Source organism: Protopterus annectens, chromosome 9.part0 (assembly GCF_019279795.1).
Source record: "Protopterus annectens isolate FY-2018-M chromosome 9.part0, PAN1.0, whole genome shotgun sequence".
Lineage (NCBI taxonomy): Eukaryota > Metazoa > Chordata > Ceratodontiformes > Protopteridae > Protopterus > Protopterus annectens.
The window spans coordinates 707,597,306-707,669,394 of NC_056743.1; positions in this window are offsets into that span (position 1 = coordinate 707,597,306).

Below are 72,089 nucleotides of genomic sequence, written 5' to 3' on the forward strand. Positions count from 1 at the left end.
ACAGCTTCAGTCACTGTGTGCTGTATTAAATATTCAAAATATGCAATTCACAGATTGTGTAGTACTGCTTAGTACCTCTATATACCTGCATGCACTTTTACATAATTGTAAGAAAATAAGCATTATGCTCTTTGCAATTCTACAGTATCATATAGCAAGCATGGCTAAGGACTGTAAACATATAGCTAATGATAACTACTGTGTAAATGATGATGTAGGTATTTTACAGTTACATTTGTCAGTGTATACTCATATGCCAATTATCTTTACAGTCCGTGGAATGTAATTGTGAATCCCTTTTGTATAGCTGTGTGTTGTCTATCTTATATGACAAAGAAAGCTCTATCAAAGATCTGTTAAACAGCAGTATAGCATGTGTAACAAACAGATGCTCTCATGTTGACTTGTACGGTATGGTGTCTGCCAGTCTTTGGCAGCAGGATAATGTAACAACAGCTGGGAATGAGGGGGAAGAGCATGCCCACAGAAACTCTATGAAAACATTGTTAATCAGGTGAATGCAATTGGTGACCATGGATGACAGCATATAGCAATGACCTAGGAATATTGAGGACACAAGGCAGGCTATGACTGGTTCAACAGAATGAGATATACCTGCAGTGCTATTTAATTATGCCAGTCCTGATTGTTGCATGTGCATGCATATATGCCATATAAAAGGAGTACTATCTATGAGCATGGAGTATGTACTATTATGCACCATTTCAACAAAAAAGACACAAACAGTGTAAATTATGAAGCCACATCACAACTAATAACTAAATCAAAGCCTCCACTTTGGTAAAACTTGTTACAGGGCAACAGTGTAACATGCGAGTTGACATCCAAATGAGAAACGTCTCAAAGGAGGCAAAATAAATTAATAGCACACTTTATTACAAAAAAAAACAATAAAATAAGAGGTCAGGCACTTTCGTCCCTTACTATTGAGACTTCTTCAGAACCTCTGATATAAACAATATCCTGTTTAAATAGTAGTTGTTAAAAAGCACATGATCAAACTATTCCAGTCATAATTTATTGACACATTTTCTTAAAGGAACCATGTAAAAAGTCATCCTATTCACAGTGACTTGAGTTTAACAAATAGTGCATTAATAATAAAAAAGTAGTGTTTTCCCATAAAGTCATAAAATTCAAGTTGTCCTCCCATAACCAATGAAATACTAATTAAATAAATTACCTGCTTAATATAACTAGTACTTCTTTCATTGATTCCTGGTAATCTTATCTTCCTGTACCTTTGTTACTGCTAAACCTCAAACTCCTATATAACTTAATGTAGTCCCATACAACTTAATCTACCATCATTTCATAACACTTGTGCTTTACATTTTAAAATAGGTAGAATTGACACATGATCATTAATCCCTGGTGGTAGCATTTAACTTAAGTTGCCAGAATAACTCCCTTCTTTCTAGCTCTAATTCCCATCATCCACCTCTTGGATCTATGGGTATGATGTCCAATATACCAATTTTAAATTTACTACAACCTGGACTAGAATAGACATGCATACATAATGCATTGTTAGTATTTCCCCCTCAATATAGCATAAGTGTTCATATAGGGTCTATATTATATCACTGAATGCTTAAAAAAGCGAACGCTGATTGATCGACCTAATTTAAGCGAAAGCTTACAATCTTGAACTGTCAGATCAGCGATTATTTTTCCAGGGAAACAAATCGCTGATCCAAAACACATACACACAACACAAACACACCAAATAAACAGAAATCCACACACATACACCTAAAATCTGATACCTAACCCTACACTAAACTATGCACACAACACTAACTACCCACTTACCTTAACCCAAACCCTAACCCTAAGGTCTGTCACTATCGCACATTCACCTCACCCGCTCCCTAACCCTAACTCACTTAAATCTGCCCTAACCTTCATGTCCACTCAATCGCACACACACCTAACCCGAGCCCTAACCCTAACTCACCTAAATCACCCTAACACTCACATCCACACAATTGCACACTTACCTGAATCCGACCGGTAACTTTCCACCATAACACTGAAAATACTGAAGCAACAGAAAAGGACAACTGAATTCTTTCCCTAGGAAAAAATTCGAGTTTCTACTGCTTTGATATTTTGCAGTTTCGTGAAAATAAGTTTGATCAATCAGCGTTCGCTTTTTTAAGTGTTCGAGGATATAATATGGACCCTTCATATATATGTTTCCTCAAATGTCTCTCCATTTTTCCCACATAGAAATATCTACAGTTTTGACATACTGCTATGTACACTATTCCTTTCATAGAACAATTGCCATCCTTAAATAATATACTCAAATTTAGTTTTTGAATGGTTAAACCTGTTCATTCCAAAATATAGCTGCATTGATTACATGTCCCACATTTGGTGGTGTCTTTCCTCTGGGGTGTTATGTTAAATTTCATGTGTTCAGATAAATACTTAAAATTCCAATTTGTTTTATAAACAAAGTGTGGTTCTGGTCCTACTATCTCTATGATCTCTGGATCGGTTTCAGAAATCACCCAATTTTTTCTAAGAATCCTCTTAAATCACGATCACAACCAACCACCAACGGTGACTACCATGTTGTGCATATAAGATGTTTCTGCATCTCTGTTGTTATCATAGTGTTCCAGTAAGGCCTCACCTAGAAGGGGTTTTAATCTACTCCCCATGGCACTTGTGCTACAAAATACTATTTATTAAGCACCCAAACCTGAGCTATTGTTTTGGGTATATTGTTTGCATTTCAAAACTTAAATGATAATGTCTGATATATTCCTTTTTCTTTTTCCCCTATATCTGTTAAGTGGCTCACCCTTCCAACACACCTGAACTGCATTACCAGGTTTTCATCAACATTATTTTTATCTTCCTTCAGTAATTGGCCATATTACTCCTAGCTGTCTGATTACCCTCAGAAGTTGTCCTCATTCTTTTATAGATCAGCCTTATTCTTTTATTGCTTTGTTAACCTGTCTAATGACCTACAGAGTAACATGTTTTGTCCTTTTTTCCAGTTCTTTTCTGTGTTGTACCTTTTAGCATCTCCTGTTCCACTTTAGTTTGACTTTTCCTGTCACACAGTTATAGTGTTTCTTCCCAGTCTTTTAGAATCTTTTTTACCATTCATTTCAGTCTGTGAACATCCATCCACAGCAACATCATGAGAAATGTATACATTATATAAGCAGCAGAGTGGTGCAGCACTTAGTGTGGCTGCCTCAGTATGTTTATTTTCCAGTTTAGTACTTGGCTCAAGAACTTTCAGTGCAGAGTATGTATTTCTATCCCTGTTTCCATGTGAAATTTTGCTAGGTGCCTCTTTCTTCCCATATCCCAAAGATAGACCAGAGGTGAATTGCCAGTCCTCTAAATTACTTGTAGGTATGCATGCCACTTGTGAGTTAGTGCGTGTGTGTGTGTGTGTGTGTGTGTGTGTGTGTGTGTGTGTGTGTGTGTGTGTGTGTGTGTGTGTGTGTGTGTGTGTGTGTGCTCACGTGTGTGTGTGTGTGTGTGTGTGTGTGTGTGTGTGTGTGTGTGTGTGTGTGTGTGTGTGTGTGTGCGCATCTTCTGACTGACTGTCATTCTATCCAAGATTAATTTTTCTCTTTTACACTCAGTGAGTGCTGAGATAATCTCTGCCTCTCCTGTGTACCTGAACTGGATAAAGCAGGTAATCAGAGAAAGGATGCATGTATTGATAAATATATAATTATCCTTAATTATAACCTGAATTTTAATTTCCCAGTAATGACATGCAACATCCAAAACAGAACTCACATTAATTTCTTTAAATTTATTGTAACTCTTCAGCAGTCTAGCAAATAGAAGTCATCCCATTAATAACGCTTACAAATAACACCAAATCTAAAATCAGTTATTACTTATTTAATACAAAAGGAGAATGTAGTCTACCTACAGTGTGCACATAATTCGATCATACTTCTCAGCTGTCCCTGATTTACAGGTACATCCCTGATTTTGTCTCAGATTGTACCTCTGCCCCTCTTAATCCCTCCTAAAACTGGTGACTTTTTGGAGAAAAGTTGGTGAATTACATTTAATAATGACAGAGTTATGGACTTGTTTGACTTTAGAATATATACATATTAATTCATATCCTCTTATTCTGTCAATTGATCTTTTAAAGGTGTTCCTGATTATGTTTAGATTTTGTCCCTGATTCTGTTGAGATTTTTCCCTGACTGGTTCTGAGCTATGCATTCAATTGCAAACAACTCTACAATCGTATTACTCTGTATCGCAGTCACACCACTCTTGTGAAAAGATTCAGACTGTCTTTATATTGCAGCTGGTTTGAATGAGTTCTTATATTTTAACTTGTTCAGTGGATATGTGCACTGATAAGCTTAAAACTGATTGTCAATCTCAATCATTCTCAGGGAGATATTAGCTGGGAATCATTTATAAGCAATGTCACTCTTTCTTTTTGTAGCAGTGCATGTCACCTAGCAGTCTGATATTCCATATAAGTATTTAATTGTCAGCTGACAAAATGTTTTGCATGTTACATGTGACAAATTCATTGTGCATCAGAGAAAAGCAGTTTAATTTTCACAGCCCATGCTGTAACACAAAAGTCAGTTTTAAAGATCTAGGACAAATGGCACATGTTTATTTCCTTTACTGACCAATTGTATACTCTGTGATGAATTCAAGTCACTCTCAATCAAATGCGCACATGTTTGCTGTATTCAACATAGTCAAATTATTCTATTGTAGATATGCTGTGGTGGATGACAACAGGGCCACATTTTTAAATACTATTTTGTACTACAACTTGGCTTCTAATGACAGGTTGCAAAATAATTTAACACCCATTTCTCTTCAATTTGTTGTACATTATGAAGTATAAGCCTTCGTCAGTTAAAAAAAAAAACAGAACTTTATATTGTATTTATGTTCTCCTGAGCAAACAAGTTGTAAAATAAATATATATATCCTTTATTGATGAGGTATAAGAATCAACATGATACTCTAAAGGCAAGAAAAGAATAGCAGGTGTCAACAGTCAGCTGCTTGTGACATTCTTGGGATATATTTTCATATTGTTAAATTAAATTAATTTATCTAGTCAGCCATTCATTTAGAATTACATTTTTGTAATAAACTAAAATTCTAACACATTCTGAACTGTGCATAATAACTTATTTCACACGGCTGAACAATAACAGAAGTGATTTATTCAGTAGACATGAACATGGCATCCAATGTCTAGTGACACCATGTGTTCCACTGTTCATGTCTAGTGACACAATGTTTTTTTTTTTCTTTGTGTTTTATAACTTAAAAAGTTTATGTAGCAACAAAAGTTGCTTGGGTCAAGACATGCAGCATCCAGTACAGAAACCTCAGTAGTTCTTGTAACTATGATGTTAACTCTTCAGCAGTCTATCTCAACACATTTACAGTAGTTAAGTCTTGTGAGCGGAAGCTAGTAACTCCTACAAGTAACAGAAAACCTTAAATCACTTTCTACACAAAAGGAGAAGTGTACCTGCCTTGCTGCAGAGCTGCAGCTGAATAAATGGCTCTACCAATGGGCATATGAACTGTACTTTTGTCAACAGTTGTCAGGGACAACACTGTGGCATGTATTCATTTCCAGCAAATACTAGAACAAAGTACAGAGCAATCTAAATGAACAGAAATCATTGCGTAAGAAGACAAATGATTTTAACTGATTTAATTAAAGAACAAGACAAAACAGGGTATGTGTGCAGCAACAATATTCCTGAAGTGGGTCATTGCCTAAAATCCACTGATGCTACTGCAGAGAAATTACTATGTCTGTGCCTCATTTTTTTTTAATTTATTTATGTCTGTGTTAACTGGGTATGTGGACTATTCCAAAATGGAATCTTTTCATGCATGACTTAGTCAGTCAGGTGTCTTGGTTTTGCATGATCATTGTATAATTCATAGTGAAATCGTTTTGCAGAAGTAGTAAAATAAGTGTTTCCTGTTCTTGTGAATGCATGTGTGAACGTCTGTGTGTAATAGCAGAAATAAGCAAACTATTCTTGCTTGGGAATAAACTCATAAGTAAACATAATATTTGCAGTGCTTCAAAATGACCATTATCATTCATTGATGGCACTACTGTCATGGTTGTTACAGATCAGGTGTAGACTGCAATTAACGGATTCTAAGTGAACATAAAATCCCCAAATCTCTATCAGGATGTAGGGTTATGACACACACACTCTCCACAGTCCTAGAAAATGTTATAATGACAGAAGATATATATTCAGCAAGTTTATGAGTTCTTTAAATCTCCAGCACCTTTTTATCCTTTTCAGGGTTATGAGGGAGCTAGAATATATGATGGCAGACAAAGACTGTAAGAAGAAGAGAGGACTAATCCTGACCCACATCACCCACAATCCTATGGACAATTTTTCACCTAACAGCTGGGGTATAGGAGGAAAGCAGTACACCCTTCAAAAACCTGTATGTATACAGAAAAATATGCATTCTCTACATGGAATTCATCCTACCAAGAAACAAGTTAGAGGACAAGCTCTGTAAAGCAGTAATGTTAACCAATGGACTGATATACCAGCTGATTAACAAAACGCATTTTGAAATATACAGATACAGTAATTTTTTTCATTATAATCACATAAACTAGAATTTAGTATGATTTGATTTTTTTGTATACATGCAACTTTGGCTGGATATATTTGGCTCCTTTAGGATCATATATAAAAATATCATACATATTCAGCAGTTACCTATCTAAGATATTTATTTCTGGCTAAAATCAATAGTAAACTGAAGTATCGCCACAACACAGGATTAATATGCTCACTATAGGTCTGTATTTCTAAATTATTTATTTTTTGGGTGGGGGGGGGGGTTACCCAAAACTTGTAGCACTTTGTAGAAATAGAGCAACTCCAAGTGAAGTTTTGCAAATTAAATATATGAATGATGTGGCACATATCACATTTTAGACCTATTTAGCATTACTCATATTTTCAAGAGATGCTTTCAAATCATCAGTTATAAGGCACTTGTATAAACTGGCAATGCATGCTAGTAGAACCTGGTGTGCCATACAAAGTACCCATCTCCATGTACAGCCTGCAAAGACTACCATTGTACAAATTTACCTTACAGGTGTTCCACAGTATATAAATATAACACACAAAAACAGACTAAAACTTCCAGAATATCATAACAAACCACAAGAACTGGAACTTAGACTAAGAACAAGAGGCACAAATTTTAACGTAAACAACAATTTATTCCGCTTTCGTCTTTAGACTTCATCAGAAAACAATACATTCAACAATAAAAAACTTGGTTTAAAAATATCTGTAAACCAATAGAAAATACTTCTTCATCCCACCATTAAGTGACATCTCAAACCCAACTATTAAAGACATACACTTCTGTTAATAACTATTTGTTCAAGTGAACCGTACAGGTCTTTATAAAACACTTGGTGTTGACTACATCATTCAGCCCTGGTGCTTTGTCAGAGTTTAACCTAATATGCCACAGTGCTTCATTTTGTTCCAACTCTGTCTTAAAATCCATACCCCTTATATGAAGTGTTCACTGTTCGAGAACTGAAACCAGGAACTTATTATAATTAGGGCACTTCAAAGAGTATTTAAAAAACTCATTTCTACCATCCTTCTTTTTTATGCTGTAGTAATGCTCTTTAATCCTGGCACAGAGAGCCCGGATGGTCATCCTGATGTAAAATGCAGTACAATGAGAACACAACCCAACGTATACCACACCTTTGGCTTTACAGTTAAAATGACCAGACACTGGAGTAGTGTGTAGCAAATGGGGCAAATTTACAAAAGGCCCAATCCAGTACGTACCTACAAATGGTACAACTTCCACATTTGTACATGGCAAATGGTTTGTTTGTGTGTAAAATAGTCCTTTTCTCTGTTTTTTTCACCCTCTCAAATCTTCTTCTTTTTCTTTTGACTTTTCCCATTAGGGGTTCACCACAGTGGATCATCTGTTTCCATTTCTTTCTGTCCTCTGCATCTTCCTCTGTCACACCAATCACCTGCATGTCCTCTCTCACCACATCCACGAACCTTATCTTAGGCCTTCCTCTTTTCCTCTTACCTAGCAGCTTCATCCTTAGCATCCTTTTCCCAATATACCCAGCATCCCTTCTCAGCACATGTCCAAACCAACTCAATCTCTCCTCTCTGGCTTTGTCTCCAAACCATCCAACCTGGGCTGAACCTCTACTATACTTATTCCTAATCCTGTCTACCCTCGTCACACCCAGTGCAAATCTTAACATCTTTAACTCTGCCAACATCCAGCTCTGACTCCTGGCTTTTTGTCAGTGCCATTGTCTCCAACCCATATAACATAGCTGGTCTCACTACCCTTTTGCAGACCTTCCCTTTCACTCTTACTGGTACTCGTCTGTCACAAAACATTCCTGACACTCTTCTCCACCCACTCCACCCTACCTGTACTCTCTTCTCCACCTCTCTTCCACACTCGCCATTACTCTGAACTGTTGATCCCAAGTATTTAAACTCATCCACCTTCACCAGCTCTACTCCCTGCATCTTTACCGTTCCTCTACCCTTCCTCTCATTCACGCATGTATATTCTGTCTTAGTCCTGCTGACCTTCATTCCTCTCCTCTCTAGAGCATATCTCCACCTCTCCAGGGTCTCCTCAACCTGCTCCCTACTCTCACTACATATCACAATGTCATCTTCAAACATCATAGTCCACGGGGACTCCTGTCTGATCTCATCTGTCAGCCTGTCCATCACCACTGCAAATAAGTAAGGGCTCAGAGCTGATCCTTGATGTAATCCTACCTCCACCTAAAATGCATCTATCACTCCCACTGCAGATCTCACCACTGTCACACTACCCTTGTACATATCCTGCACCACTCTTACATACTTCTCTGCCACTCCCAATTTCCTCATACAATACCACAACTCCTCTCTAAGAATGATTTTAAATTATAGTAATTTTTATATACAAAATGGGGGTAAGAGCCAACCATCGCGAAAAAGTCCTGATTGCCCTCTAAAATTTTCCAGTTGTCTTGTATAATGCCTCTTATTAATCCACTATCCAAAGTCATGTTTAAGTTGCGAAATATTTCTTTGTTGGACTTATTCAAAACTTTGGAACCACTATAAGGAACTTGTAATGTAGGCGGGTAGAGTGTCATCCGATTGTCCATGACAAACTTAGCTATACTTCTTAATTTGTCTTCATGGTAACCTCTTTCCAAAAAAGTGAACAAATAATTTCATTAATAAAATCACTGTCTTCACTGGTCATTTGACTGGCCCTGATATATTAGCCTTTGGGTATAATATCTTTCATAAATTGCAGATGAAAGCTTTTATAATGCAGGTAACTGCTAGTAAAATTTTTTTTGCAGTGAATCCTGCTTACAAATTTCTTCAGTACCTTAACCTATTCTAAGGTGACATCCAAAAAGTTAACCTTTAAACCCACATCACCTAAAGTAAATTTTAGAAACCCAGAGCCAGAATTTACACAATCTATAAACTCACCTGGTTTAGGTCACCTTCTAAGATGAAAAGCAAGTCATCGACAAATCTTTTAAAAAACGAAATATATCTACCTATAATGGGCTCCAAAATGTGTATTCCCACCATCCAGCAATGTTTGCGAACAAAGGGGCAGCTGGAGACCCCATAGCAACCCCTCTGTTTTGTTTGTACACTTTATTATTGAACATAAAACAAATTGTTTTTCAACAGAACATCTATCAAATCACAGCAAAAGTTGCATTTGTCATTAGAAAAGTTTGAAAATCTCCCAACATATTGTCTTACATATTTTACTCCTGTTTCATGTGGAATACATATAAAAAGTGATACCACATCAATGGTGAACAAAATATGTTTTTGTGGGTCAAATGAGAAGGTGTTATTAAATTTCCTGAACTGTTCCAAAAAATCTCAAGAGTCTTGTAAAAAAGGATTCATTTTACTGACTAGGGGGTTAAAAAAAATCAACCGTAAGGGAAATTCCTTCTGTGATGTAGTTAGGTGCTGAAACAATGGGCCTGAATGGAGGGTGGTTAAGGTCTTTGTGGACCTTTGGTATTCCAAACAAAACCCCCTAACTTGGGATTCTCAGTATTTCAAAAATCATAAGAAATTTTGTCTAAATTACTACTCATTAAACTGTCAAACAAAAAAGAATAAATTATCCTATAACATGTTAAAACATCACTTACATTGGCTGCCTCATATCCTAAGGTGTTACTTAACATGGCTTCAATACTATGAATATACTTGGCTTGATCCATCACAACCAACGCACCGCCTTTGTTACTTTTCATAATCCTAACCATGCTGTTAGACTTTAATTCATTCAGGGCAGATTTTTCACTCATAGTTAAGGTGTAATATTTACACCTTGTTTTATTATTGTCTAACAAACTTCTGATTTGTTTTTCACAAGTATTCTCAAACACCTTTAAAATGTGTACCAAAGGTGGGTTAAAACAGGATGGTTTAATGTATTTACTTTCACTCTTTTCAGCATCTTTCAAAATATAAATTAAGGTCAACAGTCTTGTGTATTTTTTCATTCTAAAACACTACTGGAAATATCAACTCTACTTGTTGCAACAAAATTTAAACCCTGAGGAGCAAGGGTATAATTTAATCACATGAAGAACTAAGCTAGATAATCAGGGGTGCTGCTAGGGGAAGCCATTTCAGCCAGGAGGGAGGTATCCCTTTAAATTAGTAGTCAGTGGAAGATTAAGAAAAAAAGAAAACAAGCAGGAAGAGATTCTTTTCCTAGCTTCCTACTGGTGGCAATAAGTCAGGAGAGAATGGACAAGAGAAAATGGAAAGGAGGAACAGCTCACACTGTGGTTTGGAATCCACCTAATTCATGGGCAGACAAAAATGGCCAGTCAGGCACAACTTTAAAAATAATGAAAAAATATATATAAATAAATCAATAATATAAAAGGACTGCAGCATCATGGGTCGGGGGGGGGTGCATAGCTTAGACCAGAGAACAGGCAGCAAGTCAGATTATTATCAAGTCCGAGAATCAGTGGTAACCCAAAAGATAGGTAACCTAACATTGAAAAAAAAAAAGCTGACAGCACAGGGTATTATGGTTATGAGCTATTAATGAGCTTTAGCTGCTAGTACAGGATTTCACCGAATCATACACAGAGAACCAAATCTCATAAGGTGCAAGAAGTTAACATACAAACAATTTTTTTAAATAAACAGAAATATAATCATCTTAGCCATCAGCACATGATATTCTGGAAATGGCACGAGGCTGTAACTGGTCCCCTAGTAAGGAGAAGGTGCAGCATTTGAATCCTACTCAAGCAGTCAGACTACATTGAAAAATAGTTTACTAAAGTATATTATACAAGTAGTAATTAATGTATGGATCTTTCTAAGAAAAGGGAAAGCCACAATGTATGATGTAGATATATAGATCTAAAGAAAAAAAAAAAAAATATATATATATATATATATATATATATATATATATATATACACACACACACACACACACACACACACACACACACACACACACACACACACATATTTTAACACTAACACATAGTTTAGTTATTCAGTTATTTATATGGCTATGTATGTGTCTCATACCTCTCAACCATACCACATTCTTTGGTATTTCCCATTTTGAGGGGCAAAATATTAGGGTGCCATAAATTTTCAAGTGGCCCCTTTAAATCCCGATTTTGGTTTTTTTTTTCCCATTTTTTAAGTTAATGACGAGGTCGTCATGCAAAACCTGCATATGAAATAAAAGTAAATACACCACGCCACGGCAAAAAATAAAATCCAAAGACAATTTATTGCAATGTCGGTAAGCGCTTTCACACGGAAATACGTGTTTCATCAGACCTCAAAAACAAACTAAAACACCAACCATATGTATTCTCCATATCATCAATTACATCAATTAAAACATCAATTTAAAAGAACCTATAAGGATTCTACATCAATTAAGAAGAAACTTTCTACAAACCATATACAGGTATTATGCTTCAAAGTGCAATATACCTATTAAATCACTTAAAGAGAGCATGTCCCTCAAAAAAGGCTTGATGGAAGTCCTACCATTAATGCCTGGATATTTTTCTGTCTGTAGACGGATTATCCAATGGAGCTCATGTTCTTCTGTGTAATTCCTGAAATCCCCACCTCATATACTAGGTCTAACCATTTCAACAACCCTAAAGCCAAATACATGATCAAAACCTAATTCTAAATAATGTTTGGCTAGCGCATTACGTGAATCATGTTGACTTATCGAATACAAATGTTTCTTAATATGCTCAGCTAGGGACCTGTTGGTCTTGCCAATATAAAAACAGCCAAATACTCTGCAGCTGGCCAAATAAATCAAGTCCCTACTCCTACAATTTGCACATGCCCCAAATTCATAAACCTTCCTGGTTACAGGATGCATAAAATTATTTGAAACATCTATATTATCACAAAAATTACAATTCATGCATCTCATTGTTCCTATTTGCATATCATCTTCAACCTTAGGTGTATTACATACATCCTTGTAACACAACTGTCTCTTAAGACTCTTCCTATTTTTAAAAACAATTATTTATTTGGCAAAGTGTGTGGCATGCTTGGGATGCTATATAGGGAAGACTGAAAGAAATCTTAAAAAAGTATTTATGCACATCTATATAGCATCAGGAGGAAAGACGTTAATAATGCCCTTTATAGGCATGTAGAGAAACATGGAGCTGAACAGACTTTTAAGTTTGCAGTTTTGGAAAATGTTGCACTAGACCCTAGAGGAGGTGACAATAAAGCCATTTTGGCCTATAAAGAAGTATGGTAGCAGCTATTTACTGACGCCTCAACACAAAAAGGGCTTAATGACCACATATCTACCAAACCTTTACTAACTATTAGGTAGATTTACCATCAGTTCTGAAAAAGGAAAGGGTTAAGCAGATAAGGGGAGACACACCCACATATAGTGGTTATTTTAATTAATTTTTAACCAATTTTTACAGTACAATTATTTAGAAATAGATGTTAGTTATTATTTAAGTATATTTATTTCAACCACCTTATTGATACACTCGTTGAGGGATATGTATGAATATTATACAGACTACTTCATATGCTTCGGCATACATTAAAGAATGTTACTTAGTTGTATGATGATTAAGTAACTATTGTTATGTATATATATTCATATATCTATTTTTATATGTTATAAACATTGACTGTTTGGTCACTAATTATCTATTTTAAGTGACACTAATCTATTGTGATTAGTTGTATGTGTTGTTTCTCTTTAAATCTAGTTGGATTTGGCGCCAAACATAGTATTTAATCTTTCTGTATGAGTTTGAAAAATGTTCTGATGAAGCTCACGTTTGAGTGAGTGAAAGCTCTTAACGTTTCCTACAATAAATGAAGTTTTTATCTTAACGTCTGATTCTATTGACCACTTTCTAGTTTTGAGAGTTTCATCGGGTCACCACTTTACCTAGAGGACTGGGATTGTGTGTGTGGATAGTGAATGTGTTCTGGCGTCCGTGGAGGTTGGCGTTTCTTTTCTTCCAAATTTTTTATTTTTAGAAACAAAGTTGGCGTGGTGTATTTACTTTTATTTAATTTTCATTGTTTGTGTTTTTACACCACTTGTTTTAGGGAGAGTTTGTTTTTCATTTTTTTAACACCTGCATATGCCAGAACATCATCAATGGGCACTGGTGTGCATAATAATGGCATATCATTGTTTTTAGTGACGTGGAAAAGCAGCCAATCAGTTAGGCAATCAGTCAATCCCATTCCTGGTAGATTTGTCCTTGTTAAAAAGTTTAAAAATAGTGTAACATCGCATTCATACATTTCACTTAAAAAGTTTATATTTTCCTTACTTCCAAATCTAAAAGACATCATGAAATGGACGTGGTAATCGCAGATACCAGTAAATATCATACTTAATCAGAGGACTACAGATTGATGCAATATAATATGCAGCTAATGAATAACTTCCCTCTTTAGCTTTAGGCTGCGAATAGCATTGTAAATAAATGCATAACTTCTACCTAAACTAAACACCAATGCTTTCTCTTGACTACGATATTTCAATAATATTTTATTGGTAGAGGAACCAAAACCATCCAATCTTAATTCTTAGTATACTGGCTTAGCACAACCCACCAATTTTTTTTTAAATAATTACCAATTTTAAGAGCAACAGAGCAAAATTCTGAGCTAAAATCAGGGGTAGTAGGTATGCATATATAGATACCACCCACAGGCCACAGCACATATCCATCTATCACACACACACACACACACACACACACACACACACGCATTCATATATGTACATATGCATATATCTACCATATGGATAGAAATTCAGAAGATGACATATACTAACAATTAAGGACAGCGTATTGAATGACATATGTAGTTTACTTTATGTATAATCTACTGTCCTCGCATCAGTTTACACGTTACACTCAAGACTGAGAAAAAATCTGGAGGTTGCATGGTACTGAAGATATTTCCCAGAACCCAATCCCGTGTTGCATATTCTGACGTATCAGTTGAAAAATTGAAAGTGGAACATTATTATACACTTTTAGAAGAAGTGATAAAGCAACACTGCTTGAATTTGTAGCTTTTAGTTTAGAATCTGTGGTACACTGACAACCACAGAAGAAGGTAACATTGTTTGCATGGTCTGTATTAACATAATCTGATTTTTTTATCTGGCCTCCTATGCCATGCACTCATACATACATATAGTCTCACACACCAAGGCTCCAATACACAGACAAAAACAAAGATTTTCTCCTTTTCATATAACTTGACTGCATACTCATACTACTCAACCTCTCAAAGCAAGAAGTCTGGACAAAACCTAAAATAATGGGGACAGATTTTAAATATTGCCCCTTTCAACTTAGGAAGTTGCTAGAATGGCAAGATTTCTGTTAACATGTATTTTCTGAAGGATATGAAGCCTGAAAGTCAAATGTATGTCATTATTTAGTGACTTCAATACTGATTTGCCATCATTTATTCATTTTATGAAGAGAAGACTTAAAACATAAGGAAAAATATGGACATTCTGTGAAATACAGACTGTTTCAGTTATGGTCTCAGGTCTCCACCTTAAGGGTCACATATCCATACTCCAGTTGCAAAAAAAGCTTCTTTATAATCCTCTTGTGAGGTAAGTTTGTCACTCACTTAAGTTGCATGCTCTCTCTCTCACACACACACACACACACACACACGCACACACACACACACACACACACACACACACACACACACACACACACACACACACACACACACACACACACACACACACACGAGATTGAGCAGCACATGAACGATACTTATAAGGCATCATCTTCTTGTAAAGTTTTGTTTAGTTGCTGGTTCAGTTGATGGACTCATTTATTGACTACAGCAATTTAAACGTCATCGGGCAAATGGATGTAGCCAAAAAAATAGATTTTTAGCAAAGTTATTAGTTTTAAACACAAAACATGTATAACTTTTTATTCTTGCTTCTGATTTGTTGGATGCCACTTAGTCAAAGGAGTAATAGTAGCCTGTGCTGTTATTTTTTGTTTACTTAATACGAGAGGCTAATGCATTTAAGATGACAGAATTGGGGAATACCCTAGTATAAGCTGGAACTGTTTCTGCAGTACCGCTTGGCTTGGACATGTTTTTTCAATGAAAAATGGAAGGGGTCTGACTCCGAACTAGCTTAAAAGTTACAGAGTAAGTCCCATTAATCTTCATATATTTTTAAGTTATTGTGGGACATTTGTTGTTACTAGGAGCAGTATTTTGTAGAAGCCCATGGTTTGGCGGTAGAGTGGGAGCATTCTGTACAGATGTAAGTAGTATTTGTGACTAGACAAACCAGGGCAAGCCACTGGACAGTGTAAAGCCTTGCAGGTAATAACTGTCCTATACCAAGGGGAAACTAGAAGTACCCGCTCATAACAAGGCAGCTACTGGGAGAGGGAGTTCCAAAAGCTGTCAGTACAGGTAGATTTGTGGGGCAGCCAGCTACTGCATGCTCATTTTTGTAATCACTCCTACAACTGAATAATTAAGTAAAAGAGCATATTGAATTTTCATTTTTTTTTGAAGAGAAAAAAATGTATAAGAAATATTGCTAAGCTCTAGTTATTTTTATGCAGTATAGCTTTATTGTGGCATCCCATCCTGACAATGACAGAAATAGAAAAATACAGGCAAAGGGCTGGTTTAATTTTTTTTTTGGCAGAATGGTAGTGCAATTGCAAAACAAGTGATTCAGAACCATGTATGGCTATAATGAGAATTGGGTAGAGAATAATCAGAGTTCCAAGTTTTTTTTCTTTTTTGCTGTGACTAGTGCATTCAAGAGTTGTTTTCTTATATTCATGCAGTGTATTTGTTGCACTGACTTACTGTATCACTGTTTTTTTTAACTTATTTTTTCATGTTCTTTTTCATAGCAGTATAGTACTGAAAGGTTATTATTTCATATGTTAGTTGGTGAGGTGTTAACTGTGTGTGACACACCTCTCAATCTCTCAGCAAGAAATCTGGACAAAACAGAATATAATGGTGAGACTGGGACAAAGGCACAAAAAATAGTAACAGATTTTTAAATATTGCTCCTGTAAAGTCAGATAGTTGCTAGAATAAGAGGTTTTGCATTACTATGTATTTTCTGAGGAATATTAAGTCTGAAATTCAAATGTCTTCCATTATTTTATTATTATTTAGTGACTTCAGTCTTCATGTTGGTAAGGTATACCACAATTCCCTGGAGTGGGCAGGCATGCATGATTATGTATGCACATTTTATGTTGATCAGTGTCCCGATTTTTTGGCCAGTTGTACCTACTTTTCATGGGGCTTTGTCCAGATTTTTGATGTTTCTTAGTTGAGAGGTATGGTGTGTGTGTGTGTGTGTGTGTGTGTGTGTGTGTGTGTGTGTGTGTGTGTGTTTACTTATTTATATATTTATATTTTATATATATATATATATATATATATATATATGTGTGTGTGTGTGTGTGTGTGTGTGTGTGTGCATACTGGTACACATAGACATGTAGAAGGATACACAAAATCAGTATCAAACAGTAGCAAAAGGGGGAGATTAGGGATTTAGATGGTCACACCTAAGGAACAAGCTGATACATAGGAGCAAACTTTGGAAGCAGCTGAACAACATTCTGCTACATCTGGAAGGAATGGCATACATTATATCTTAAGTGTGGAGCTTGTGATATTATTACTGCAAGATGTACAATTCATTAAGAAATGATGGTCAAAAGTGCAATTGATGTTGCTGGAAGTGATTAAAAATTTAGAGTGGCACACAGCCATATCCCTCAGAGCAGTCTTGGGTTAAATGCAGGATTAATGCCACCATGAACAAACTCATGGCAGACGTTGGGGATGTATACATAGCCCACCCCAGCATAAAACGAAAATGACCAGCAGTGTACCTAACTGATGGAGTTCCTTTATCATTCAAATTGATGGAAGGTTTGTATGCAATAATGCAAACTTAAGAGAAGGGCTAAGAAGTAGGTAGGAGATGTGCTTGGTGGAAGAGAGGAACTTTTTTCCTCCTTCTGTGTCTGAAAGCAGGATTAGTAAGGGAGACTCGGGTAGATCAGGAGGATGGTCTGAGACTTATTAGCAATCCTTCACCTGGAGTGGGAGCCCCAGGGAAGAGTGTAGGACTTATTAGTCAGCTCTCCTATTGGTAGATTTTAGGGTAATTTATGTGTTAACTATATTGAGATGGTGATACGGATCATAAGGGGTTCTTGATTTGATACTGAATAAAGCTGGATATCGATAGTGCTGTTACTCTGTAGACTTAGGGAACTGATGCATAAACTCAAATGAACCAAGGTCTAAGCAAAAACTTTGCCCTTGTATGTATCACTTGAATTAAAATTATCAAACAATCTGGTAATAAATAAGTGATGGCAACCATTTACCTCCACTGATACTGACAATATTGTTGTTATATGACATGTGATGTTAAGTGAGGTGTGAAATGCATAAAAACTTGTTGGGTAAGAACAATGGTGTAAACTGTATAACTGCTGAGCATGTGAAAAATTATAAATGAATGGAAAAATGTAAGCATGTCCTGGTTCAGATATTGTTAAGAAAGGGAAGAGCTATTCATAGTTTCAGACAAAGCAATATAAATATTCCTCACAAGAAGGCACACCCCCCTGAGACATCTGTGATGTATAAGGACCACCTGGCCTATTTAGCCTGTGCATTTTCCTTCCTAATGAATAAATGCAAATTCTAATTATGCCTTTACCTCTCAACCTCTTAAAGCAAGAAATCTGGACAAAACCATTAATAATGGGGGACAAAGGCCCAAACATAGGAGTAATGAAAGTTGATAGAATAACAGGATTTGCATTAGCATGAATTTTCTGAAGGGTATGAAGTCTAAAACTCAAATGTCTGTCAGTATTTTCTGACTTCAACGATTTGCTAGAAAACCACAGTCTGGTGAAAAATGGACCAAATATATGAGGCAAAATTCTGGACGTTCTGCAAAAATCTGTACAGGTAAGAGGTAGTTTGAAACAGATCATAAAAGAAAATTGTGAAAAGGCACACTGTAAAGCTTTTACAGTAAAATTGTGTTACTCTTTATTGAATGCTTTCTTTGTGTGATACATAGGCAATTAAAGCACATATAAAAGAAAAACAGAACATCCTGCCCCCCCCCCCCAATCCATTGTATATGCAGAATGGCTGCCTGCTGATAAACCCAACCACAACAGGAATGGTAAAAAAAATCATAAGGTGGAATGAAATGTGATTTTCTGAACAGAGCTGAGAAAACCCGAATTCCAGAAAACATCTCACATCTGTCTTTTTTAAACATCTTTATTAAACATTACATTTTTTAAAAGTGACAATAATTTTCAAACCATGATAACATGTCAGCTATTTTCATGCAGTATGCATTTAAACAATTTTTATTAGGTTCATAGGTTCATAGGTTCATACTAGGCTATCTGCCCGAGGGCATTTACAAGCCTAGCCCATCGTTTTGTGGCTTATGCCACCCCTTTAGTATGGGGAACTATACCCATTATTTTGCTGTGCCTCTGTCGAGCAGTGACACTGAGGTAATCTCTGGGGTATATCTGCGATCTCCCATCCATTGGTCAAGATTTCTCTTGAACAAGGCCAGCGAGGTGCTCTGCCTCACATGTACCGGGATTTTGTTCCAAAGCATAGGGAGTCTTTGGGTGATGAATCTATCCCTCCAGCACGTCCTATTAATAGCCGTGTCGAGGTTTAAGTCTCCGCCTTGTGGCTCTGATGGATCTAGATTTTTGAGGTGAAGCATATTCATCAAATCTGGGTTTGACATGGCCTTGTATGTTAGGCAAAGGTCACCTCTGAGCAAGCGGTAGCGACTGAATAGAGCTGGAGTTCTTTCAGTCGGGCAGCATAGGACAGATTTTGAGACCCTTTATCCTTTTGGTGAGGAACTTTTGTGGCCTCTCCAGCTGCTGCAAGTGTCGGGTCAGATACATTCCGAATGGGGCATTGTACTCAATCATTGGTCTGATGAGTGATGAGTAAAGGGAGACTATGACCTCCCTTGATCTAGATGAGAATCCCTTCATGATAAGGTGGGCAATGTAGAAGGTCTTCCTAACTACTTTAGCTACATGGGTGTCGAATGACAGACTACTATCAACCTGGGTCCCCAGGTCCCTGATAACTTCTTCTGTGCTCAGTGGATTGCCACCTATTTGGTAGCTAGGGGTAACCTTGTTTTTCCCGAAGGGTATGACTATGCATTTTTGGCATTTAACTTTAGGCCGTGGCTCTGGCACCAGTTATCCGCTTCTGTGAGACCCTTCTGAAGGATATCTGTGTCAGATGTGTTTTCTACTATGGCGCCCAGTTTGCAGTCATCTGCAAACTTTGTCAGCCATAACCCTCCTGTGTTTGCTTGTACTTGAAAAGTAGATGCCAAACAAGAGTGGGCCCAGGACTGAGCCCTGTGGGACACCACTTGTGACAGGCTTTGAGTCTGACATGGCGCCAGCAACTCTGACCCTGTGGGTTCTGTCACTCAGCCAGTTTGCAACCCATCTTGTGATGTATGGGTTAACATTTAAGCTGATGAGTTTTTCAATGATACCCGAGTGGGGTATTGTATCAAGGCCTTAGCCAGATCGAGGTAGGCTGTATGGACTACCTTTCCCTCATCAATGGCTTTGGTGACTGTTTCAAAAAGTCAACCAAGTTTAAAAGGCATGATCTGCCTTTGACAAAGCCAAACTGGGTTGGATCCAAAGTCTGCAAATTCCTATGTCTTTATTTATGAGGTCCATTATGATCCTCTCCATGGCTTTGCAGATAAGGCTTGTCAAGCTAATGGGCCGGTAATTTCCAGGGTCGGTGGAGGCACCGCCTTTGTGAAGTGGGACCACAGTTGCAGTGCGCCACTCCTGGGTACGTATCCAGAGGTAAGACTTTGATTAAACAGCTGTCCTAGCTGTGGGTTTAATTCCTCATTGAGTTCGTGGAGCACACAGCCGGGGACACCATCAGGTCCCATGGATGCTGTGTTTTTTGCTTTGGAGAGAGCAGTTCTCACTTGGGCGCTGGAGATGTTTGGGCGGCTGCAATCGTTTGGTATAGATATCTCTCCTTTTGGGGAGGGGAGAAGTTTGCACTGAACCTGTCAGCCAGTATATTGGCAATGTCTGTAGGAACAGTAATCTTCACATCATTTTGAACTAGTTCTGAGCATATCTGGGAGTTTCTTCCTAGGTTTCTAACATAGCTAAAGAAGGCCTTATGATTGTCTTTTGAGTCTTTAGCTATTTTTCTCTCGAAATTTGCTTTGGATGATTTTATGAGAGCTCTTAGTTTTTTACTTATAGTGATCAAGGGTGTCTTACCTTTTAAGGATTTTGCTCTATCTTGTAGTAGCTTCCTCCTTTTGTTGTAGAGTTTGTTTATGGCTGGGGTCCACCAGACTGGACGCTTGCCTTTGGTACAAAGAGTCTTTGTTTTGCTTGGGATTGCCTTATCCATGCAGTCCTGCAGGTGCTGGTAGAAGGCATTTGTAAGTGATTCAGCGGCTTGAGTACTGTTTTCCCGGCTCGGGGCCTTAAAGGAGAGCACACTAGTCTTTAGAAGTGTGAAGTCGGCTTTGAGAAGTTCTTTACTGTGGTCTTTTTATTTCAGGTGGGGTGGGATGAGGACCTCCAGCGAGATTAGTTTGTGATCTGATCTCACCAGTGAGGGGTATACTTCGGTGTTGAACATTGTGCTCCCATGTTCGTGATGATGAGATCAAGTATGTTATCTCCTCTTGTGGGGATGGTGACTAGTTGTTCCATGGCATTTGAGTTTATGAATTCCAGGAACTTTTGGGCTAGGGTGTTTGGGCTTGAGTAGTGTTCCCAGTCTATATTAGGGTAATTGAAGTCACCTAGTATGATGGTGTTTGGTGATACATTTATCCCTCTAGTGTTTTCAGGAAGGCCATGTGAGGTTCCTGAGTTTGTGAGGGTGGCCTGTAACATGCTACAATTTGCAAAGCAGTCTTGCCTATGGTTAATTGCACCTGGATGGTCTCCGATGCATTGTGCGTTGCCACCAGTCTTGAGGTGTGGGTGTCCTTGATGAATATGGATACCCTCCTTTCTTGGTATTGTCCGGATTTTGGGGCCGGAACGCATGATATGAGGTAAAACCTGATAGCACTGGGGTGCTCTCAGGAGCCTTGAACCAGGTTTCTGTCACAGCACAGACGTCGATGTTCTCCATACTGAGAAGGGCCTCGAGTGCGTGCATTTTGAGATTTAGACTTCTGGCATTGAGCAGCATTACCCTTAGTTTTTTTCCTTTTTTGTGTTCTAGGGTGGTAGGTTTAGAATTTGAGCCTTGCCTAAACAAGGCACTATGGAGGTGGCAAGAGCCTTTGCCAATATCCGGAATCCCAGGGGTGACAGGTGCAAGCCGTCCCTTGTGAAGCAGCGTGGCTTGTCCAGCATGTCATCCCAGGCAGACAGATACTGGATCCCCTTTGAATGACACCAGTGTTTAAGCCAATTGTTAAAGCTGATCATCTTATATCTGTATTGTGGCATCATTCTTGGTGAAGGTAGGATACTGCTCAAGGTCAGGGTCATACCTGCCTGGGCTACATAATCAGAGAGCTCCTCAATGTCTCTTTTCATGTAGTCCAAGGAGGTACGCCTCAGGTCGTTTACACCAGCGTGGACAATGACTGAGTCATATTTGTACCTGCTGTTGAGAGACCTGAGTGCTTGCGTTATGTGGCGGATTCTAGCGCCCGACAGGCAGCTTACTGTGACCTTCTCCTTACTCAGTCTGGTGAGCGGACGTCAGTGTGTCTGACTATGGAGTCACCAATGACTAGTGTGTCTGGCATTGTGTTTGGCCTTAAGGGCTGTGACTGTTTGACACTCTGACTGTGAGGTCTATGTGTTGCAGGTGTTGTGTTCTGAGGTGGTGGTTGTTTGGGTGTCTGCTTTGGTGGCCTCTGCTGTTTTGGTAGATTTTTGATCAGAGCCTCCGAGTATGTCTTTGTGTGTTTATGTGTATGATTTGAGGTTGTAATGGTACTATGTGAGACTGGGTCTATAGTGTGTGTGGTAACCTTCTCCTCCTGACTGGTCCTGCCAGTCCTATGTTGAGAGAGCTCAGCCTCCAGTTTGGCCGTATAGTTGCATCTCTCGCATGTATTTGTGTTTTGTGGGAGGAGGAGAGGGTTGTCTGTGTACATGAGGCAATTGTAACATTGCCTCAATATTCCAAGGTTCACCAGCTGAGCAGGAGAGGACACTAGCAACTGATCCCTCGACATGTTAGAAGGATAGACAAAAAACTTTAAAAAAGATTCAGGGGGACGTGGGTGACCGAGAAATGGGGGGTTAACTTTTTGGGGTACTATCTAGAACAAGAGTGCCGTATCAAGGTAATAAGTACTGTAGGAGCAAGTGCTAGGTTTAACAGATAGAGAATAGTCTACTTGGAGTCAAGTAGAGATGATCTTTTTAGTTATAGGATACGCTGATTTGATCAGTAGTATAGTTCGAGGAAGGTAGTTTTAAGGGAAAATTTGAAGAGTGGACTTTAGGTAGCCCGAATAGTTTAAACCTGCTTAACCGGTGCTGCCCTAGTGTGCAACAGTGGCAGCTCCGCGCTAATTCGCGCCAAAGCGTGCTTTATAGCAGGGGGCTGGAAAAGACAGGAAATGACCCAAAATGGCCAATAAACTACAAGTTACTGCCTTAAAACACTCCTCTGAGGACAAACAGGCAGCTCAGTACTCCCTACTCCCACTAGTGAGTAAAGAAACTACCCCTTGACCAAATTAGTGTGTTTGTTTGATGCTGCTTGTTTTCTTCTAGTCTGCTGGAATATATACTAAAGACTCAGAGGTGTAGAAAAAATTAGTATGCCTGGTGTTTCTCTTTCATGGAAGTTTAACAGTGAGATTGATCTTTCTGGATTGATACTGTTTCATATGTTATAAGTAGTACTTTAAATGATTTTGCTAATGGAAATTTCCTCACTAATTTTGTGTTGAACATGGATACAGTACTGCTGCTTTTTTTTTTTTTTTTTGCCAAACGTGCTGTCCACTAAACTACATTATTATTTACAACGTCTTGGGTAAAGCACAAAAATCCCAGATAATTAGATCCGCGTAAGCACAGAAATCCCACATAATTAGATCCGCATTTCAAAAAAGTAATATTGAAAGTACGGGCCTCTTTCCTTTGTTTTACCACAGAGTATATGTGTTTTTGAGTGGTAAAATAAATAAATGGTTCAGAAGTGATGTGACTGAAAGCCAATTAAAAGTATATTTTGTACTTACATCATGAGCTGCTAAGCTAAAAGTCCTACAAAGCACAGTTGTGAACACAGTTAAACTGAATTTCTACTCTTATTTGTCTTTCGGCTTTTCCCAGTTACGGGTCGCCACAGCGGAACTCTGGTCCGCTAATGATTGGCAGTTGTTTTTTTAAGGTGTCGAATTTCTACTCTAAATAGTATATAATCAATATATGGCACCAGAATGAGAGATGAAAGTGGATTTTCTTACTTTCTTGCTACCTGCATACTACTTGCAGTATAACCTTTATATTAATTATCAAGACCTCCTGTAGCTTATAAAACAAACTTCTTTGAATTGTATCCCCTGTTGACAATCCAAATGAGTTCTTTGCTATTTTTTTTGTCATTACCGGTTTTCATACTTAATACATTGTATAAATGTCACTTTTTGCGATTTTCTCATACTTCTAGTGTAAAGGAAATTTACTGAATAATTTTGATTGTATCAATCAATTTTCTTGCCTACTTGTACTGTGGAGCTTTTCTCCCTGGTCCTCCTCTGAAAAAGGGTAATAGCTCTGTCGGACTATCTAAGCAAATTTCAAACAAATAAATAAATCAACAAATTTGTGCATATTACAAAAGGCATACCCAGCCATACAGGCAAGCACAAATAGGTCCATACATGGTAGAGTTGACTTGTTGCACTTTCTCCTGTTTTAGTTACAAGTCTGAGAGACAAAAGTGTAATATATTTAAATGTTAATAATTGATTACAATAAAAAATCCATCAATATAGCAATCACAGTATTGAAATGTTAATGTCGATACCAATGATATAATAAAAATTACAATTCAAAAACACATCTAACTCAGACAAAAAAAATCAATGCGTTTAACTATGAAACAAAAAAGATAATCCTAAATGACACAAAGCTTAAAAGACTTTAACTGGGATTCAGAAAACTTTTCTGCATTGTGGTAAGTGAATTTGCGTGATGAGTGGCAATGGACAAGGTGTACATGATTAAAAAAACAAGGTCTGTAGCACATCCACACAAGCAACACAGTCAGGCATTGTATATGCAACCTGCCATATAATAATATGGCAATGAGCAACATTGTTAAAATGAGCTTCTTTGTGTATGTTAATGAGGCAAATCAAGATGGCGGAGAGATTTAGAAATGTATAAAGGACTTGCAACAGGGCTGCATCTGCACCATATTTGAAATTGTCCAAATGCTCATGTTCAGATTAAGGGAATAACTAAGTAATGTTAGGGGTTCCCACCACATTTGAAAATATGTATCTGAAAAGACTGTTATATTCATTACTGTGCCTAATGGTGTGACATGTCACCTGGAGGCACTAGGTCATCTGACTGTACTTAACATTTCATGGACTCTAGGACAGTGACATTGTGAACTGGTACCATGTAGATAGGAACAGCATCCAAGAAATTCCTGAAATGCATCAATGTTGTCTGCATCCCCATGGGAGTCATGGACTACCTCTCCGAGTGGATACTAAGGTTTGTGTGGCTGTATGCATCTAGCTACAGAGACCTTAAAGCAACCAACTGTCAAAACAGTGGCATCTACTTAAAAAATACTCCATTAGGTTCTAAATTCCTTACTTCAGCATGTGAGGAAGCATGTGTGGTTCCCATACTCCCCAGAGGAGGTAGCCAACACCATGCAGGATTTCCATGATATAGCCCATTTCCTTGAGGTACTAAAGACCATATTCTGTACCCATATTGAAATAAAGGTTCTACTTGGTAAATTAGGAAGGTGGTACATAAACCAAAAAGGGTATCATTACATTAACTGCCAAGTGGTCTGTAATACATTCCATAAACCACAAAGGGTATCATTACATTAACTGCCAAGTGGTCTGTAATACATTCCATAAACCACAAAGGGTATCATTACATTAACTGCCAAGTGGTCTGTAATACATTCCATAAACCACAAAGGGTATCATTACATTAACTGCCAAGTGGTCTGTAATACATTCCATAAACCACAAAAAGTATCATTACATTAACTGCCAAGTGGTCTGTAATACACAGGGTATCATCTACAATGTGGATGCAGGACAACTAGGCAGTTGTCATGACTCCTACATGTGGTGCACCTGTGACTTGTACTCTCAGTTTGCGAGGGATAGCTTCCCACAGAAGCCTATTGTTAGTGATGTCAGATATGTCTTGGAACTCTTGCTCAGGACACCCATAAGAAGTCCTCAGAATCAAACAGACCATGACTACATCACACCCAGTTGCAAACAAGAAAAATTACTGACTATGTATCTGGGCTGCTAAATGCATGGTTTTGCTGTTTGGATTCATCCAGTGGTATCTAGCAGTATGACCTTAGAATGTATGAAAAATACTACAAATGATTGCAGTGTCACACAATGTCATACTTAGGAACCACAAAAAAAAAAAAAAAAAAGATAAAAATATCCCAACGATAACCAGGTACCTCTGCAACAACTAATAAACAGTCCAAAGGCAAAAAACACTCAAGGCTCCAGGTTCGCCAAGAGATTTAATAACAGCAGACACAAGCGCTTTGACAAGATGCTTCTTCGGGTGTATACCATTTTAAACTAAAACACCCATTCAATCATAGTCACATGATCAACCATTTAACATTTAAAGGCATAATATCACCTCCCCTTTGGTTCTCAAAACACCTCCAAAGGGGAGGTGATATTAGAAGTAGAACGGAAGGGTTAGAGGCTGATTGGATTGTGAGATTAAGGGTAGATGTAGGACATGGGCTTAATGAATGGCCTTTGAGACCCATTCTAAAAACAAGACCATTATGTAGATAGTTTTATGTTCTTATGTAACATGTTTTAAAAAGCATTTTATATGTGTATTTTATATTTCTTATGTATTTTGATATGCATTCTATATGTGTTTCTATGCCTTTAAATGTTAAATGGTTGATCATGTGACTATGATCGAATGGTATAAGAAGGGTGTTTTAGTTCAATATTGTATACATCTGAAGAAGCATTTTGTGAAAGCACTTGTGTCTGATGTTATTAAATCTCTCACAGAACCTGGAGCCTTGCCTTTGCTTGTTTTATACTTAGGAACCAGTTACAGTAGGGCAAGTACTTGCAGGGACAGCAGTCCTCAGAACACCAGGCAATGAATGTTGGGTCAGATGAGAAGTCAATAGAAGAGCCAGCAGCAAAGGATGATTGTGCACATATGGGCTCAGTATGCCATGGCACTGGCAATTACAGAATGTAGTAGACAAGAGTAAAGCAGGTATACCACAGTAAAACTGATGCATGCAAAACTAACACCAAGTTGTGCATACCCATGCATAGTCTGATCATTCTGTGTAGCAGACATAGGCAAACTAAGTATTAAAATACAAATGGCAAGGCACAGTTGTCATCATCAATTCACAGGTGGGGAAGGGAACACAGGGGTGGATGACTTTCAGGTGAATATATGTTAGTGTGTCGGTGCTGAGGATTATGAAAGTAAAATGTGCTTTTGTGTGTCCTATCAGTTCTGGGGAGGGGGGAGGCCTTTAATGTAACAATCTCTGAGAAGGGCTAGTGTCAGTGGCGGTATGTGGTATACTGGGGCTGTGGTGCTGTGAGTGTGGGTCTGCAGGATCACAGCCTCAGCAGTAGTTGCAGCACTGCCCCTAAATCTACTGGACAGGTCCAGGGAAATCATGCCCCCACCCATGACAGCTGGCTCTACCAGGAATTGCACTGGATATACCATAAACCTGGATAGATGTTGATGTGCTGTTTGATCTGTTATGAGAGGTATCACTGTGGTGACAGCCACAACCATGGAGACATCCTGTCCTGGGTGTAGAGCACCTTCACAACAGATATCATTGTAGAAGTGATAGCAGTGCAGGAGCAAGATCATGATCATCCTGAGCCATGTAGGCTACTGTCTGTTGATTTAGTAGTTGACCAGTTGAGCTCCATGGACAGAAGATATTGCACATTCCAGTGTAATTTTGAGTTTGTCCAAACAATCACACATATGGGACATGCATTCTCATCAGACACCCCCCCTGCATCACTCTCATTATCTCCACCATGGCTGTGGTGCTACAGGCCAATGCTTCCATGATGGCCTTGCACATACAATGGGTTGTGGCAATTGACATACCAACCTTAGGGAGATAGCAGTAACCATGTCTCCACTGAGCACCATTACCCACCTTCCTGTTTGAAATGCCCTCAGGTGCTAGGGGCAAATTCAGATATCTGTCTGCTGGGGGTAACACATTTCCCATATTGATAGTGTCCACATTAACCTGTCCTCACTGTGAGGTGTAAGTAGTCTGTCTATATTGATAGTGTCCACATTAACCTGTCCTCAGTGTGAGGTGTAAGTAGCCTGTCTTTCCACTGATGAAGAATCTGTGTCCATGGTCTGTGCTGGGGATGCCATTGTCACATTTCCAGTGTTCAACACATACTCTGTACTCATTAATTGCACCAGGTCATCTACACCATCATTATCAGAAGGTAAGGATTCTCCAACATCAGATGGATTTACTTCCACAGTGCTGGTGCTGTATAAAGAATCACTTGTAAATACAGTAAAGCACAAAATATCCAGTGCAAGTATGACCCAACACCAGAAGTATACATGCAATTGAGTTTTACATATATAGATGTGATTTCAAGTAGTAGTTTGCTTGTGAACCTGGTGGACATGGCTGCAGATAGTGAGCCCCTGATGTATCTGTATACTGTAAGTCAGACAGCTTTATTAATTTTGATGGTGACTAAGAGGTGCAGAGGACTTACAGGTACTGTTACACAGAAATAGTTACATATCTGAAGGCATCTATAGTGGATCATACCACTCAACTTCTTAGTGCAAAAAACCTAAGCAAAGTCAAAATGAATGGGGGACAAAGGCCCAAAAGTAGGGACATACTTCAAATATTGCTCTTAAAACTAAGAAAGTTGCTAGAATAACAGGTTATGCATTAGCATGCCTTTTCTGAATGATATGAAGTCTGAAAGTCAAATGTCTGTCATTATTTAGTGACTTCAGTCCATAGTGATTTGCCAGAAAACCACAAATTTAATGACGAACAACTCAAAAATATAAGGCAAAAATCTGGACATTCTGTAAAAATCTGGACACTTGAGAGGTATGTAGTGGATTCACTCTGAGGCATGTTCAGCTCTGCACCAACATCCAGCACCATGCTGTGGGACTCTGTAGAGGTGCTACTGACACTAAATGAGGCCAGGAGCGCCTTCATCTCCAGGAAAGATGTTACACTCAAAGACCTACTTACCATTGCCCTGCCTTCCCATTCTAAGAGTTGAACTGCTTGTTGGGGAGCACATAGAATGTTAATAACCCTGCAGTTCACCATTTGATAGCTAGGATTATGGCCACCAACCACATTAACATCTGCCACAATATCATCCCAGGCATATTTGCAGAATGCCTTATCAGCTGCATGTAGATCAAAAAATTGTTGTCTATAAAGATTGAGGGACTGGAGTAGTACCTCATTTTCTGCATCAGAGAATTTTTCTTATGGTTGGATGTTTCAGCAGAAATCTCAGAGTCAACAGTACACTTCTTCCCCTGTTTTTTTTTTTCAGGCATTGCTCTGTAGGTATGGAAAAAAGTTGTATTAGCAGCCGTATTCCTATGCGGTCCTGCTAAATCCATACATCCCCAGTCTCCCCCCTTGGCTTTATAGCTGTGTGCCTAAGAGTTATGTATCTGTAGCTGCACTCTTTAATTGTCGGGCATGTATGCTCACTGAAGGAATATCCCCCCAAAAACATTATCCATATCATTGCAAATAAGCAAGGTGACATGACTGCTTATCTGAGGGTTAAAAATCTTTTTGCATCTGACAGATGTACAATGTACAGTAGACTGAAGTATGACCCGATGGGTGTGCCTGACATTATGCCTGGCAATCCTTCAGCTCAAAAAGTGTTTTACCCTTTTAAATTCTTCTCTCAATACAACTTAATAAAATTACTGACAAAAATTGTCTTATGTTCACAACGCCAAAATGCAGCGTAAATCAGCAGCATTTCAAAAGACAGACTTGTAGAAAGTACCATTTACATTGTAGAAGCAGATATTCAGTTATTCAGCTTTCTCAGCTTCCAAACTTGGCTGCTCTATGGTTCCTTTGCAATGGCAATGATGTTTTCTGCCTACCATCATGCTTATAGTGTGCAGATTCACCTGGCTGGGTGCAATGTTAATATTAATTAAGGCTCAACTCGTTATTGTTTTTGAATCACTCGATTTATGTAAAGAACACAACTGCTAACTACTGTGCACAAGGTCTTCTTGATGTTATGAACACATCTGGGTCATTGCAGGCAACACTGTGCATGTGCAGTCAAGGCAATGCTTCCAGGGAGATCTGGAATTCCAAATCTAATGGTCTGCAAATGGAGTTACTATGGCTCCTGATTTCTTAACAGCATACAGTGCTGCTGTGTTTCATATCTTAATATGTCATTGTGAACTATAATAATATAGTACCAATATTATCTGAGCCCACCATGCCGCTTGCAAATAATATGCCCATTGATGGCCATCAGTGCATTGCAAACAGGCTGCGGAAGAACTGATCAGGGTGCCAATTTGCAGCCACTTTTCATTACAGTTGTTTGTTGGCTGGGTTAGTCTTATTAGACTAGTGGCCTCTTTTCAGGGGAGACCTGAGATGGTGCTTCTACTAGTAGGTGAAATTTGGCCAGGGCATCAGAGAACTTTCCTTACTCTTTTCAAGATGCCATCTCACTTCTGGTCCTGGTGCAGAGGTGGCTAGGAGAAGTGATAACCTGGAAGAGAGTGTACCTATCTTAGCAGAAGAATATGGAGGAGAATGCAGTAGCAGATGGTGGCAATAGGAATAAAATAATAGTAGAGGTGGCATTAAAGATGTGTTAAGAGGTCTACAGACTATCAGTGGATGTTACAAATGGACATCAGTTAGCTGCTCCACAAAGTGATCTTTTGAAAAGTGTGATCATAACAACAGAACATGATGGAGGTGGTTTGCAGATCAAAAAACTGCTGGAGTTACTGAAGAAAGTGAAATTAAGAGAGAAGACTGCAGACTCATGAGGAAAGATGACAGATTGTGTATTTGGATACAGTTTACAGCAGGGACAGGGAGTGGTTGTGAAGGAATCTGGTGGATGAAAAGTGTTTTTGAATAGAAATAAAACATTTGCAGAGATGGTTAGTAGTCAAAAGGTACAAAAAACAGGTACAGTACAAACTTTTTCAAAATAAGAAAAAAAAAAGATACACAGTAAGGACATAAACTAAGAATAGTACTGCTATTGAGTGATATCACGTTTGAAATAATTTGATTATTCCTTTAGTTTTTTTTTTGTATGGATGTGAGATCATTCATTCACTTAGACAAAGACATCTTTTGTGATATAATCTTTGAGGCTGATTCTTTACTGCATAAATTCTTAAATGACAGTTAAGAAAAGAAAGACAATTGTCTGTGGAATAATTATATTTTTGCTGAACTGGGTGAATTTGAAATAACATATTTTTTTGCTCAGTTTAGAACTGATTATATAGAAATGGAAGATCTGGAAATAAGTGAAAAAATATTGTGATAAAGATGAAAATGTTAAGAAAACTAAAGATGAAAGATATGTATGAAATAGAGGATAGGAAATGGATGTTATATTAAATGTAAGACAGAATGTCATACAGTATTTGCCTAGGATAATCCTTGTGGAAAATTTTAGGGATACATTGGGGTATCAATGGTAGCAATAAACTTGGTACTTCTGCAATAATACAGAGCCAGTCATAAAAAGGATGTGTGGAGATGAATGAAAATAATGTGAGAATAGAAGAACAATCTAGATTGTATGGAAATACAAATGAATGTGAAAATAATGTGCTTGATTTTGCTCAAGAAAACAATATCCGGGTAGGTTTGCAATTAGCTGTATTTGATACATAAAACATCTAAACAATTATTAAATGACAAAATAGACCAAAGATCCTAGACTCTTTTTTAAATCTAGCCATTCGTGTCCCAATTTTCCCAAATATCAATGCACAAGAAAAACTATCCAACAAAATGGGAAAATGCCAGCTGAAGTAACTGTGACAAAAAACAAAAATAATAAAATAGAAGGCAATGATTATCAAGCAGAACAATTTAATCTTCTCTTTCAGCTGTTACCATTAGGGGTCACCACAGCAGACCATCTGTTTCCATTTCTTCCTGTCCTCTGCATATTGCAGTGTCACACCAACTGCCTGCATGTCCTCTCACCATGTCCATAAACCTTATCTTAGGCCTTCCTCTTTTCCTCTTACCTGGCAGCTCCACCCTTAGCATCCTTTTTCCAATATACCCAGCATCCCTCCTCAGCACATGTCCAAACCAATGCAATCTCGCCTCTCTGACTTTGTCTCCAAACCGTCCAACCTGAGCTGACCCTCTAATATACTGATTCCTAATCCTGTCCATCTTTGTTACACCCAGTGCAAATCTTAACATCTTTAACTCTGCCACTTCCAGCTCCTACTCCTGCCTTTTTGTCAATGCCACCGTCTCCAACCCATACAACATAGCTGGTCTCACTACCCTCTTGTAGACCTTTCCTTTCACTCTTACTAGTACCCGTCTGTCACAAATCACTCCTGACACTCTTCTCCATCCATTCCACCCTGCCTGTACTCTCTTCTTCATCTCTCTTCCACACACCATTACTCTGAACTGTTGATCCCAAGTACTTAAACTCATCCACCTTCACTAACTCTACTACCTGCATCCTCACCATTCCTCTATCCTCCCTCTCATTCACAGACACATATTCAGTCTTAGTCCTGCTGACCTTCATTCCTCTCCTCTCTAGAGCATATCTCCACCTATCCAGGGTCTCCTCAACCTGGTCCCTACTTTCACTACAGATCACAATGTCATCTGCAAACATCATAGTCCATAGGGCCTCCTGTCTGACCTCATCTGTCAACCTGTCCATCACCATTGCAAATAAGAAAGGGCTCAGAGCTGATCCTTGATGTAATCCCACCTCCACCTTAAATGGATCTGTCACTCCCACTGCAGACTTCACTACTGTCACACTACCCTCGTACATATCCTGTACCACTCTTACATACTTCTCTGCCACTCTTGACTTCCTCATACAATGCCACAACTCCTCTCTAGACACCCTATCATATGCTTTCTCCAAGTCCACAAAGACACAATGCAACTCCTTCTGACCTTCCCTATATTTCTCCATCAACAATCTCAGAGCAAACATTGCATCTGTAGTGCTCTTTCCCAGAATTAAACCATACTGCTGATTGCTAATCATCACCTCCCTTCTCAACCTAGCTTCCACTACTCTTTCCCATAACTTGAAGCTGTGACTGATCAGTTTTATCCCTCTGTAGTTACTACAACTCTGCACATCACCCTTATTCTTAAAAATAGGTACCAAAACACTTTTTCTCCACTCCTCAGGCATCCTCTGACTTTCCAAGATTTCAGTAAACAATCTGGTTAAGAACTCCACTGCCATTTCTCCTAAACACCTCCATGCTTCCACTGGTATGCATCTGGACCAACAGCCTTTCCATTCTTCATCCTCTTCATAGCTGTCTGTACTTCATCCTTGCTAATCTGTTTCACTTCTTGATTCACTATCCCCACATCATCCAACCTTCTCTCTCTCTCATTCTCTTCATTCATCAGCCCCTCAAAGTACTGCTGACAGAACAGTTTAATAACAATCATTAAATGCTTTTGTGCAAGCATATAAAGGACTTTTTCAGAATGATTAACACAGACCAAATCACTGTTTAAATAGGATATGGAACCATCCCATGACAAATATACCTGTTGCCTTAAAGAAACAAGTACCTAAAATACTACAATTTAAAAATACTACCCATTAGTTTAAAATATATAGTCATACAAATACCAGACATGGCTTAATCACAATCATATCATTAAAAGCAACACACATATTAGAATTTATGGACTTGAAATATTTCCTGTTTAACTAGTGATTTGATCTGTGTTAGTCATTCTGAAGAAGTCATACCTGTGTCAATACATTGGTAGTTTTCTCCCCCCCACCCATTATGTGCTATTACACATTTTTTTACCTTAAGTTAATTGACATTTATATCTCTGTGTCTAATGCTCCATTCTCCATTGCCTTCCACATCCCTGATTATATCACCACCTCACAGTCTTGTCTGTGTTTTATGCTTGAGTGTTCCTTTTAATTACTCTACCCTCCTAGCTTCATCCTACTTCCTTTTCATCCTTCTACAAGTTATCACCTCTCTTTTTTCTCTCTATCTGTATATATATATATATATATATATATATATATATATATATATATATATATATACACACACACACACACACACACACACACACACACACACACACACACACACACACACGTGTGTGTGTGTGTGTGTGTGTGTGTGTGTGTGTGTGTGTGTATGTGTGTTTGTGTGCGTGTGTCTCATTACATCAAAAAATAGATCAACCCACATGCCTCACTATTCTGTCCAAGTGCATACACCTTATTTCTTTTGCTGCAGCTGTGCATGCAACATCACAACAAGCACTCATGGGGCTTGTACTTGATGCACAAGAACTATTGATGCTTGTCCTTCCCTGCAACAGCATCATACTCCTCATGTACTTCCTGCGGTCTCTGCTGTGGCTGAGTCCAGAAAATTTAATGAGTTGCTCATCACACACACTTGCCTGGCCATATTCTTTGTTACTGAACATCCAGGCTCATTGTGCATAGGCAGTAAACAGAAGAGGGGTGACCATGATTGTGACCAAAATATTTCTGAATCTCAGGGTTTATATAGAAAAGCCTGAAAGTGCCAGAAATCTAATTTACTAAAGCCAAAAATATGTCAAAATTCAAAAGGATGTAATTCTTTTATCACATCAGTTATCTGCAGCTTCATTCATGTGTTGGATTACTAGCTAATATAAACATAGGATTAAAACCCAACAAACTAAAAAACTATGCACTGTACAAAAAATAATTAGAAGAATTTATATAAATACAGTTATATAAATGCATTTATCATTCAGACAGCTGTGTAGCTTTTGTTGCCTGGCAAGCTGGCTAAACCTATATTATGTTCACAAAAAAATGTTCTTCAGTTGTCATATTATGAAACAAAACAAAAAAGCTCAAGAACCAGAGAGGAAGTTCACTAAAACCTTACTAAATATTATAGACTGAACAGAATGTAGAACAGTGGAATCTGTAAAGGTATATATATTTCATGACTTAGCAATTTTTTTTCATCTCATTCACTAATGTATAATAAAACTGCAGGAAATAAATGATGATCTGTACCTATACTGATCTGTAGTACAAACTAGTGACAGCAGTAGCTTTATATATATATATATCCATATATGGAAGCACTTTAGTATCTCGAAATACTGAAATCTTAAATTTCAGTATCTCGAGATGAAAGTGCTGAAAGTGCAGTTGAGTGAAACTGCACTTGATTGAATTCGAAATGTTGAATTCATGGTTGTGGTGGCACAGTATGTGGGATTTGCTGTGTTTGTAAGGTGCGGTGTGCTGTGGGATATGGTTTGCCTACCGTTGTGTGGATATATGTGGAGATTCAGGTAAGTGCTGTTTTTTTAAGGATTTTGGGTAGGGGTTTGACTGTATGTGACTGTGTTGGGAAGTTGTAGGTGTAGGTTAGGGTAGGTAGGTAAGAGGGTAAGTGTGTAAGTGTTCAGAGTGGTGGTGTTTGTACGTATGTGGTGTGTGTTTGTGCAAGGGGAATATACAGTATGTTGTGATGGGTCTAGTGTCTTTGTCTTTTTAGTATGACCTCGGAGTTAGTATATATAAGTAGCAGGGGTGTGGGGGGGGGTGCAGCCCCCACATGGGGGTGTGAAGGGCGGCTTGCCCCCCTGCTTATATGTAGGGTAGGTGTGTGCATTTGTGTTATTGTGTTTGTGTGTGTTTTGTTGGTTTGTTGTAGTGTGGGGAATATGTATGTTTGTTTGTGTGGTGGAGGGTGTATTTAAGTCTCAATTTTGAATTTCACACCTTTGGGGTTTCGATATTGTGAATGTTCGGCTTTATAGTGTTGAGATACTGAAATATGAGATGTCAGTATTTTGAGATTATAAAGTTAATCCCTATATATACATATATATATATATATATATATATATATATATATATATATATGTATGTTGAAACATAGGTGCCCAGAAGGAAGGTAGCTGGAATAAAGAAGCTAAACCACAACAAAGTAAAATCTTTTTTAATACAAAATAGTGAGCGCTTTCGCAATGCTAACCATTGCTTTATCAGACAGTTCATTCAAACAGCAACAGCACTTAAATACTTTAATTCATTGCAAGAACAACCAATCCTACCACTCAAAGTTAATTCAGGTCTCAGCAATCAATTGATTACTATGGTTACGTTTTGTCCTTGGTTAATTACTAAAGTCAGAAAAATTCTGTTCAAAAACCACATACACAAAATGTAAAGACAAGGACGTGGATAAATATAAATAAAATACTTAAAAAGTCAATGAATAAATACATATGCTCATGTTCCCCATTTAGTAACTACTTATATGCATAGATATAAACATAAAAATATATATAAAAATATAAGCAGTACACACTCAACAACTTAATGAATACATATATTCTGCCTAATAAATACACATGCTGTCCACCTAGTAAATACACATGCTTTAATACATGTATCTCAACAAATGCTTGTCTTTAATGATATCTATGCTAGAAGCAGCTCAAGAAATACTGTCAGATTGACCCAAAGCCCTGCATGTGTTTATGTGGTCTTCTCTTGTTAAAATAGTATTATTATTATTTTTTATTTTATTTTAATCTTCTAGATTTTAGCACTGGCTTCAATGGAACACTATCGTTCAAATCCAAACCTCTATGTGCTCTTAAACGCAAAATCCATTTTACTTCCATATATTCAGTAGTATTGGCTATGTCCCCCAACCTGACATTCTGAATGTGTAAAACCTGAAACAAAAATACATGATCATCCCCTTTATCCAATGTATGCTTAGCCAAAGCACCTTACAGTTGCCCTTTTCTAGTGCAGTAAAGGTGATCCCTTATCCATTCCCTAAGGTGACGGTTAGCTTTGTCAACATAGAAATGGAAACATGTTGTGCAGTGAGCTACATACACTACATTCTTAGTATTGCAATCAGCAGAATTCCTTAGATCCCATAGACGCCCTGTTTCAGGGTGCTTAAAAAAATCTCGATTCATCTATATAAATGCAGTGTGTACATTTTCCACATCTATGGGTACCATTCACTGTGTTATCCATCAGAACAGGTGTCCTTGGAGAGCAAAGCAAAATTACTTGTTCATATACAGCACTATCTAATAAACCCTGCATTCTACATACATAATCATGTTGATCCATGAAAACAAGCCCTCTACCCTTATCAGGCTTCATGACTCTGACATGATATACATTTAAAAGATTAATGAAAGCTAGTTCATCGGTAGTAATGTTCTTCTGTTTACTTTTTTGAAGTGTGTTCTTAAATAAAATATCTCTGAGGTCCGTTTCACATACTTTCTCAAAAGTGGCCAATGATTTGTGTAAAGGTAGGTAAAAAAGGCTAGAGACCCTTAAATTGTCAGTAAGTGTGGAATTAATGCCCATAATGCAAGACAAATTTAGCTTGCGTACAAACAGTTTCAAGTCAACAATGGTCTTAACCAAATTAGCCCTTTTATCAGGCACAAATGTCAATGCTTTGGCAAAAACGTTAACCATATCATTGTCAACATGGAGAGAACTAAAGTTAAAAATGCGAAAGTCTCCTTCAGCACTTACTAGAGTTTGGAGAGAGTCCTGTCCTATCTCCTCCTCCGGTTCTGGCGTCTTCTGTTTTGCCTCTGTCTCCTGTTGTTTCCTTGTTGAACCGAGTGGTGTTGCTGGGTGCCATTGCTCACTTGAAAATCCTGCTGGTGGATGGCATTGTTATGGCCAATGTTACTCGGACCTGCTACTTGTTCTAGCTGTTGAAAAGTGTTGTTTAGTTGGTTATTTCTAATCCGCTCACTGCGGCGGACAGGAGGTGTTTGATTCGCATCACTATTACTGCCAGAATTATTTGAGCCAATGACATCATTCAATGGGCATTGCTGAAACATATTATCCTCACTGCTGTTAGGAACAGGAATAGTGGGAGGGGCTGGGTAGGCAAACCCCTTAGAATAGTCATTCAAGTCCCTGAAAATCTTTTTCATTTTTGTTTCTATATCCATGGAAAGGCTAGCTTCAATACTTGAAAAAAATTCGAGCATACTCGAATCTATACCTGTCGTAGTCATTGGCACTAGTGATAGTCTGTTCAAGCAGCTCAAGGTCAATTTTAAGAGAAGCAATTTGTGATAAATAATGCTTGATTAAAATATTAAGAAACTCGAAACCTTGCTTGTCAAAAAGTGCAATGAGGTTCAGGTGAAAAGGTGATTTATTGACAAGCCCTACTGGGTAGCGCCACTGGCGTAACCCCTTCAGGATAATTTTCTTAGCTATGCATTCTTCCAAATATGAAACCTCCAATTGGAGCTTATGACATTTAAATAGTTTTTGATCAAAATCATTAAGATGACCAACAATGGAAGCACTAGTATTACTGGGTACATTGGTTTCTGTCAAATTATAAGCATTATTATAAAAGGAAACATTCCTTAAAAACATAAATAAATCTCATATACTCCTGGTTACTACGAGGCCATACAGTCCAAACAGCAGCAATTATTCCAAAGTCACTTAGGACACGAAAACCCTTTTCAGAGAAATAAAACTTTATTCTGCAGATAGTGAGCGCTTTCGCCAAAAGGCTTCTTCAGACTAATACAGAAAGGAACATTTCCTAAACATTTAAATAGTCAAGTCTAAAATTTCATTGGTTCATTTCCTGGCTCATGTTACTTCATGATTAGTACGTTCAGAAGACTATCACAAGGCTACTAGCTAGAATATACAAAGCATAGAAGTACATATATAAAAAATACATAATAAAACTATGTCTAACCAAAGACATAGAAATAATATAATGTACAGAAATAATATAATATATAAAAATATACACAAAAATTCATACTTGTAGAAACATATTTAAAAAATTTTTATGTATTTAAAATACATGTTTAAAACACATTACTAAATTCATATGTGCAATCACTAAGGGTGGCTGTGGATAAAGTAATGACTACTTCATTTACTTTTTTAATTTTCTATTTCTTAAAACTGGTCTAATAGCTGTTTTGTCATTAAGTCCAGGTGCTTGATCAGCTTTGCACCTGATTATCCATTTCAGCTCACATTCTAGTGTATAGTTAATTATATCCCCTCCTCTTGGGTTAGCATAAATCTTTTGTATAACACAGAACTTAAAGTTATGCGTAGGACCTGAACTTTTTATATGTTTTGCTAATGCATTAGAATCTGAACCAATTCTAATTCCTTAAAAACATGTCCATAGTAGGAATATTACCAACCCTGTTCGTATTAGCATTTGGACGCTGGCCTCCAGAAGACAGCCTTGGAGAAGCTTCTCCATCAATCATGTTAATTGGGTTTAGGGGTGAAGCTGTTGGATTAACAGACACGTTAGACACATTAGAGAGCATAAGGGGTTGTTCAATCAACCCCACCAAATTGTTACTGTCTGAACTCATTGCTGTAGGTGCCAAGAAGCCATTCTTTGCATCCATCTACTGTCACAAAGAATCCACCTTTTTAAGCAATTCCTGAACCAGAACAGTTAAGTCGCCCACGGCATTCGCCTCTGGAACTGTTGTCGAAATGTTAGATAAACTATTGTCCTGAGAGAAAAGCAGTTGGGATGGTGTGACTGAGCTGCTTGCCATTCAAACAAACAAACCAACAATGAAAAAAGGCAAAACTGAAGTAAAATGATGCAAGCAGGCCACAGGAAGACTCCAACACACACTTTATTCAAATAAAGTAAGCGCTTTCGTTGGAGAAAATACTCCAATGTCTTCAGACTAAAAATACATGAAACACTCATTGTATTTAAATACAAACTGTTAGACCAGGCAGTCAATGTAAATGCTTAATTAATTATGATGTCACAAATAACATCAAGTGCTTAATTAATGGATAAAAAAAACTCACAGCTAAGGTTTGAATTCTTAAAGTCACAGCTAGACATGCTTATATGTTAGTAATATAAAAGTGATCAATAACACCAAATAAAATATTTTAAAAACAAAATTGGATTGCCAAAATAAAATAAAATAAATCAAGCACAATTGATTCTTAATATTCACCCTTCCTCTTTAAGAATCAAAGCATATCTTATCTAAGCATAGTACATATCTAGTAATATTAGTGAAATCATCTCCGTTACTGGCAAAAAGCCTATTTTTCAATCATGAGCATAAATAACCAAGCATCAATAATCATAATGTGTAATAGAGTTAAATATTAAACAAGAAATAATTAAACAAGAAAAGACTTGAGCATGGATCCCTAAGGAACACCTGATGTCACAAGTGCTGGATCTGATTTTCTTCCCTGCATCACTGTTCATTGGGTTCTGCCTCTGAGCCAACAGTCAATCCATCTACATAAATATCGATTAACTTCTGATGCTAAATCAATAGTATGGAATGATAGTAAATCCAAAGCATGTGTATAATATTGGTTTTAGACTTACTGGATGATAATTTTGTTCTGCCATCTTGCTCCCAGATTTAAAAATTTGAATAACTAATGATTCCTTCCAAGATTTTGGTACATATCTATCATAAATCATAAATGTCTTAGTTAATAATGCTCACTAAATAATCATTTATATTAACCAACAAAATTCTAGGAATATAATCTATTCAAATTGATGCATCAGATTTAATTTTATTTAAAGATCTTAATAAGATCTCTTTAGTAATATTAGGACATCTTCTCATGCAATCAATTCTTTCTTCTACAAATTGAGAATAACAATCACTTGCATCAATGCCAACTAATCATTGACCCATCTACAAAAATAGAATTAATATGATTTGTTTCATTCCTGAAGGAATTAATATATTTATAAAATATTTTGGTGTTTGTGTAATCATTTACCAACAAATTTTCATATTTTACTTTTTTTCATTTCTTATACATAGGGATAGCTCCTTGCTTCTCAACCTTAACTTATTTTTATTATACTTATTTGCAAACTTATGGAAAACACAAGAAGCCCTCTTTTTCCTATTATGTAATCTGTTCAAGTTATAATTCTACCATACTGGGAATTTGCTTTTGGAATTTACTGTCACATAACAAGTTGTTCTGACTAAATTGTTATACAATATAGATTCTTTATTGTCATAACCCCCACTAACTGACTCAGCCATATCTACCCAAATCAAAAGAAAGCAAATTATTCTTTAACTGGTAATAACTAATTAGACCATAATTAAACTGTTTGGTCCATACTCTTGGTTTACCCTTAGCAACAATTTCAAATGAAGAGGACAAATGATCAAATAATCCTAAAGGAGGAGAAATTCAAATATTCAATCAGATTAACTGTACTCAACAAGTCTTAGATCTTACTACTTTTAGTCTTTTCCAAAATAAACTGTTCAATATTATGATACTCAAATATCTCAATAAATTTTAGTTCACAATTATTTACTCTGTCATTTACTTGCCAGTCAATGGTATGATAATTAAAGCCCCATATCAGAACCAGATATAATCTAAATTCATATTTAATATAGAAAATAATTATATTGAGTATCTAAATCCATTGTAATTGTATGATAGCAAAGTCTCAATATCATAGGATCCTGCAACAGTATTCCATAAGCTTTGATTATTATACACAACAACTCAGCAATAGTCTTTACAAGTGAATGAGAAATTTAATTTCTAACCATAAAGTTATGGCTCCACCTACTTCATGGTATTCAGATTTCTTATACCTTGGTATTTCTAAGTCAAATGAATTCCATGTCTCAGTAACAGTAATAAACTTATATCCCTCAGAAAGTGCAATAGATTTTAACTTCCTTCCTGTGTTCCACAAGCTTTGGACATTATAATAGAAACATTTTAAAGACCTATTATGTTTCATAGGTTCATAGGTGTGTACTAGGCTAATGGCCTAGCATTGTGCCACTCGACCTTAGTTCCCAGTGCCTCTGTCAAGTAGAGCCACTTGAGTGATCCCCAGGGTAAATTTCCTATTTCCCATCCACTCATCAAGATTTCTCTTGAAGAGGGCCAGTGAGGTTCTCTGTTTGACACATATGGGAAGTCTATTCCATAGCATGGGCAGTCTCTGGGTTATGAACCTGTCCCTCCAGCTTGTTCTGTTGATTGTGGTAATAAGGTTGAGGTCTCTGGAGTGTGTGGTGTGGAGGGATTGGGATTTCCTTAGATGTAGCATTTGTAGCAGAGCTGGGTCAGACATGGGTTTGTAAGTCAAGTAGAGATCGCTTCTAAGTAAGTGATATGAGAGAGTAGTTGGAGCTTTTTGAGTCTGTCCATATAGGATGAGTGTTTAAGGCCTAGGATCCTCTTTATGAGGTTATTTTGTGGCCTCTCCAGTTGTTTCAGGTGTCTAGTGTGGTACATGCCAAATGGGGCATTGTACTCAATGATTGGCCTAATGAGGAAAGAGTAGAGGGAGACAATGACCTATCCAGGATGCAAAACCCTTAGTAATGAGATATGCCACATAGAAGGACTTTCTGACCACAGTGGCAATGTGGTGGTCAAAAGAGAGGTTGCTGTCAATCTGTGTTCCCAGATCTCATAACTCCTGTGATCAGTGGACTACCATCAGTGTGTTAATTCATGGGAACCATTTTTTTTCCAAAGGGGATGATGACACATGTTTTGGCATTGAGCTTAAGGCACTGGTTCTGACATCAATCGTTGGTCTCAGTGAGCCCTATCTGTCAGATGTCAACATCACTTGGGGAGTTAATAATAGCTCCCAACTTGCAATCGTTTGTGAACTTTGTCAGCCAGAGTCCCTTCATGTTGGCCTGGACTTCAGAGAAGTAGATACTAAACAGGAGAGGACCCAGGACCAAACCCTGTGGAACTCCACTCATTACAAGTCGGCAGTCTGACTTGGAGTCAGCTACTTTCACACTGTGGGTTCTATCTGTGAGCCAGTTTGCAACCCACCTAGTGATATAGGGGATGATGCCTAGTTTAGTGAGTTTTTCTACGATTCCTGAGTGGGGAATGGTATCAAAGGCCTTAGCCAGATCAAAGTAGGCTATATGAACCACCTTGCCTTCATAGACAGCTCTGGTGACTGACTCAAAGAAGATGTCCAGGTTGAGCAGGCATGCTCTACCCTTCACAGAACCAAACTGTGTGGGATCCAGAGTTTGGAAATTTCCCATATCCTTGTTTATTAGGTCCATGATGATGCGTTCCATATTTGTGCATATCAGACTCCTCAGGCTACTAGAGCGATAGTTCCCAGGGTCTGTAGTCGCTCCTCATTTGTGGAGAGGGATGAATGTAGCAGTGTGCCATTCAGTAGGGAGAAAGCCTGAGGTGAGGCTGTGATTGAACAGGGCACATAGGTGAGGTGCCAGTTCACTCTGTAGTTCATGTAGAACACAGCCAGGGATATTGTCAGGTCTCATAGAAGCTATATTCTTGGCATTGGACAGTGCTGTTGTAACCTGTGCAGCAGTAATACTGGGTGCCTGGCAATCTACTGGTATTGTGATTGGTCCTTTGGTGGGGGGGGAGTAAAGTTAGCACTGAATCTGCAGTATATTGACAACATCTGTTGGCTCGATATAGGAGGTACCATTGTGCAGTAGCTCAGAGAAAATCTAGGCATTGCTGTGGAGATTCTTTACATAACTATAAAAGGCCTTGTGGTTGTCTTGACTATCTGCTGCAATTCTATTTTCATAGCTGGCTTTAGAGGATTTGATGAGGGATCTCAACTTTTTGTAGAGGCTGATAAGGGAGTTTTTCCAGTCTTGGGACTTCACCTTATTTCACATCAGTTTCCTCCTTCTGTTGTAGAGTTTGTTTATGGCAGGGGACCACCAGCTTGGCTTCCTTTTTTGGAGGAGTGTCTCAGTTCTATTGGGTATGGCAAGTAGTTTGTCCAAAAAACAAATATTTTATGAGGCACAGACCAAAAATATGAAGAAATAACCTGGACATTCTGCAAAAATTTGGACAACTGAGAGGCATGAAGGTAAGTGTACATGTAAAAGACTACATTACACTGCCTTTCTCACAGAACTCACTAAGTATTTTATGGCTTTGAAAGCCAGCAAAACACTTTGAGATTTTTTTCCCTGTAATTAATACTACATGAGCAGATAATGATCCATGCACTACAAAGAATTACAATCAGGGACTTTGCTGTACTGGTGACTGTTGTCTGTGTTCTAAGAACAAAGGAGGTACACATTTATCCTAAGAAATAACTAATGCAAGCCTTTGCTCAGCCTGTTGCTGCTCTAGTGATTTTAAAGCTACCTTCTCCCTCTCTCTAAATAGATATATGTGTATGTATGTATCTATCTATCTTTCGATAAATATATATACATATATATATATATATATATATATATATATATATATATATATATACATATATGGATTCACTTCAGAAGATCGATTGCCAAAATCTCAAACTGCAAATAACCGAAACCAAAAGCTTGAGTTTCGGAAACTCGAACTTCTGAAGCGAATCCATCAAAAAAAAAAAAAGAACACAAACTTTGCTTTTGCCCCCCTGCACCCCCCCATCTGGGGGGCTGTGCCCCCCGCACTCCCCCTACTTAAATATACCAACTCCAAGATCGCACTACAGTGAGGAGATGGGAAATCTCCCATCTTGCGCTGTATCTTGAGCATAAATGGAGATTTCTCATTTCCTGCCAACACCGCAAAACAAATAAAACATTACGTACACACAGAGCGTACAACAATACTTGCCTCTGTGTGCACGTAATGTATTAAGGTAAGTAAAGTCTTATTTCTAAACATTACACACATTCAATTTACTGAAATCTCGATCATATGGTCTCGACCATATGAAATTCGAGATTTCAGTCATTCGACTATGTGAAGTATTCCCATATATATACATATATATATATATATATATATATATAGAGAGAGAGAGAGAGAGATAGAAAGAGAGGCTCAGACCATGACAATGTGTCCTCACAATACACACTTTCTTCATCTAAGAATATCACTTTTAAAGACAATAGTAACAGTTTGGGAAGATAATTTATGAATAACTCATGTATGGGGTGGATGATGCAGGGTTTAACAATGACTTGTGATTCAGTCACAAGTGTGAAGACTGACTGATGAGACCAAGCTAGCCATGGGTGAACCTACATTAACCACACCATGGTATTGCTATTATACAATGACATGATTAATAAAAGAAAATTATTTTTGAAGTCATGTCGTTGCATACAGAGTTGTCATTCCTGTCCTACCTGTTCTCATTTCTGGGGATGAGTCATTGATGTACTACACATGAATCCATCATGTACATGTTGATGCTTGCACATTATATTAATTAAGTGCATTTGCTGTAACATTTTTTTAATTGGTGTTAGCAGTGTGCCTGTATTCAGCTAATTATATTAGGATGCTAGCCCAGTATTGCCACACTCTGACCAAGTGTTTTGAATTTTTCTCTTTTATACATCATTCTGCTTTTGGGCAATGTTGTGTGTGTATGACAGTGTATTTTTTTTAATTTGCTGCATGGGTTTTTAATTTCAATTTCTCTACTTACCAGTGCAGATAATGTGATCTATATAGCTTTTGTTTTTAGAAGTTGCTGCTGCAAGGATTTCTTTCTTTTTATTTTGTTTTGCAGCCAGGCTTTTTCTTGTGGTCAATACTCACTTTATCAAGGGCATGTTAACTGGTCTATTTAACAGTTGCAGGATCCAGTATTCAGTTTTGACTACTTATCAGTGTCTGTGTGGATTTTGTATGATCTATCAAATCATCATTTCTGAATATTAATTAATTTTTATTATAAAATTTAATTTACCCATTACTGAATTTAATTTTCCAAGACATGACATAGTGAGACACCAAACTTATCAGACTTTAATGCTACGAGTTGTCCTCTGTCTTATACCTTTAGGATTTAATTAAGATTAATAATCTAGATACCCAGCTACAACCCATAGGACCACTGGCACAATAGATAAATTCTCCAAAGGCAGATCAGAGCTGCATTATGATCTTAAAGCTGACACAAGTTTATTATGTCCATTTTCCGTGGGACTAAGAAAAATCTGCCTAAAGAAAGAAAAGAATCTATCTACAGCTGCAGTACCATCTGAAAAGGAAGTTAGAGAAATCTGAGAAGAACATATGTACTTCCTGTACTATTTTTTCTGTTAACAGATCTGCTAGGCAAAGCACATTTTTAAAGAGGACTTGAAGAGGAAAGCTGAAGTAGAACATGGAATGTATATACAGGATACATAAGGCTACTGTTTATGAAATGTTGTATGCTACATGCATGGAGAAACAGATAATAAAACTGAGAACACATTACACTTATAAGTACTTAGTATAAAACATTTATTTATTTTTATGTAACAATTTGTTAACTGAAATGATGAACTGGTCCAAACACCCTTTTCTTTCAAGACCTGCAACAAATTTAGCAGTTACAATTATAGCAAATTGTACAAAAAATTGCCAAGCAATACAGGTACAGAAACCTTATAGGCTACAGAGTCTAGAGGTTACACAAAGTACACTATATGGTTAAAGACATATATTTTACAAAATGAGGATGTGAGATTTGCATTCTTGATTGCATGTAGTACAAAATGGGGTTCATTTCTGGAGTTGTAATAGTCAACGCATTCATAATATTTACATATCTTATAGTTTATAGAATGATATTACATCATTTGCATTCAAATGTCCATTATGTATAGTGGTTGCTTTACTTGAAAATGCATACTCTAATGTATGTTGCAATAAGTTCATATGTAATAGAAATATTGTTTTGTAGATCAGTTTGATAATTAACTCAGTGTTTTGAATAACTTTTATTCTTTGTTGAGAAGTTGCCTTACAGAGATACATAACCATTGTCATATCTGAGAATGCAGAGAACTATTTGAATCATAAAAGGTGCCACAACAGCTAATCTGGAAAATACCAGGGGAAGGTGAGTTACCTAGGTAATTGTACGTCTTCAGCACATATTGCTATACACAGATTTTGAATTGTTTTCCATAGTTGTGATTTGCTACTAATCTGTCTAATTTCATACAGAAGGTTTTTCACAGGTTAAGAAAGATATAATCAAGAGTTATGTCATGACACTTGGAAGATGGCTTACTTTTAACTAGAATATGCCTTGCTGATGGTCATAACTGTCTGCATGGTATATTCCTATTTAAGGGTAGGCCAAATCAGAGCATTCGTTATTGTGAAAGACAGAAGAACTGGTGATTATTTTCTTATGTTTACTAGATTCATGCAAACCTGCTTTTTTTAGTATAATGTAGTAGTGAGTACTTAAAGGGAGATCAGTACCAAAGTGAAATATTTTGCTGTATGTTAATTCTAGAGTTCACCAGTTACTTTAACAAGATTGCTGTTTCACATTTCCAAAGTCCAGGGTTCATTCCTGAACTCTGGTCACATTCTTCTTTTCTTTTAAATTTTATTTGAAATGATTCATTAACAGTGTCAGACTTCTAGTCTTCTACAGGTTTCAAGATGAGATTCTTCTAAACTTTCATTAAAAAAAGATATTTCAAATAATGTTAAAGCCTGAGTTATAATTGTACTAGTTTAACATTTTTTATAGTCAACAAAATAGTAAATTTTTACAGTATATAAAGTTATTTAAGACAGGATACAAACAGTTTTCAACAAAAGAAATACAACATCATTAGTTTTAGTAAATTAATTACATTATACAGAATTTTTATACTTAGCTAAACCTGCATGTAAATGTGTTCCAGAATTCTGACCATTTTTTCATATTTATTGCCCAGTTATGTCATCTAATTCACTTATAATGAAACTGATGAAATACTGTACCATGTGGATAACACTTCCAATGAGCAAACATAAAAGCTGAAGGTGTGGAGACAACTGTTCAAATCCAGAAATATTCTGTAACTCCTAAGCAGCCAGTACAGTAGTAGGACTTTTGAAGACCTTTCCATTCAAATAATGTGCTGTTTTGTGATCTCAGTTATGTGTCAGCCACAAAACAGGTACATTTCAGTCATAAAGTCAACATAGCCCATTTTCTCAGCAAGTTTAAAAACATCAGACTCATGCCACTATATCCTGCATGTTTTAAGATCCTTTACCTGACTGAAGCTTAAATATTTGTTGATGTGCAGAACTTTTTTGCAGGATGTTCAATCAATGTAACAATTTCTACTCATCAGGAAGAAAATACTATAAGGGGAAAAATCTGCAGTTTCTGCAGGAATGATGAAAAACAACTATTGCCATGAATCTGCAGTCTGTTATTGTGCACTGACTTGTTGGGGACCATCAAAGGTTAACAAAGGTAAAACTGTACCTTACAGGACAGATATATATGAATATAACAGAAATCTGATAAAATGTGTACTTCATACATATTTTTGATTCCTATTTTTGACACTGTGCAAGTTGAGAAAATAGCTATTTTAATTTTTTATATCTTAGTACCTAGTGAAGATATGAAAGTTGCTTGGTAACATTAAAATTATCTTCCTACTACAGTCATCCCCCTTTCCTTCTCTTCCTATACCCCCACCACTACCACTTTTTCCTGTTACACTGTTGTTCCACCATATGCAGTAATTAAAAAAAATGTAATAGTCAGATGTGGGATTACTTGTTAAATGATAGAGTGATAATATTGCTCTTATTAAATGGCTGTCTCATATATGGTGATACTACTCTAAAGGAATGAATACGTGGTACTTAACTGAGAAGAAACATGATCCAATGGGGCATAAAAATGTTGAAGTTTCCTGAAGGAAGTTACATGGTTACTTGGTTTGAATGACATGAGTCAGCATGGGTTTATGGCGAGAGGTGCTAAACTTTTGGCACTATGTTGAAAACTTCCTTTCCATTGTGGGACACAGAAAAAAAAATGAAATAATTACTTATAGTGAGTTTGGATGCATAAAAGGTATTTGATGAGCTGGAGTATTTTTTTTTCTTTTAAAGATAATAGAATGGGGATTCCAGACGAATAGCTGATGATATATAGAAGGGCTCAAAACAGCTCTGGAACTCTATTGATGGGCTCATCAGCACATAATTAATTTTCCTTTGGTGAGTCTCGTAAACTCAAAAATGTTTACCTGACCTTTTTAGTATTTTATATGAGTATGAGTCTTAGTCAGGCTATAAAATAAATGCAGATAAAGGTGGTCACAGTTTATTACATGTCTGGTCAGTCATGAAGAGTTAATCACCCTTATAAATGACTGCTAGTATTTATGTGGAAAGGTAAAAGGTCTAAGGTTGTCAGATAAAACAAAAAATAAATGTGCCTACGGAGTTTGGAGGATTGCATTTACCAGACTTCTAAGAATATGTTAACGCAACACACCTGAGGATTCCATAGCTTTCTCAGACATAAAATAGCATGAATACAGGAAACAGGTACTTTAGAGTTATCATTAGCCCACTTCAAGTAGCTAAATGGAAACATTATGCCAAGAGCAGGAATGGCTATGAAGGGACTGTCAGAGTGTCTCTTTTTGGGCAGGATTGTTGGAGAGAACCAATAAGTCTTTGTTTATGATACAGCTGGAAAAGAATCTAATGAGTGTATTAAGGGAGGAAGTCATAATGGCACTAGGAAATTAATTTCAACAGGGTGTGATAAAGAAGACAGACAATAGTGAAATATTTCTTGTTAGTGGTATAGAAGTGAGATGCAAGTGAAATACTGAATGCAGTTGACAGAGATCTTTGGATAAATTTAAGAAGTATGTACTATAGGAAACAGATATGTTAAGATATATGAGATATAAAAAAATATAGTGGGCCTCAGATGCTATGACAAATATTTTAACAGTCGGTCATTTTATTGAATCAAACCAAGATGGTATTACTCAGCTAGTAAAAACTTAAAAGTAAGGCATACAGGGAATTACAAGACTCTAAGAAAACTATAGAGTTATGCATTAGAAAGCACTAGGTGCAACAGTTGAGGATTTAAATTGGCTGGGAGCAGTAGAAACAAGTTTGACAGATGTCAAAATATGCAACCAAGTCCTGAAGAATTAAGCTTTTTGTTTAGAAATGTTTACATACATATTGCAACATGCTTGTCAAGCTTCACCATATGTATCCAGCTGTGTAAAACATTTGTTGGAAGTATGGTCTGGTTATATCAAGAACATTGATACATATATTTTGGGAGTATGAAGTTATAGATAATTTTAAGAAGGATATGCAGGACATATTATTAGACATGTTTGGAATAGATGCCAGGTTAATGTAGTTTATTTTTCAGGTTATAAATTGCTAGAGATAGTTAAGGGATGAAATGGGATTATTGAGGCTGTAAAATCATATATGTTTTCTTGGATTTAAAAATGTAAATGGTTTCTAAATGTTATTGGATGTGTAGAATTTATAACTCTTTCCTCTCAACTGCCCAGATATTTGCAGAATGTCCAGATTTTTGCTTCATATTTTTGGTCTGTTCCTCATAAAATTTGTGGTTTTCTGGATTTTGTTTGGCAAATTAGTGAGGATTGAAGTCTTTAAATAATGGCAGGCATTTGAGTTTCAGACTCCTTCAGAAAATGAATGGTAACACAAAACCTTTTATTATAGCAGCTTTTTTAAGTTTATAAGAGCAATATCTAAAACTTGTCCCTATTTTTGTGGCTTTGACCCACATTATTTTTGTCTTTGTCTAGATTGTTTGTGCTAAGATGTTGACAGCTATGCTGTTTTTTTAATAATATGGAACTGTTTACACTTGCCTAGTTGTGCATTCTGTTGGAGGTGAAAAATGTATTAGTTTTATTTTAATAATATATAATTTCTTATTGCTATGATATTCACTGTTCCCTTGACAAAGTACATTACCTCATCGTGGAACAGAACTTGTAAATTTTAGTCACCCATTTTAGAAGGAAATTCTAGTTTTGTTTGAAACCTCTTTAATCTGTAATGGAGTTTACTAAACTAGAAAACTTGCTTTTGGTCCTGGAAAATAAATTCTAACTAAAAAAAAGCATGCTAAATCAAGATGATTGAATCATATGTGCTACTTTATTAATAAACGTTGTCCTCACTACATTAAACACACTGTTTAAACTCAGCCTCTCAACAGGCTACATGCCCACAGAGTGGCGCACAGCAACGGTTATTCTGCTCCACAAAGGTGGAGCCACAATAGACTCCAGGAACTATTGCCCTATAAGCCTGACTAGCTTGGTCTGCAAAGCTATGGAGCGCATCATCGTGGATCTCATTAACAGAGACATTGGGAAACCTCCAAACACTGGACCTAACCCAGTTTGGCTTTGTTAAGGGTAGATCATGCTTTCTAAACCTGGTGTACTTCTTTGAGACATTTACCAAGGCTATAGACAAGGGAAAGGTGGTCCACGCAGCCTACCTAGACCTCGCAAAGGCCTTTGACACCATTCCCCACTCAGGTATTATAGACAAGCTCACCAGCCTGAATATAAACCCCTACATCATGAGGTGGGTTGCCAACTGGCTCATGGACAGAACCCACATGGTAAGAGTTGCAGGAGCTAGGTCTGACTCTGAACCAGTTACAGGTGGCATTCTCCAGGGCTCAGTCCTAGGACCCCTCCTGTTCGGCTTATACTTCTCAGAGGTACAGGCAAGCATAGGAGTACTATGGCTCACCAAGTTCGCAGGCGACTGCAAACTAGGGGCTATAATTGACTCTTCAGTTGACATAGATATCCTCCAAAAGGGTCTCACTGAGACAGATACCTGGTGTCAAAACCATGGTCTCAAGCTAAATGCCAAAAAGTGCATAGTCATCCCTTTTGGAAAAAACAAAGTACCCACAAACTACCACATAGGTGGTAGCCCCTAAATATGGAAGACGTAATAAGGGATCGGGGACCCAAGTAGATAGTAACCTCTCCTTTGATAATCACATTGCCAAAGTGGTTAGAAAAACCTTCTATGTGGCCCACCTAATCACAAAAGGGTTTGCATCCAAATCGAAAGAGGTCATTGGGCCCCTCTATGCATCACTCATCAGACCCATCATAGAGTACAATGCCCCATTTGGGATGTACCCTACAAGACACCTGTAACAACTGGAAAGACCACAGAAATTCCTCACCAAGATGATCACTGGCCTCAAGCAGATGCCCTATGTAGCTCGACTGAAGAAACTCCAGCTGTACTCGGTTGCATACCACCTACTCAGAGGTGATCTCTGCCTGACATACAAGGCCATGTCCAACCCAGAATTGATGGACATGTTCCACCTAAAGAAACCCATATCCCCTCGAGTCACACACTCCAGGGATCTAAACCTCACCACAACAATAAATAGGATGTGCTGGAGGGATAGATTCCTGTCCCAGAGACTTCACATGCTCTGGAACAAAATTCCAGTCTACATTAAACAAAGCTCCTCACTAACCCTCTTCAAGAGAAACCTTGACGAGTGGATGGGAAACAGAAAGTTTACCCGAGGGATCACTTCAATGGCTCTGGTGGACAGAGGCGCAGGTAACTAATCTAAGGGGGCGGCGAAAGCCAACACATTCCAGCTAGGCTTATAAATGCCTTTGGGCAGATAGCCTAGTACCTACCTGTGAACCTATGAACCTGTTGGTATTCGTTGTTTTGAAGAAAGTCTTCTTGGCTAACTACTATTATAATTTAATGTTGCTTGGCTGATTGGAAGAATATTTAGAAACTAAGAGCTTGGCATTAGGTTAATAATCTGACTGGAGATAGCACACTCAAAAACAGGAAAGGGATTCTGTCATTGGAGAGGCATCAGTAGTCCCTCCTGGAAAACACTGAAAGTGCATGTGTCTATAAAAAATAACTTGGTTAAGTCTCAGTTGCTTTTGTTAATGTATAATAAGAGGGACTGGGCTAAGAACAAGATGGGTGCAATTTTGTATAGTCTGTTCTACACCTGACAGTGTAAAACTTATTTAGGTGTAAATGGCATTGGTCATAACCTAGGGCATGATAGTAGTGTGCATTTGCCATAAGCTGTTTAAGACAATCACCATCTTGTACACATATTTGGTGGTGGTGGTGGTCTGCATTTGGGCTCTGTATCCCATTTTGATTAGCTCATTAGCAATGTCTTCAATAGATGAGATTATGGTATCAGATTAACTGTCTGACTGGTGGTAGTGTAGCCTGAATATGAGAAAGAGGCACCGTCACCAGGGAGGTATCAGTAGCCCCTCCTGGAAAACATTGCGCATGTGTGTGTGTGTCTGTCTGTATGTGTGTGTATTTGTGTGAAAAATAATTTGGTTAAGTCTCAGTTACTGTTGGAAAATTTGTAATAGAAGGTACTGGGTTCAAACTGAAGTGGAGGAAATCCTACGGAATCAGTTATCGTAATCCTGTTCTATAAATGACAGTGTAACATTTGTTTTTTTGTGACAGATATTGGTTACAACCCAAGGCAGCAATGCACATTTTTCATAAGCTGTCTTGCATGCATATTTAGTAGCAGTGGTGGGGATATGGGCTTTATACCCTTTATCATAGTTCACACTGTAGTCATAGGTGGGATTCAAACTAATCTATCTGTCACATTGTTTGGTAATAGCAAAGTGAGGTTTAAAGTCCATACCACTGTTTATGTGCTGTTTATTAATGGGATTGATAGCTATGGCAAAAAAAGAAAATAGGAATGGGAACTCCAAGAACCGGCCCATACTTTGGGAATTTGCACTGCTCATGGTGTAACACACAGATGAAGATGATGAGACTACATGTGGGTAGACTAAGGCAAAAATATATATGAATTAATGGGTACTGTGGTTGCAAAATATAGATATAAATGGAAAGAATAAGATTAGAAACTGAAAAATTCAGAATTATTGCTGTATTAGGTAAGAAAAGGTTTGAGGAAGATGTGTAAGGAATGAGATTTGGTTCTTTTTCCTTATGGGGTTGTTGTTTGTCTTTCGGCTTTTTCCCGGTAAGGGGTCACCACAGCGGAACTTCGGTCCACTAATGATTGGCAGTAGAATTTTACGAAACGCCGAGGTGCCAGCTCGACACCCAACCTTCAAAGAAGGCACGCCCATTTACACACGCTTGTCTTTCGAACACTGCCCAATCGCGGGGAGGACATGCAGACTCCACACAGAAGGCACTCCCAAGCCAAGCCGAAAATAGAACGAGAGAACCTCTTGCTGCAAGGTAACAATGCTACCACTGTACCACCGTGGCAATACAGGGGTACTTTTACATTATTTGATTTTCAGCTGGGGTGACTTCTGTGTGGAGTCTGCATGTCCTCTCTGTGTTCATGTGGGTTTCCTCCAATGTTATAACTCGGGCCTCTGCTGAAAATTGGCTTTGTTCCAATTTGGATTTTCCTGGTTAACAAATGTTAAATAAAAATTGTGTTAGTGTTACTGTTCATCTTCTTCATTGTATAAAAATCTTAGCTATCTCAAGTTCCTATATGAATCTGCACTTAACCTGAGTAATTGGGATGTTTATCTTTCCAACACGTTTCTCTCATAAAAAGGAGAGATTGTGAGAAGATGTTGTAAAGGTTGGTAAGGGCTGTAGTTTTTATTACTGATTTGGAACATGAATTGTTGATGCCTAGTAATGATTCATGCTTATGATTCTTTTTGTTCACTAGAAGTATATAGATTATTGTTACATACTATAGTTGCTGTAAGTTAAAGTTGATAAATAAGGGTGATAAATTAAAAAAAAAAGATCTGAGGGAAATAATTGAAGAATGTTACCAACATTATGCATCATATTCAGTAACAACATTTGGTGGTGATTCTATAGGTCTTGGTTTCTTTCATCTGGACTGCTGTAATGTCATCTACCTGGGACTGTTGAATGCTAAGTTATTATACTTGCACTTCTATGTTCTCTTTCCTGGCTCCCTGGTGAATACAAAATATATTTTAAGGTCCTTGCGATGGCGATTAAAACCTTATTTGATTAGGATATCCTTTTTGTTTGTTTTATTAGCTGTTATATATGCAGTTAATAGTCCCAATAAATACTACCTGATACCATGGAGTCCTGGTCTGCCTTATCCTTAGGTAATCTATCAGCACTTATTTTTTATGCAGTGTAGCAACTGCCTAATGTTTACTGACAACCACTTCTTCTGCTATATGCTGGTTCCACCTGTGAGAGATTCATCCATTAATCTAAATTGGTGCTAGTAAAGAAATGCACAACAACACTACATTACTCTTAATATGTACTAAGGTAGTATAGAAACCCTTGCCTAAGTCTCCTAGGCCTCCTAGACATCCTAGAAGTTACCTCAGCCATACAACAGAAATACTAACACCATAACCACATCTGTACCTATACCTGATGTTAGTGGGAATCACCTCTACTGGAAGCCTGTATCCTTAAGATCTCATAAGTCTGTAGTACAGTACAGAAAAATGTTAGTCATTGGTGACTCCATTGTAAAATGTATAAATACAACACTCAGTAGTTTGTCAAAGGACAGTGAAACTGTAAGATACCTGTGTGGTGCAAGAAATTTTAAGGATGTCACTAGAGCCCCCAACATCTCTGCACCACTCCCAGATATAGTTATGACCTTGTAGCTGTCCATGTGGGTATAAAAAATCATAGATATTCCACTCTGATGGAGATCCATTGAGACATTGCTGAGCTCTGCTCATGTCTTCGAAAAGGACAAACCCTGCCATTAAGTAGCTTTCTACAATGATGCCTATATTCAAGGATAAATAATTGCTTTCAATAACTGCTTAGTAAATTGGTGTAATTCAGGGGAATCCACTGTATGTCTGCATGGGCTGAAATGGTCAAGCAACCAACTTGCTATGTCAGAAGTCACCTGCATCTTTCACTCCTTGTTTTTTGCATACTTGTTAAAACAATTGCTACTCCCATAGTGGTTTTGCAAGAGGTCGCCTGATAGTCACGCTAGCATAGCAAACTCCAGGCTAGATAATATCAAGGTAGCATTGCCAAATGCTAAAATCCTAAACTACAGATATCTAAACCTAATGCCGTCCTTAACCTTGAAGACATCAACATTTGTCTAATTACAGAAACCTGTTTCCATTGTTGTGATAGCACCCTCTGCATTCCAGGCTGCACTGCCTAGCATACGTTCAGATCAACCAACATCTGTGGGGGTGTATCTGTATTTATTTGTAATCCAGTGGCCTCTCACCAGATTTCACATGATATAAATCTAGAACTGGCTGAAGTCTTAGTTACACTCAATAAAATTAGTTGTCACATTATAACTAATTGTAGAGCTCCATCTATGAACCCTGAAGTATAATTTATTCACATAGAAAAGTTGACACTCAAATAAAATATTTATTTTATTTATTTATTTATTTTACATGTGTTAACCGGGCTAGTCCAACTGGATATATTTCCATTTTCAGTAGAGGCCCGGGGAGAAAAGCTCCACATGAAGAAAAGGCAATTTATAATACAAAAATAGTAAATAATAGAGTACTGGTTCAGTATAAAAATTCTACATGGAAATATTATAAAATACATAACCTATGGAGAAACAAAGGTTAATAAAAACATTTAGAAGGTGAAAGAGGAAAGGAAAAAGAAAGACATTCATAGTAGATATGCAAGACAGGGCAGTAAAAAAGAAGGAAGGTAAAGATAGATTAATATGCATACAGCATAAATAGAGGAAGTAGTAGAAAAGAGAAAAAACTTAGGCATAGGTAGAATCCCATTAACAGAGTGAGAGGGAGAATTAGGAGAGGAGAAGTGAGAGTGAGAAGAAGGTGTGGTAATCATAATTTTAATCTGGGTTAAAGCAAGAGCATAACCAGTGTTTTTTAAGGTGAGTTTTAAGTTTTTGTTTGAAGAGAACTGAGGATGGAATGGAAGTTAGTTCAGTTGGAAGGTGATTCCAGTGTTTACCAATTGAGGGCATAATCAAGAAGATTAAAACATCTGGGTAACTTCAACTATCCAAACAATAACTAGCAAACAATATTGTCAATTAGCTCAGTTGGTTAAGCAACGTAGCAGTGTAATGTGAAGCTGAGTGACTGTAGGTTCAAACCCCCAAAGCATTTGGCATTGGGAGTTGGCATAATGGTTAAGGTGTTTACCGCACAAGCCAGACATGCAATGTTTAATTCTCACTAAGGAAAATTAGCTAGGCTTAAAAGGATCCACAATGGCAGCTAGCACAGTATTTACCTATGCATCTACATACTACCAACAACAAAAAGGCCCAGAGATTTTTGGCTTTATACAAGCCAGTACACTTGCCCAAATACTCCTCTACACACCAGATGTTTTAATCTTCTTGATTATGCCCTCACAAACATTTCTCCCAATTGCACCACCACCCACTTGTTATACAAACTCTAGTCACATCTGATATTCCCACTGTAATCATCTCTATCAGAATCTGCATTGTGGTCACTAACAAATCCTCCACATTCAGAGATTACTCCACAAGTAATTATTTACTATTTACATATGTTATTTAAGTAGTGTAACTCCCAATCAAACCATGCATCTGGGATTGTTGCCTACTCCTCTGACTATTGCTCCCTCTTGGACAGATGCATTGAGGTATCCCAGTCCAGTGTAAGCATAATGGCAATTTTAAAACTAAACCATATTGTGGAACAACCACATCAACAAATTCAATGATATCTACTTCAGCAATATCAAAGGAATATAAAACTGCAAAGTAAGTCTCTCAGACTAACCATTAGGAAATGTAAGGCAAACTATTCAGTTAGGATTGCAACTAATTCTAAATATAACCATAAGGTCATCTTCAGCTTTGTTAGGAAGATTAGAAATAACCAGCAATTCTGTACTGAACTCATCTTCAATGGTATATCCTTCTCTTACCTCAAGGACATTGCTAATATATTTGTAGACAAATTCTGTTCCTACACCATTCCACTCTCACCCTCCTAAACATCTCTTTTGATCATCCCTTTTGACACTTTACAAAATAAAAAAATCTACTTCCATGGATCCTAATAATATCCCTCGATGTCTTCTGAGAAATGTAATATCCAACCTAATTATTTGAAAGGGTTACTGAAGCCATGGAGAAGGGTCATACAGACCACACTGCTTATCTAGACCTTGCCAAGACCTTTGACATTATCTCTCAACCAGGGATTATTGTCAAACTCTCACAATCTAACAGTAACCCATATATAATTCACTGGATAGGTAATTGGTTGTAAGACAGAACCCATACAGTTAAGGTAGAGGTTATTTGCACGAGACAAAAAAAATGTCACTAGTAATGTCCTACAAGACTGTCTCCTGAGCCTTCTCCTTTTCTGGTAGATATTTTTCTGACATAAAACCATATATAAAGGGACTATGGCCTACCAAGTCTGAAGATGATTACAAACTAGAATAAATTATCAAATATCATTCTGATACTCAATTTCTCCAACAAAGGATTGACCAATCAAATGCTTGGTGTATTAATCATGAACTTACCATAAATACGGGGAAATGTTGCATAGCTTCCTTTGATAAATTTAGCATCATTACTGTTTGCCATATTGATAATATTCCTTTTACATTTCACATAGTCATCAGCAACCTGAATAAATAAATGGATAACAAACTTTCATTTGACCTCAATATCTCTGTAGTGGTTAGAAAATCATTCTAATATATACAACTTATGTTTTGTGTTATCCCTTTAAGGTCCACAGAAGTTATAGTTCCATTTTATTAATTCCCTGCTAAGACCATCATTGAATAGAATACACCATTCAGCATGTACCTCACAAAGCACCTAAACCACCTTAAGATACCTCAACATTTCATCATAAACAAGATCTCAGATCTTTGTACCTTTAGGTAATCAGACTAAAATCTCTAGATGCTCACTGTCATATAGACTCCTGGGGGAGAGGCCTCTGCTTAACCTTCCATGCTAAGAATGGTCTAGCACTCTTTGAGCTCCTTCAACTAAACAGAAACAGTGGTAATGCAAACACCTGCTCTAGAAACCTCAGTCTGTGCTACTCATAGGTTCATAGGTTTATAGGTTAGTACTAGGCTAATTGCCCCTTGTGGGCCATTTTAAGCCTATACAATTACCCCACATGAGAATCAAACCCTGCACCTTGTGTTTGGCAGGTAAACACCTTAACCATTATGCCATCCTCCCACCCTCCCACTGCATTAATAGCACTAAATGGTGTAACAGATAGCACACCAAGCATATCCCCCATTTCTGGCTGCCTTTACCTACCAAGTAGACTACTTGCCTATCAGTCTTTGAAACCAGTCTGGATGAGTAGATGAGTGAGTGAAAATTTTCAGTGAGAATATATTGAGAAATGTACTAATGGGAGACATTTTTAGCTCCCACCAGCATTGGGTTATGTGGCTATGCTTCTTAATGGCCTCCTTGGGCATACGTTTAGAAAAAACTTGTGGAACTATTATGCTATATGCTCATCAAAGGTATCTTTTTTACACTGTAAGTAAATATTTTATACTATACATTATGGAGTTTTTCTCCTTGGGCTTCCACTGAAAAGGGGTCTGGCATGATTCCGGTAAACAAAAGCAAATGAATAAAATAAGAAATAAGTAAATAAATACAGTTATGAAACAATGTCAAAGCTAACTCTGAAGAAAAAAATTCTGCAGAAGTCAGTGAGACTGGAAGATTGGAGACCCAATCAGAATTCGCGGAAACATCAGAAACAAGAACAGACATACAGAGGTCAACACAAGCAGCATGGCAGAATGAGAGGATGGAACAGACAATAGAAAGTGCACCAGAAAATACTGTAGTCAAAAATAATGATTTTAAAATATTTCATTATTGTGTACTGGAGTTAAACAGCACCTTTTTTAGTTTGTTCCAGGAAGGGACTTACATTTGTGCCATATAGGAAGATAGATATTTTGGATCTTATTATTGAATTAGCCCACCATTGTTCATCACTACATCAACTAAACTGAACTTCTGCACTACCTCACATATTTACAATTAACTACTGCACATACTTTTATATATAAACCATCAATGTGCCCTCCTCTTTCTTCTCTACTGACTATGTACCACCAAAGCACACCTCTTACATCTGAAAACAAACTACTGCTCAAAGTTGAAAAACCAAATCTCTCAGCTGGTCAGATGCTTTACTCTTCTACTGTCTCAAAGCTATGGAATACCCTCCTACCAACAGTCAGAACTACCAGCAATCCAGCTCTCTTTAAGAAGTCCCTCAGACAACACCTTTCCTCTCTATGGTAATGCACATGTGCCAAAACAACAATCCCCAAAACCTGCCTCCCTCCTCTACATCACCATACCTTATTCCATTTCTACACTTACATAACTTTTCCATCTCTCACTTACCACAATTGACCCACATGTTCTGCCTTTTAAATTTCACAATTACTCATGCCTACAAACCTCTAAGAATTAATAATCATAATACTAATACTCTATTTGTACAAAATAACACTGCACAATGACTGTAAATGGCTCAATTGCAACCTTCCCATTTGGTTTTACTGACCTCAGTGATCTATTTTACTGTATAAATGTCATGTATTGTGAATGTAAATATACAATACTTGTGTAAGTTTATATTCTTGTATGTATTGTGACTGTAAATACTCTGTATTGTGTTATTTCATATTATGTAATATCTAATCTTAGTTTGTGGAGCTTTTCTCCCCGGGCCTCCACTGAAAATGGTCTCACCTTGGCCCACTGGACCTTCCCAGTAAACAAATGCAAATATGTAAATAAATAAATAAATAAATTAATTAATTAATTAATTAAAGCTGTTTATTCACAAACTGAATTTAAAGCTGCTGTTTGAGATGAACCAGGAAGAGGTATATGCAATATAAATGAATTAAGTCATAGAAGTGTTAACAATAATTTACTAACTTTTAGAAAAGTTGTGTGAAATGGAATTGCAATTATTGTATTATCAAATGGGATAAGCTATTATAATTTAAGTAGGAATGAAAGAGCTTATAAAGAAGTAAAGTCAGGACCACTGCCTCAGAGTTATGAAACCAGACAAGGATGGGGGAGTTGTCCTGATAGATTACAATAAATATGTTTGTAACATTATAAATATATTGTTGGATGATGAAAAATATGAAACAGTTTCTTTTAATAAAATATATTTAGCCTATAGCATAATAGACTCCTAGTTAAATTAATTGGTTTTAGATAGATTAACTGGTAGGAAAGTTTTTAATTTTTTACATGTAAATACCCCCCTTGTTCTACAGCATTTTGGCATCCCTAAGGTGTATAAAGACTGGAAGGACCCACCCTGAGACCTATTGTAGCATTTAAGGTTCAACGAGTAAACCATTTACAAAATATATAGATAATCATGTAAAGCAATTTGTGAAGAAAAGAATCATGTGGTGAGGGATTCAAGGCATTTTCTTAAAAAAATAGGAGAAACTAATTTTTTACAGAAAGTAATTTTGGTCTCAGTGAATGCAGTGGATATATTTTCTTGTATTCCCTATGAGAGGAACTTAATATGTTTAATGAAGACCTGAAAACAGACTCATTTTGGCAACATCAGATATTAGAATAATCATGTATTTTATAGAATTTATATTAAATTTAATTTTCTTTTTGAAGGGAAATATTACAAACAAAAAAGAGGGGTATCAATAAGGACCATGTGCACCCCAATTTACAGAAAATAGTGAAGAGTGCATAGGAAACCAAACATATTTTTCAGTCACCATATGTCAATAAGACTGACATTTATTTAAGATACCTGGATGATATATGTTTAATTTAGCTTGGTGAAAAAAAAAAGTCTTGTAGAACTTTTTGTTTACATAGAAAACACTACTAGTGTTTAAAGTTTTACAAGTATTGGGCCTTGGACAGGATGGAGTTTTCAGATGTTACTATTTCCAAGGATTTTGATTTGAATGTTTGTGGTACAGCAGTTTTCAAGAAACCATCATTTTCATAATCACATTTGTATTTTAATAGTAGCCACCCCATAAACAAATGTTTAGTATTATTAAAGGGCAGAATATCAAGGACTGTTTCTGATAAGATCAAATTCTAAAATGAATTAATGATCCTAGAAAAAATGTTTTTAGATCATGGATACCCATAAAGTTTGATTGTAAAAGCTAAATTAGTGGTGCTGGAACAGAGGTTTGCAAGATTCAAACATATTTTGCTGTTGGGGGATATTGAATAACAAGGAACAATATGAAAATGCAGAGAACAGTAAGTAAGATAGATTTACCAACAGTTGGGTTTTATATTATAATCAAAATCAAATTTATGTTAAGAAAATTATTGGAAAAAATTGGAATGTGGTCATTTGTACTAATTATAGGAGGATGGGTAAATTGGGTGACCATATAAATTCTGTGTTGAAAAGGGGTAGGAATATCAAGAATTTGTTAGAAATGAATAAAGACAATAATAGAGTGACTGGGAGGAAAATGGACAACATGACTAAGTCAGTGTACATTTATAAAGGATGTAGATGCAGTAAATGTATCATCAATCCCTCCCTAAAATTTTAAAATATAAGGCCAGTTATAGATGTGACACTTAAGGGGTGGTATATTTAGAGACTTGTTATTCATGTTACTCATTTTATGTAGGGAAAATGGAACACCATCTAAGACAGAATCTATAAACATACATATGCTATTAGAACAGAAGATGTTAATAATGCTTTTTTAAGGATTCCATATGATGTCTGGATTTTAATAAATTTTATTTCTTTGTTGTTTAAAATGTCATCCCAGATAAAAGGGGCAGAGAATGAAAAAAAAAAACAACTAGAAGCTCGGGAGTTATTTTTGGCAATTTTTTTAAAGGTCCAAAATACAACAGGGTCAATGAAAACATTTTAATTGTATATTAAAAATAGTGTAGCTGTTTTGTAATAATATTTATTATTTGAATGCACAAATTAAATATGAATGTATTTGGTTAATGTTTTATTATTCATGAATGATTACCTGATGGTTGTATGCATGCCTAGCAAATTTGATTGCATTTAAATTTTATGTTTTCCAATGGAATAACTGTAAATGATAAGATCTACAAAGAACTGGTCAAGCTTTATAACTGGTCAAGCTTTATAATGACACTGGTGCACAAGGTTTGAAACTGTTGATGGGGCACAATGAGGAAAAAATGAATAAGTTAAAACCTGAAATTCACTGTACTGAGGCAGCAATTAAGAAACATCACTGACTCCCTCATTATGAAACATTATATGATAATCTTTTGGTCAAAATCACCAGACACACTGTAACTGTTATAGTAAGAAAAAGTAAAAAAACTGGCTACAGTTGCTGAGTTAGATAAAAATAAACATGCATGCCATATAAAACTGTTCATTTAGGAGTAATAAGAGAAAATAATGTTAATTAGGTTCATTATGGCTGTGTAGTGGATTGTGATAATTCACATCAAGTTTTTGAAGAGAGTGAGTTTCTACCATTAGTAGCAGAATGAGGGTCAAATAATCAAGTTGGAGAAAATGAAAGTGGTAATACAGGCAATGATTAAGGTAATAGGTCAAATGGACAAATAACATCTTTTTTTTTTTACTTTTGCCTCAGCAAAGCAATGGAAAGATGAAAGGGAGTACCAAGATTTGAGGAAGAGGTTGGGAAGAAGGAGAGGAAGGGGACAACAGAAATAAAATGTACCTATTCTGTTTTAACCTCAGTGATTTTGAACCAACACCATTCCATCTGAATGCATTAAATAAATGACTTATGTTTATTCCTGCTCAACAAGCAAAACCAGTAGATTTATTAATAGATATTAGATTTTTTACATGGAAATTAAATTTGAAATATGTTTTGCATGAAGCTAAATTGGTTGATAAAAGGGAAGACTGATTAGTGAGAAAGAAAAGGACTTTCAACCCCCATTTGGTACCAACTTTGCAAACATTTTAAATGCTTTTGAAAGGGATACTCATTTGCTTTTCAAAAAAGGAATCCAGTAATAAGTTGTTCAATTTAACACAAATGGAATTCAATGCTTTACAAGATCTACATAGTTGCATATTATGAAAGCTGACAAAGGCAATGGGCTATTAGTAGTGGACCACAACAAATATGTTTTAAAAATGAAAGAACATCTTTCTAATATAACTTGTTATAAAACTATTGCTAAATTTAATCTATTAAGACAATTTAGATTTATAATCTATCAATTATTGGATCTATTGGAGCAAAAAATATTACTATAGAGGAATATATATATTTTTATTAGAGCATCTAACTATAGATAAAATGTTGGGATACCTTAGTTAGACAAGAATGAGAGCGATCCCCCTTTTAGATGAATTATTTCTGCTAAAAAAGTAGAACTGAATTCTTGTTTGGCATCTGGATGGGGTTTTGAATCCTTTAGTTCAGGACTCAAAAGTTTTCATTCGTGACTCTTGCCTTTTTTTAAATGAGTTGTTTAAATACAAATTTACATGTAAAGAGACATTTTTGGGCACTCTGGATATAGAATATCTATACACCACTATAGTCCATCAAGTAGGCATGAAAATCATTAGGTCATATTTAGGTAAATATACTAAATATGACAATGTTAAGACTAACACTGTGCTTATTATTAGAACTAATTTTAAATAACATTTTTTTCATGTTTGACTATGTTATATATCACCAACTTCAAGAGGTGTCTGTGGGTGCCTGTATGACACTGGCATATGCTAACCTCGCTTTGTGTTGGTGGGAGAAAGAAATCTTCACTAAGTTAAAAGGGTTTCAGACAGTGTCACTATACATGCATTTTACTGATGATTTATTTTTTCATTTGGAACAGAACTCATGAAGTTTGACTTTTTTTTTAAAATATTCATTCAAGTATAGATTTTCTTAATTTCACCATCGGTAGTAAGGGAGATGTTATACACCTTTTTAGATTTGGAATTGATTCTATATATATATATCACAGATGTTTTCACTCTAACATTTTTAGAAAAAAACATTCCTCAATAATTATTTAGACTTTGCTAGTCAGCATCCCAGACTTTTACTTTAACATTGTTCATGGTCAAATTAGTAGGCTATCTAGGATTATTAGTGAAGATGATAATTTCAAAAGTGAATGTAAAGTATTAAAAAATATATTTTAGATAAAAATTATTCAGGTGACAAAACTGAAATTATTAAAGAGGCATCTAGTAAAAGATACAATACATTTCCTGCTTTAATAAAATCAGACTCTGTACCCAGAAATGTACATAAACATGCAGATAGTGATTTTAGCACATCTTTTCTGTCACCCATTAGTCATGATGGTTTTACTCTCAAGTCAGTATTGATGTACAATAATACAAGGTAGTCATAATTTAAGTAGCATTGTGGGCTCAAGTCCAATGTTTTGTCATAAAAAGATGAAGACACTGAAATCTTTTCTTGAGAGGCACACAGGTAACTTCTTTAAAAAAAATGAGGTAAAGCTTAAAGGAAATTTTAAATGTGAAGATTGTAAATTTTGTAGATTTATTAATAGTGGGACAAGTGTTATCTTGAAACATAACCAAAATTAAATTTTTGCTTGTGGTTGCTATAACTGTAAGTCAAGAAACATAGTTTGGCTACATGCACTTCATGTGAGTGTTTTTATGTAGGAAAAACTACTAGAGGGTTTTCTAAAAGGATTAGTGAAAATAAACGAGCTATTAAAATAAGGATAAAAACTGTGTTGGCCAAACATAAAGCAATCTGTAATGAATTTTGTAAATTTGAGTTCTTTGTATTAGAGCAAGTTGATGCATGTTTGGGTTTAGAATATATAATTAATATTCTGGAAGTAAGAAAATTAAAGTGCCAGTTTTTTTTTGGCCATAAATATTTATCCAGAATTTAATGCAAATTTAAATATTAAGTGTGTTTTAAATGGGCTTATATGACTTCACTGAGTTTTCAGAATCTTGGAATTCATGTGGTTGAGACCATTTCACCGAGTTTCCAAAAACTCAAAAAAAATCTACATTTTTGCAGAGAGGCAAGCATCTCTGCACTTTTGTGTGAGGGGCTGCATCTTCCACATCCCTGCAAATTATGTATACCAGCTCTAAGATCACACTACAGTGAGAAAAAGGGTAAATCTCTGTTTAAAGCAGTTCTATGTTGATTGAGGTACAATAGGATTCAGGGAATTTACCCTTTTCCTCACTGTAGTGCAACGTCAGAGTCGGTATATATAATTTGCAGGGGGTGTATGGGTACAAGGGGGGCTCCCCCCAGCAAAAATGTAGATTTTTTTATTTTTTTTATTTTGAGTTTACAGAAAGTGGATCATATGGTCTCAACCATATGACTTTTGAGTTTCTGAAAACTACATGAAGTCATATAAACCTGTTTTAAATATATTTAATATTTTTTATGAGAGAAAGTTATGTCATTTTCAGGAAGTGATGTCATTTTAAGGGAGTGATGGCATTTTAATAGCATCATATGATCATTTAAATTTTTTTAAACCTTAGTGAAAATGTATCTGTTGTTCTGAGGAAGTTATAGTATAAAAGAATGAAAGCACTTAATGTTATTTTGGTGTGTTGCAATTTTCCTTTTTGAGATGTTATTGTTGCAATTACGTGATAGAAGTATAAAAGGAAGTAATGTTAGTATGAGTTGTATTCTGATGATGTCTGTTGTCATTTTAAATGAAAGCACTAAATAGCAGTAATGAACAACTTTGGATTGTGTAGTGATTTCTACAATTGCATGTGGTTTTAGTGTTATAGTTTTAAAAGAATTGCATTGAGAGAAGTTTTTGTTGTTTTTTAAATACGTAAACATGTCAAATGGAGGATGGGCTGTGTCTAAACTACACCAAACTGTGATATCATGAAGAGCTTGAGATATGGTAAACAGAGAGATAGTGTAGTAGTTTGTCTAAAAAATATATATTGCTGTATCAAAAAAGGAGGTTTTGATGGAATTTGTTAAAAGGTCAGAATTAATTACTGATCTTACATGACATTGTGTGCCCACTTCAACATCAGAAGTGGTCACAGACAGCAATCACTTGTCACTTCTCACATTATGAAAGATTCTAAAATGTCTCAGCTAGATGCCATAGTATGTCATGTTTCTTTTTCTCTCCAGCTGTCATTGAAAATATTTGAGTTTGCACTGAGAGGTGCTCCCAACCTCAGTTAGAAACAATTTAGTTGCTTTTTTCAGAAGAACAGTATATTTAATCCAATATACTTGACTTATAGGTCAAATCTTCAGATCTTTGTCTTCTGTTTACAGTCAGTGTTTTTGTGCTTTATCTGTAGTAGTCAGTTAACTAATTGTTCCGAGTTAGTCCTTCCTGTTACGTTCACCTTGTTAGCCAGTAGCTAGTTTTTTTTGAGCATGATTATACCATATTTTGACTATGTAATACATTTTGACAATTGATTTTATTGGTGTTTGGTCATGTTTGGCACCTGGCTGTAGTTTTAGGTATTGATAAGTCCCTAGGATCTGAAAAATGTCAAAATATGGGCACAGGTTTCTCCCCCTAAGATCATACATAACTTCTGCATTGTGCACCTGCGTTGGAACATCTTGATGCTGAGTGTGATTGTATCTGTCCGTTACTTCAAAATCTGAGGTTAATACAGGAATAGAAATGACACAAAACACCAAGGCTCAAACTTAACTTATTAATTTATTAAGCAAAACTTTTCTTAAAGTACAGTAAGGCTAAAACTAAATAAACAAAAACTAATAAATCATGTACTTACAAGCATATGCATAAACAAAATCATCTTTGCCACTGATAGGGAAACTTCAAATCCTATCCAGTGCAGCTATCTGTTCAGTCAAGGCAAGGCCGACACTGGCGAAATGTCTCTAAGCTCAGTTCAGGCTGGTGCTGTGATCAAATCCGGATGCTGATGATGATTTTCATCTTAGCCTTTGAGCTTTTATAGTCTTTTTTGAGTTGGCAGAATATTGTAGAAAGATCTGACATTACAGGCTCATCATGAGCTGATGGAATATTTTAGAAAATTACAGATCATCTCCTACGTTGTAAACAAGTCTAGTAATGTCTGGTCCTGTGCCCTACTTCCCTTTTTCAGGGAACAGTTAGCTCACAATCTTGTGATATAGTTCCTCTTTGAAATCCCCACATTCTGGTAAACATCTTTTAAGCTGATAAACAACTTATAGGTTAACAAAAGTTCAATGATACCAGTAATCAGTGAGCAAGGCCTGCTCTTAAGCATATTGTATTGTTTCAGTATTAGCAGCATATAGTGAGGTAGTGGCATATCAAGAACTAGCAATAATCAATCTGGCAATAATTAAACATACACAGTGATACGTGGCTCGAGGCATAGCAAAAACTGGTAGGCTGTGTGGATCCGTCACAGGCCACCCCTTGCATCGAGCAACGAACGCTGTGTATCCCTTATAATGGTTAAGACTGACAACATCAGTTTGTACCTTCTCATCACCTTACAATAAATGCAGCATGATATTATGCAAAATAACACAGAGATTATTGTGGTCAAAAGTAAAGGATGCAATAACAAATTAAACCACACTGAAGCCTTAGATGACCACATAAAAACATCATACCAGTGTGAAACAGTTATATCCTGTATTTCATTTGCAATTTTTACAATGGTACCTTTATCCTTAATCATTTTAATCACTGTTTGATGCGCATCATTTAGTGTTTTATTTAACAGTTGCAACACTGTTTGTCCTTCCTGCTTAATTTGTTGAAAGTCCGGGTGGACTAGAGATGGCCACTTAAAAGTATGTAATGGTTCTATGCTAGCATTAAATGTGACATCCATCCATTTAGTCAGTCTAATCAATTCTCCAGTACAAAAATCAATAATTGCATGGATATTACTTTTACAGTATGCTCCACTAGTTGTGATCATTCCATCACTCCAGGCTAATTTACAGGAGGATATCACACAAACAGTGGTATCATTTAGCTGGTAGATGTCTGTACCATTTACTACATACCTGTGCCAGGTACATTCCCCAGTTCCATTATGTAAGCATGGGTGAGGCTTCCTCTTCACTGTCATGCACACCCACCCCTGGGGCCAGGTTTCACAACTTGTCACATCAACGGGTACATCATTATAATCAATTAAAGTGGATTCAATTTGAGGTACCCACCAATTATTTCCAAATTGCAAGGGCAATGTAACAAATGGGCAGACCTGCTTTGTTCCTCTTTTACTAGCAAGATAGTCAAAAATCAGTATACAAGACTTATTTTCACACGTAAAATCTATTGGCTTTAACCACTGATACAGTTGCAGTTCCTTTTGCCAATGGGCTGCCTTTTTAACCCCCCAAGTTTGAGTGAATTGCAAATATTGCTGGTTGGCAGCCAATTGAGATAAAATACAAAAAGTCTGATTTACTTCTGCTGTGAGGTTATCTAAAATCTGTTCTGTATATGTATTTGTATGTTCAATCCACCTCCACAAGACAGTTTGAGTTAAAATACTGTCTACAGTTCTTTGTCCCAACTCGGGATCATGGTCTGCTAGTAGCTTAAAGGCCATATTTAGGTCAGTGCCCAAACGGCTCAACTTGCTACGTAGGATATCTATATCTACACTGTTTAGGAATTTAGTTCCTGTTTTGACTGCACCTAGTGCAATACCAAGAATACCTGTTACATCGCGTTTATTTCTTCTATATTTGTAATGTTTGTATTTGATATGCAAAGAATCAACTGGCCATAATTGTGCAATTTTACAATGTGGATACCTGGTGGTAATATCCACTGCTGACATGTTAACTATCATTTTAATACGTTGTATAATTCTAGCACTACTTACAGTTTTACATCCTCTGGTATATCTTACCACATGTCCCAAACCATTAAATACAGTCGAACTATTGTCCATGGCATATATTTCCAAGTCCGGAGATAGGGTTTCCGCAGTGTCATTTTCCCTTTGAAATTCAGCTATGCAGGAGGAATCTAATGGAGACTTAGCTAAAGAAAATCCCGACTCGTTTAACCTTTGGTACAGACCTCCAAAAGGGTTGGAAACACATTTTTCAGGATGTCTATCACAGTTCAGTCTACATACAGTTGTAATGTTTTCCGTCTGAGTGATGCTCCAAGTTAAGGCAGGCTTCGGTGTCACTGCATATAAATGGTCTCCCAATTTTCAATAAAAGTCACAGTCAGCTGTCAAATTTGCAACATCTTGCCCTTGAATAGAGGGACAGGATCGAGACAGTTATATGGCCCCTCTAAGTGTTGTCGTCGGAAAAGGTTGGCTCCTTCCCAAACAGTGGCAATAATCTATGGAGAGGAAAGTACAATGGTTGTTTAGCAGAATCAAGTAATACTAAAACAGTATCACCAGGTCCATCACAAATTACTGTCCCATGTTCATTTGGCTGATTGGGTGTGGTCACTATAACTTTCATTCCCAGCCATTTGCTTGGTTTAGTATCACAGTCTTGTAGTAGAATAACAGCATCTTGGTGCATACAAATTTCTACTAAAGGTTGTCCTTTCTGAATCATTTGTGTCTTGTTATCTAAATTGATAGCCTTTACTATCACTTTTCGTTCTGGCTCCCATAATGTAAAAACCTCCCAACTTTCACCTAATAGCCCTTTTTGCCCCCAGTGCCAATTTTTTGGGAGAAAGAGTTTCCAGCCTGTCTTAACTAATGCCATATTTTGTGCTGGCACCCTTTGTTCAGTCAATGCACATAGCCAGAATCGAGTTTGATCAGTATTTGTCAGAAGAGGGTATATGGCATTCGGATTCAGCTTTTCTATTTTCAAAACACAGCAGTTAGATCGAATGTCACTCATATGCATTTGCAAGGGAGTTTCTTGATGCTTTCGGGGTCTGTTATTTAGCTGACTCACAGCTAATTCTAGTACCTTTGCCCAGCCTCGCAATGTTCCATCATTCGTATTCTTTCGAATTTGTTCTTTAAGGAGCCCATTATACCTTTCAATTAAACCAGCAGCTTGGGGATGATATGGGATATGCAGTACCCATCGAACTCCATTTTCCTTTGCCCACTCTTGGACCTCTGCTCCGGTAAAGTGGCTACCTTGGTCACTTTGGATTTTAGCAGGAATCCCATATGTCACACATAATTTATTTAATCCTTTTAACACTGCTTGCTGGTTTGCCTTTTTGCATGGGGATACCATTAGTAATCCTGAATAAGTGTCCACCATCGTTAGGCAGTAGTGCTGGTTTTGATCCAGTGGTAAAGGACCAATAAAGTCTATTTGCCAGATTTGTGCTGGGCGGCTGCCTCTGTGAATGTGCCCGCATGCTTCTGCTTGCAGCTGCTTCTGTTTATTTCTTTGACAAATTTCACACTGTTTTATAACATCCGTAGTTATTTCCTTATTTAACTGCATACCATGCCTCCGGGCCCATTCTATCGTCGCATCTCTTCCCAAATGTCCACTCCGATCATGGGCCCATCTTGCCATACTGGCACTTTCGGCTTTCTCTTCAGTAACACGTACCGCGGCCATCTTATCTACCTGCTGGTTATGCCTCCTTTCATTTGTTACAAGTGATGCATGGGCATCTACATGTCCAACACTGATTTTGCATTGTTGAGCTTTTTCCCAAATCCGTTGCCAATCTTCTGAACCTCCCCACAGAGGTCTGCCATGGATCTTCCAATCCTGTTGCTGCCAGGCAGGTAACCAGGTCGTCAGCCCTTTATAAACTGCCCAGCTGTCAGTATAGATGTATGCTTCGTCCTCCGGTGATAAACTATCGATGACCAGGGCAACAGCTCATAATTCTGCCTGATTATTTGAACCGG